The sequence below is a fragment of the Bidens hawaiensis genome, unplaced genomic scaffold, assembly GCF_021521415.1.
Source record: "Bidens hawaiensis isolate Kalapana, Puna unplaced genomic scaffold, B.hawaiensis_p1.1 tig00028765_1, whole genome shotgun sequence".
In the NCBI taxonomy this organism is placed as follows: domain Eukaryota; kingdom Viridiplantae; phylum Streptophyta; class Magnoliopsida; order Asterales; family Asteraceae; genus Bidens; species Bidens hawaiensis.
In genome coordinates, this window is record NW_027494712.1 from 81,533 (window position 1) to 153,621 (window position 72,089).

The following is a 72,089-nucleotide window of genomic DNA, read 5'->3' on the forward strand; positions in this document are numbered from 1 at the left end:
ACTAATGCATCAACTTTAAACACTCTACGACACATTATTCCTCTTTGGCATTTCATCAACCAGTTGACATGCAACACACTATGCTAAACATGATGAACAAAAACACAATAAACATCATATTAATACATCAACTTTAAACACTCCACGACACGTTATTCATCTTCCGCATTTCATCAAACATTTGGCGTGCAACCTCCACTTTCCCCAACTTCACATACCCGTTTATCATCGCAATCCACGTAACAACATCCTTATTCAAATTTATTGGCAAACAAGCAATTAATCATTCTGTTCACCCGTGCACCGGAGCCCACCATCACCACGCTAAAGGCCATCGGTCCTCCGCTGCACCACCACAAACAAACAATAACAATTGAATATGATGGTGGTGATAACGGTGGTCCCTGAGGTTGAAGACGATGACGATGGTTGTGGGGCTAAAGCCGACTGACGGTAAGTCCAACCCGGCGATGGTGACTTCCGGTGGTAGCGGCTGGCTTGAAGAGAATCGCCGGCGGCATTTGAATTAGAGGCGCAACAATCACCCCGACCACCACGATTTACCGATCTAAGTAATTGAATTAGAGCCGCAACAGTCACCACGATCACCGGCGATGGCGCGACGGCGACGGTGGTTGGTTGAACTGCGACGGTGGCTCAAGTTTTGGCTCAAGTTTTGGTTCAAGTTTTGTTGAACAGGAAGAAAATTTTATATTGTTGGTTGGTTCAAGTATTTTTCTTGGTTGGTGTTTTTCTTGGTTGTTGAACGAATCCAGAATGTAATGTATTGTTTGCTAAAAAATATTGTGTGTTTTAATTGTTGAAGAAGATGCAAAAGATAAGGATGATAATTAATTTGCTAAATAAATTCTATAATTAAAATATTTCATTTTTTTTCGATCCTACCCCTATGTATCTAACGGTCATATAACTTCTTACACTTTTTATAAAATAATCACTTCTCATTCTAACCTATATATATATATATGTTAACGTATAATAATCGCTTAACGTACATTACGTACGCAACATACGTTCAACTTAAACGTTCAAAACATTTAAAAGTTCAAACAAAAACTTAAATGTTCAGCTAATACGTTCTGCTAATACTTTCTGCTAATACGTTCAGCTAATACGTTTCAAATCTTAAACGTTCAATGTCAAAAACCTATCATCCAGAACTCAAAATTGATAGATTGAAGCTTCAAATTGATGATTATTGAATCAATTTCAAAGATTAACCGATCAATTGGCTTCAATTTCAATTTCAATTTCAATCAACTAAACAAACCTGTGACGAGTTTTGCGTTTTTCCAGTGAGTTCGTTATCGACGGCGATGATGGCGAGGAAGAGTGTTGATGGCGCCGACGAGCGCAGGTGAAGGAGGTGTGCTGATGTCGGTGAGGGTGGTGGAGACGGATTGAAGGAGAGGGACGGACAAATAAGTGTAATTGCGATTTTGGGTTTTTGAAATCAACGGTTTGAAGTGTCGCGTACGTAATATACGATAAAGGATTAGGGAAGGTTCATGTGCATTTTAGTCTTAACATGAGAACGTATGAAATAATACCAATTTATAAAAAAAATGAGAATATAAGAAACCATACCAACTACAATACCAATCTACATAAACAATTATTTATAATAACAAAGAAAAAACCTAAAAATTACAACAAAATAATCAAAATCAGGAAAGAAAATGTGTAAATACGTATGTATGTACGTAAAGTATATATGAATGAGTAATAGCAAGTAAAGTATGAAATACGTATCTCCGAACGCGTATAAGTATGAACGTGAATGCATTGTATGTTAATTAACTAGAACTCACTTAGCGTAGCTGACTTTTAGTATGCACGCAGGTAAGTAGATTAAAGGAGTTGGCTTGAGGACGACACATGGTAGGGACTGGAAGGCTGGCAATCTTGAGAAGAAAGATTATGAAACTTTTATGTTATGTTTAAGACAAGTTAACCTTTCTTAAGACAAGATGTGTTGTTTTGTAATATATTGATTGATATATTGAGTTATTCCGTGAAAGTTTTATTTCACTCTGATATTTAGAACTGTGTTTATGAGTAAATCCAACATCCAAAGTAGGGCACTGGGACCGGTGCCTTACACAGTTAAAGTGAATAAAAATATAAATATAAATATAATTTTTCTCTCTTCTAAAAACATATATAAAAATTAGTAAAAAATGTTAAAAAATAGCAAAACAAATTTTTTTTAGTTTTCGATGTTTTATGTTAAATGTTACCAACATATATTGTGTGTAAAAAAACAAAAAAAAAACGATGTTACATAGGGTTTTCATAGGTTTTCACAACACAAGTGGGTTATCATTCTATACTTCCCCTATATATATATATATATATATATATATATATATATATATATATATATATATAGGATTATGTTCATTTTAGAAGTATTTTTAGCACGAAAAGTGCGAGAAGACATTTGAACCAATCACATTATTTCTCTTTTATTTTTGATTATTTAAATACAAGGGCATAAGAATAAAATGTGAATTGATTTTTTTGGGTAACTAATGCTAATTAAATTGAATGTAAGTTACATCTCATTAACTTTTAAGTAATTACTATTTATCTTATCTTTAATTTTATTTTCGTCATGAAGTTGAATTGTTCGGAACTAACTAGTTTATGAATTAACTAATTAGGTTATATGATATTTTTTTGAAGGTAGTCAGGTAACTTGATTTAGTTTTTGTTTATCTGGTTTGTTATATTAAACAACATATACCTACACAAGCATATCTATATAAATACACACGTTAACTAATGTTAGTTTATCTGGTTTGTACGTATTGTCACCAAAACAAATTTCTTTAAACAATGTGTTTTGTTACATTCACAAATCACATATAAATATTCACATATTATAAATTTTCCTACATATACTACATATTATAATGTATATACATACACAAAAAATTTTTTCCTACACAGATTAAATACTACATACACAAATTAATGGCTTTTATAAGTAAGAAAAATAATATACCTACACAATCTTACAGACCGCCTACACAGTTAATCCTACATAAGTCTGTATTTCTTTATACATAAAATGCGTTTTTTTATTGTCATTATGTAATTAAAAAAATATTTAATAAAATTTAGAAAAGTGTAGGATGAATTAATTAAGTTAATATTTTCCTACAAATACTACATATACCTATTGATACAATACATACACATACACATACACAACAAAAAATTTCCCTACACAAATTAAATACTACATACACTTAACGGCTTTTCTAAGAAAGAAAAATAATGTACCTACACAATGTTACAACCCGCCTACACAGTTAATCTTACATAAGTTTGTATTTCTTTATACATAAAATGCGCTTTTCTATTGTCATTATGTAATTAAAAAAAAATTAATAAAATTTAGAAAAGTGTATGATGAATTAATTAAGTTAATATTTTCCTACAAATACTACATATACCTATTGATACATACACATACACAACAAAAATTTTTCCTACACAGATTAAATACTACATACACAAATTAACGGCTTTTCTAAGAAAGAAAAATAATGTACCTGCACAATGTTACAACCCGCCTACACAGTTAATCCTACATAAGTCTGTATTTTTATACATAAAATGTGTTTTTTATTATTATTTAATTAATTAAGAAAATATTTAATAAAATTTAGAAAAATGTAGGATAAATTAATTAAATTAATATTTTCATACATATACTACATATACCTACTGATACAATACATATACATACACAGCAAAAAAATTCCTTAACAGATTAATTATTACATATACAAATTAACGGTCTTTGTAAGAAAGAAAAATAATATACCTATACAATGTTATAACCCGACTACATAGTTAATCTTACACATAAGTCTGTATATAAGATTTTTTATTGTTATTTATGTAATTAAAAAATAAATTAATTTATTTAATTAAATTTATAAAAGTGTAGGATAAATTAACTTCTTACACATAAGTCTGTATATATAAGATTTTTTATTGTTATTTATATAATTAAAAAATAAATTAATTTATTTAATTAAATTTAGAAAAGTGTAGGATAAATTAAATAAGTTATTAAGTTTATGAGAGTTAAATTAACTTAGTAACTTACATAACACTAAGGGTCTGTTTGGTATGTCGTAATGTAATGGACGAGTGAATGGAATGGACGTGGGAATGGAATGGATAAATGAATAGAATAAATCATTACCATTCATTGTCCTGTTAGGTTACCATGTAGAAATGGAATGATCATCCTTTAATTATTAGTAGCAGCAGCAGCAGCAGCAGCAGTAATTCATTTTTAAGAACTGCGCGTTTCAACGAGACCATTAAACGGAGAAAAACAATTATAAAGATGTTGAATCACGCCTGCATGTTATGAAGCATTGAGTCACCAGTCTAATATAATAATTGTTATATTATAAATATAATAATTGTTATATTATAATATACAAAAATAATGATAAGATAATAAAATTAATAATAATAATAATAATATAATAATAATAACCTTGATAATGTAATAATAATTATAATATAAAATAAATCATAATAATCATAATGTATTATTATTGTTGTTGTTATAATTATTGATTCCAATTCTTGAAGTAATGAAAAAAAAACACCTATACCTTAAAGAATGAAAATCCTATATTTGGAAGGAATTTCATTCATTGTGGAATGGTTCATTTCATTACCACACGACAACTAAACATGGTTTTTCCATTCCTTTGAAATGAACAATTTCATTTCATCTCTCATTCCTTTATACCAAACGCTACCTAATTGTGACAATTGTACCCTTTATCATTAAAACCTTCCATAACTCTTTCAATTTTATTACACAATCGCCACTATAATTTTAGGCCATTAATTTAACAAAATCCATGGTGTAAGATCACTTCTCGTTATAACTTCACTTCTTGCATGAACCATCCCCTATATATATATATATATATATATAACATAAATATTTGATTGGTTGGAGTTTATGAAAAAAAAAAACCTGATTAGTTAGAGGATTAAAGAGGGTGACGCTTTGTATAAAACGCCCACCATCAAAAAATAGCCCAAAGCACCCTGGGGTGGTGTACCTCAGCGCTTTGGGCGTTTTGAGGAGGGTAAGGCGCCCGCTATAGGTTTTCTAAGTAGGGACGGACCTAGTGTTAAGCTAGTGGTAGCCTTCGCTACCCCTCAACTTTTCTTCGGCGGTGCAAAATTGTTTGTTTTTTTTTGGTCAGTTTTTGTATTTTGCTACCCCTGAAAAAATATAACAGTACCCCTGTTTAATTAAAGCCCAACCAATTTAAAAGCATAACCCAATTAAAGCGCAATCAATTTTAAAGTCCAGACCAATTAATCCCATTTAGCCTTTCTAAATAATAATAAAAAAACTCGTTTTGAAATTGGAAAAGTGCCGGACATCAAATAGCGAGCCAGGCAGTCAACGCTGCATCAGACACCACCACTCCGGCAGTCACCACCTGCGCGACTGCCCTCCTCCTCAGGTCACCGAACCTCCACACTACAGCCGAGTAGCCGACGGCTGATGCTTCGTCCTCCACGGTTTGACTTGTACTAATTTAGGTATTCCTCTACATTAGGGATTTAGGATTTATGTGTAAATTGGAATTGGTTACGGATTTATGGTTTAAATTTTTTTTTATTCTAAAATTTGGAACTTCGAAGATGAGACAACAAAGTCTTATTTGCAACTTTTTTACATGAAAATTTTAAGAAAATGATAATATTGGTCTAACATCAAGTTCAAAAAAAAAATTTGTATGAAATATGATAAATAATAGTTATTGTATGAAATACGGTAAAAAAAATTTCGTTTACGTTGTATGAAATACGGTAATTTTTTTTGAATGTTACCCCTGAGATTTTGGTCTGAATTCCTCACTGTGTCCAAGTATCAACATTCATTTCTTTTCTCTCGACTCTTGTAGTAAAAAGTAACTGGAGAATATGACTTTCCTCGTTTCCTCCCATTCCTTTCACGCCGCTTGTTAAAATAGACTCAACTACACAACACGTACCCTGCCTCCGTAGACGTTTAAGCGGTACCGGTTTTTCTCACCTTTCCCTCCCCACAACAAATAATCAAAGTTTTGTATACTCTACAAGATATATTATTTTCATAGTATATAGCAACTTAGCAAGGTGCATATTGTACTACAGTTTTTGAGATTCATCATCTAAACGTTGGAATGTCGTTAAAAAATAAATAAATAAATAAAGTATATGTTGGCAGAAAATACACATTTGGCTCTGAATTGAATGGGAACGTTCACACACGTGCGTTTGAATAATATACATGTGTGGCCGTGTATAGATTTAATATATGAAAAGTGATAAAAGAATTCTAATATATTGGTGCAATACTTTTAATTAAATTGACGGTGAATTAAATATTTTAAAAAACAAGTTTTGACTTACGAATTCTATTTTCTAGAAGTCTCTATTTTAATATTAAAAAATCTATTAAATTGATCAGAGTGGTCATACAAATTTTGGAAATATACACGGTTTTGAATCCAGAATTGTATTTCATTACTCAATATAGGCTTTATATGGCTTGAGCATTTGAGGTTCAAATTTGACTCAATTAATATGTTCTTTTAGCATAGTTTGCACTTAAGTGACCTTATTATCATGGATTGTCATTAGACGATATACATCACACCCTTGGTTGCATATGTCCGACTATTTTATCCCATTTCTTGATATGGGTCATCGGTTTCGTCTAGCCGTTGAACTCACTCTATTACCACTTGTCTCAGGGTTGTCGTTAGAGGTTTCATATGACGTTCTTGGTAGCCATAGTATTATGTTTCGCTTATTGATATGAGTTAATGGTTTCTTTATGCCAGAAGCTCCGTAGAGGAGTGGCCCCAACTATAGACCATTGTACGCCAAAAGTGCAAATACTTCTATGGCATTCCTTAACCATTAAGGCTATTCCCAATGTGGTGCATGGGTAACTAACAAATCAAAATGATTTAATACAAATGACTCAATTTGATTTTCAGACATTTGATCTATCACACTACATAGGGCCAATTTTATCATCTACATGACTAGATCAATATTAATTAGGGGTGTTAAAAAGAGAATCAAATCTGAAATCCGAATGAAAGACTTCAAATTCCGAGCCTAAACTATCCAAAAAATCTGTTATTTCGGATATTCGACATATTTTAGTTAATTAATTATTCTTATTAGTTAGAGTTATAGGTATTTAGAATTTTAGATTGCATCGATACCTTCATTCTTGAATTTTTTTTAATCCTAATTGTTTGTATGAAATAAGCAGGTTGTTCTCGTTTTTTTTTCCCTTGTACTTTCGCATGAAACAAACATGTATTATTCCGATATCTATTTTAGTATTCAAAATTTTTGAGTTTCCAATTTTAAACGCCCATAATATTAATTATCTAAGCCAACTATTGGATAGTTTATATATGGGATACCCGTTCCTCTTGCAGTGCCCAAACCATTTGTCGACCTTTATGGACGGAAGTATGGTTGTCAAGTGCAGTTTGTTTTTTAAAAGGTAAAATGTATGCAGTCTGTGAATCACATCTGCAGACCTCTGAAGAAAAAGAGGTGGACCAAATGTATGCAGTCTGTAATAAAAAGGTTGTTTTTTAACTTCTCCAAACTCCTCAAGCAAAAATCAAACCCAAGTCTTTTCAATATGAGTTCACAAATACCATATACATTGATTTCAACTTTCAAATACACGAAAATCTAATGACTAATTTCAATTTCATCAATAGAAAATTTTAGCAAATAATAAATTCGAAAGGTAGCGAAACATGGTACAGTAGGTTAATTTCACTTACAATTAACGTCGAAGTTCGGAAAATACGGTAGGCGGTGGCGGAAACAGCGGGGACGAGAGGTAGCGAAACATGGTACAGTAGGTTTATACCACGAGTGTTGGATTTTGATCGGTGGAGTAGGAGCTGTGGAGGGGTGACGACCGGTACAATAGCCCACGCATATGTTTTTTAATGAAACGTTGCGAGAAAACAAATACTTTACAGAGACTCATGTCTATGCGGCGCAGACAGAAGAGCCCCACGTAACGCTTTTTTTTTCAAAAATAAACACCATCCGTGTGTAAGTGGTTAGAATGAGGTTTGGAGTAGTTGCCACACGATTTAATAATCTCTCGCTTTTCTATAGAAAAAAAAAAATGAAAGCTAGAGGTTGCCAAACGGTTTGACGCTTTCTCTCTTCTGTATGAAACTTTTGCATAAGTAGTTGCTATTTCATTTGTCAATCTCTCACTTCTCAATACAATTTTCCAAGTTGAGCTGACAACACACCTAACACCTGCTTGGATTTTGTAGGATCTTAAACAGTTTAGCGATCACCCTCTTCAATGTAAAATAGTTGTGATGCGTGAAATGGGAGTATGTCACAAATGGAAATATCGCAGCTAACTATAGATATTCATTCGTATCATATTTAATGATCAAGATTTAAGTTTTAATTGCATAAATTTTAACCTCGTCCATTTTGTTTGTTAAATTCACCAAAGTCGGTTAATATCCTTGCATTTCATTTTAAAGCGTGTAATGGGAAAACCTGGGAACACCACCCTTGGAACCGGGGTTTGTTTCCATGCCTCTTGGTAAATAATCATCGGTTTATTCCGGATTGATAGGCCAAAATGTAAAGAAAATGAAGAAGTGGGGAAAAGGGGGGGGGGGGGGGGGGGTCCATGGAGTTTTAATTCGGAAAAAGGTGGGAACACCACCCATCCGGTTTTAGAGAAAAAATGGGAGTCAGGATAACTCCTTGCTTTTTTGAAACTATATGGAATATGCTATTTCTCATTAAAATAAAAAACATTCAGTTGATCAATTTATCATTGCTTATTTCCTTTAATATGTTCTGAGACTAAACATTATGTTTTAAAATAATTAATTCGTCTGTTTCTTCTTTTAAAATTAGTTATAGCATACACAACACCTAATCACTCCGACATGTTTTCCTTTACCGTTATTGATGTTCTTGTTAATATATATAAGCAGTTGATGGTAATATTACAAAATTCTAAACTATAATTATTACGAGGTTATTTTTATACTTTTGTACACAACATTCTTTTAAAAAGATTGCATTTTAGACCGAATTCACTAGATGACTTCATAATTCATTCTTCATACTGTACGTAATTTCCATAAATTACATTTTATTTAGATCGTGATCCAGAATTAAGAAAGTGCGGACCATGTACACGGCATACGAATTTATTTTACATGATTTTTAATTAGAATAAAAAGAATAGCTTTACTCAAAAGTCAAAACTTATATACCATTAACATTTTTACAATTTTTGTTGGTAATTAATTAAAATTTAGTAAGTATTAAGAGGAACAACAGTGTAAATTATAATAGCATATGGGATATTAATTTCATTTCTTAAGTCTCAACACACATAATACTTTTAGTCGTATGTTTTGACTAAAATAGTTTATATTTTTATACTAGATATTTAACAAATCACGTGAACAAATAAAAATCTAACGGAAGATCACACCTTAAAATGTTGAAAATAAAAAATAGAAAAAATTGAAACTAATTTCTAATTATACATACGCGAAGTATGTGGTTGAGCACCTTTCTTACACACCATATTAAAGCAACCACGATCTCGTTCGATTTTCCAACATCACCTAATAGACACCAAGAAATCGGGTGTTTCATACAACATCATTCATACCATAATAATATCTTTTTGCAGATACAATCATTCAAGCCAAATTCAAAAATATAGCCAAAATGAGATCCATATCATGCCTTGTTTTCGCGGTTTTTGCATTCATAACCATCGTGCAGGCTGAAGTTTTCGACATCACAAATTTCGGTGCAAAGCCGGATGGGGAGATTAGCCAGGTAAATTAATAATTATGCAACATCATGTTTGTTTCTTGCACATTTTAAATATTCTCAAATAATAATTAATTAATGGTTGGCTTTCTTAACATTTAGGCTCTGAATGATGCATGGGCAAAGGCATGTGCTGCAATCGAACCGAGCCAACTGATCATTCCGAAAGGCCGATTTTTGTTGAACGTGGTCGAGTTTAAGGGGCCATGTAAGGCACCGATCGAGATTAAAATCGATGGAACTTTGGTAGGCCCCGAAGATCCTGCGACCATTCCAAAAGGGGTCCAATGGATCACATTTAGCTATGTAACAGGCATGACATTATCAGGTACATAAGTATAACGTTGTAAAAATCTTTATATTTTATAAAGTTTACTTACATTATCATGAAAATTTGTTTCAGGTTCGGGGATGTTAGATGGTGTTGGAGCAGCTATGGCATGGGCAACAAATGTCCCGAAAGCAGCCGTCAAGGCGACCCTTCAATATGTATGTGCAAATAGTATATATTATTGGTTCTGAAAAGAACGTGCCCATATATATTATTTATGTTTGAAAGAATTCACGAATTAACGACAATATATGTTAAACTGACACAGAATCTTAGCTTTAACTTCGTCAAGGATTCTTTGATTACGGGGATAACAACAAAGGATAGCAAACACTTCCACGTGAACTTGATGACTTGCACGAATGTTACATTTGATAACTTCCACGTGAGTGCACCCGCAGAGAGCCCCAACACAGACGGAATCCACATCGGATGGTCGAAAAATATCACGATCAAGAATTCAGTTATTGAAACCGGCGATGATTGTATTTCGATTGGCGATGGATGTGAAAGCTTGAACATTGAAGGAGTGAAATGTGGTCCGGGACATGGTATTAGTGTTGGGAGTTTGGGGAAAAACACTGGTGAGAAGCCGGTAATTGGAGTTAATGTGAAGAATTGCACGTTTGTAGGCACGGAGAATGGTGTTCGGATTAAAACATGGCCTGATTCGCAGCCGGGGGAGGTTACCGAAATGCATTTTGAAGATCTTAAAATGGAAAAAGTTAACAACCCTATTATCATCGAGCAAGAATATTGCCCACATGGTGAATGCGTTAAAGAAGTACGCGTTATATGCATGCATTATTTCTTTTAATAGTAGGTGGTTTACAATTCAGCTATGGGGCTGTTTGGTAGCATTTTAACCGTCATTAAGAGGCTATTTTTTAATGATTCATAATCTCAGACTTAACGTTACCTCTTAACCATTAAAAGATTATGAGCCATTAAGAGGCAGCCTCTTAAGTCTTTTAGGCGTATTATGAAAGTTTTTGAATTTCTAGCAAATTCGCTACCTCTGCAAGGGAACTAATGCAAGTTCTGACAATTTGTTTTGGTGCTTACTGGTGTGGCAGGTGAATTCGGCAAGTTTGCTTGATTAACAAGCTAACTCTAGAGTTTTTCACCAAACTTAATTCACCGCTTACAACTTTTTACCAAACTCTATGGAGTTTGCTTGCCACACAAGCGAACTAGTCAAGTTCACTTACGTGGGTAGCCAACTCATGTGAAATCCAAAAGGTCTGTTTTGCGATTCAAAAGGGGGTAGCGGTGCAGCTTGTTGCCCGCTTGCCTTCTGTTTCGATGTAATCCTAAAGGTCTTTAAAGATTATTAATCTTATTCTATACATAAAATGTGAAATTAAAAAAATAAAAAAAGAAATACTTGGCTGAATCCTAAACCAAAAAGTACAGATATATTATATGGCTATATATTATTCCATGCTTCCAAAAGTTTCTTATATGAATATGCTAATTATCTTATGTCTTATCAAACCGTGCATCTAATCTGGTTCATGTACGTTGTTATGGGAATCATACAGAAACCTTCGCTGGTTAAGGTTCACAATGTTTACATCAAGAATGTTGTGGGAACAGCGAATACACCAGAAGTTGTAAAGCTTAGATGCAGCACGGCCAACAATGGATGTGAGAATGTGCACATTTCTGGTATTAACTTGACATATGATGGTCCCGCAGGCAAAGCAATTCAAGAATGCCATAACTGTAAGCCGGTTTATGAAGGCGAACTTAACCCTCCAGGCTGTACTCCAGCGGCTTCTGCGGCATGATCCAAGTTTCTAGGAGATTGTAATTGTTAGTCTTGCCCTTGATTTTTGTTTGTCTGAATCTCGGGGCATTGATTGTTCATTTTCAACATCATTTTCTTCATTGTATATATGTATTTAATTTAAAATCAATAATTTTGAAGATCCTAGACATCTTGTGATCAAACTTTGATGAATATGATTTCCATGTTCTTTTTCTTCCATTTAAAACATAAATTCTACTAGAATAAATAAAAATCTTTGAGTGCCGTGTGTTCTTTTCTCGGAGCACCTCACATTAGTTTTCCCGCTCATAACAATTAGCCCTTTCTCGAGGAGCCCTCTCTTAACCCATGAACCCGATTCTGTCGTTGGATTAAAGACCAATGATTAAAATCACTTGTTAAACAACACACGTAATGTATAAAAAGCGAAAGCATGTCTTCAATGGGTCTATTGCCTAAATTCTGTATGGGGAATTACTACCACAAACCAGGCACCACACACACTTAGCAAAAACGCTAACCGAATACATACAAGGAGGATTAAGCATCCAAAATAATAAGTTCTAATTATTAAGATTACACGCTTGTAATATGTGAACAAAAGTAAAGTGCTCTTTTTTTTTGAACAACTAACACTCCTCAAACCTTATTTTCGTAGAGGAAGTCCTTAGTGAAAACCTTCATAACCATCCCAACAAAAGGACAATTGTACTACTTTGGATATTTTCTTTGGCCAAAAAATATAATATATATTTCTTATTAATTAAATCACCTCGTTTTCCTTAGATGTTTCAGTATTACTTTTTTTTTTTTAAAATAAATGAGGCAAACACAACATAAATCAATTTTGGTTACAACTTGATTCTTGCCAAGGGGCAATTAAATTCATTTGGAGTCCCCTAGGGGAAAGTGTCTGTCATACTCAACTAATTAAGCCCCACTATTGTAGTATTTTATTAAAAGAAAAAGGGACCAAATTAAAATCTACCCCTTTACATTCTAACGCGAGCCCCATTGGTATTAGGTAATTGGTTCACAAAATCCAGGGCTAAAATCTAAATCCAAATTTGAGGTTACAAAATTGCAACACATTAGAAGCCCCTAAATTAGTATATCAATAAGATCCAAATTAGTATATCAATAAGATATTTCTTACTATTGGTTTATTCATATTATTATTTGTTCAAATTATATTTAGTCTATGTTTAATAACTATTTGATGCTTAATGTTAAGTGAATTAGACTAGGTATTGTGGACCGCTAACGGGAGCCGCGAATGAGTAGCGCGAGTCATGTAGATGGCGCACACCACACCGCCACACGTGATTGTATGCTGCGAACAGAGCCGCGAACCGGTCCACGAGAGGAATAAATCTGTTGGGTGGGAATTCCTCGTGGAACATGCCATGACCGTCGAAAGCATTAAAAGAATAATTAAACTTTCTATATAAATTCATATTCACACACATTATCACATACCTCATAATATACAACAAAAACTCCCTCTTTCTACTCATTTTTCTATAATACACCCAATAATAAACTAAAAATGCAAAGGAATTCGTTTTCTTCCTCCAATTCTTCGGAGAAAGACGGCCTTTTTTTTGAAGTGGGGAGTATAACGATTAACCTGTTGGTTGAACGGTTTCAAAGACGACAATGGCTAACAAGACAACCATCTCTTGATCGTGATCGAGTGGACACTAACGAAACTTTGGTACGCCACTATTTTAGCCCTAATCCCCTTTATGATGAACACCATTTTAGGCGACTATTTCGAATGAGTAGAAAACTATTTATGCGTTTAGCAAATATTTTTGGGATCGGTATCCTATTTTCAACAAAGATTAGATGCAAGAGGTAGACCCGATTTTACCAATATGCAAAAATGTATATCTGCTCTTCATCAACTAAGGTATGGACTTTCGTCAGAATTAATGGATGAATACCTAAAAATGTTTGAAAATTACGCGAGACTCGTTTCATTTTTTCCATCAAGGGTGTGTGTGTGTGTGTACATATACATATACATATCACATGGCTTCCCTAAAATGGTTAGTAGCATCAACTGAACGCATGTTGGATGGGATATGTGGCCAGGCAAGGTCAGTTCCATCATGGTGATCACCCCGGCCCCACTATTATACTTGAGGCAGTAGCCTCCCAAGATCTTTGGTCATCGCATGCATTTTTGGATGTTGCCAGATCAAATAACGACATAAATGTCATCGAACAGTCACCAATATTTGATGACATTATTGACGAGATTAAGCCCACCCAAACGTTTTATGAAAATGGGGAACAATTCAAGCATGGCTACTACCTGGTTGATGGCATTTACAGCAAGTGGTCGATACTTGCTCAAGCTTATGCACCTTCAATTGAAGAAAAATGGAATACAAAGAAGCAAGAATCAGCATGAAATATACTGAAAGGGTTTTTGGAGTTCTAAAGAAAATTTTTCATTTGGTTACGAGGCCACTACGAATTTGGTCAAGGGAGAAAATACTTGATGTTGTCGACAGTTGTCTAATTCTGCATAACATAGCGAGGACCAATGTATGGTCATTAATCAAAACTTCCAAGGTAATGTCCCACGAGCCAAATTGACAATCACTAATGAAGAAAAACTCCAAAATTATCCTAATGATCTTGTACTAGACTAGTATTATTTGTTGGTTGTAATATTTGTATTTTAATGTAATAGTAATTAGTTTACAAATTAGAAAGAAAAAAAATATTAAATGAAAAAACAAAAAATTCGTTGAAGCCTCTGTTCGCCTGAACCACAACAGACTCAAGTAGCTTCAACAAGTGGAGAATCAGCGTCTAGTCAGCACTGCATGACACAATATTACTGAATGAATCTAGAGGAAGGCTTCAACGACAACACACAGTCATTTGTTATTGAAAGAGTAGGAAGCTTTGTATTTTTCGAACAACTACTTTCATTAAAAAGACATACCTAGCAAGCCGCTAAGAGCCGGAACGAAACAACATTAGTAATCAAAATCACACCAATCGGTCCATGAAAACGAGTTAAATGAGGACATGTTTTAATCCAAATATAGCCCAAAGTTTTAGTATTCTTCACCACTTCGGAAGCCACCAGAGTCTTTCCCGAAAAGATAACCTCATCCATCACCAACAAAATACACCAATAAGCCGTCATTAGAGTACCATTTAACGCATTCTCTTTTCATTTCAAATGAGAGCTTGGGCATGTAACATAATTAAGTCCCGGCCGATATAAAAAGTGAAGACCAGGGGTATCCTACTACATGAGCTGATCAAACTCCAAACCGACGAGGCTATATTACACGAGATAAGTAGGTGATTGGAATTTTCAGGGCATTCTTCACATAAACCACAGATAACCGAGGGCACTAGGATGGAACGAAACATTGTCCTTCCCTAGTTCTCACACCCCAATCTAGGGCCTAGGCGTGTGACCACAAGTTGGTACTTGTTTTGTAAATATATCATAGTTTAAGGTTGTAAAGCGGAAGACTTGATTAAAATATATTATATTCCAAAGACGGGGATTAGACACCCGATTGTCGGTACAAAAGTGTTTGAAGCTAAGAAACCATAATTTACATTATTTTACTATCAATATCTCCATCTGAGCCATCAGATCATCTAATGGATGGTCACCATCTCCAATCACCTATTCTTCGCTACATGTAAAATAGTTTATAAAATATGTCAGTAACACATACTGGTGAACACGTTGACACAAAACATTTTGATACTCAATTATCCCCTCGAGACATCGTAGGCCTCAGCCCAACATAGCATAGGAAATAACCAAGTTCTGAAAGTCTGATGTACTATTATAGACTTCAGCTCAACTCGAAACCGCTCAGCGAACACTGCAGCGCTTAAGATCGTAGCCACTACCTATATACACAAGATTATCCCAACTCGAACATCATAGGTCCGGCCCAACGTGGCAGAGGCATAATCAGGAATGGTGCGGTGTGCCCACCGTTTACCCACATATGCAAGGATCTAGACAAACGTATATGAAAGCCTGAGGGCCAGTGATTACCTTTGTTTATAAAGTTTTAAAGATACATAATCCCATTGCAAACATTTAAAGACTTTATTTATAAACTCGTAAAGAGTTTGGATGTATTCACCTTTGTTCTTTGATCAGTGTGCCTTACTGATTTATGATTTCTTATTACCTCGGACCTATAGTACGAGAATAACATTTTATAAATACTAGATCAACGATCTCGCTTCAGACCTTTAGTCTGTTTGCATAACCTTTACCTTGATATTCATTTCTTTATAAAACATAAGGATCTCGGTCCCTTCTTTGTTCATCATTTATACACTGCGTTTCTTCTTCATGAAGAAACGTATATATCGAGTTTCTTCTTTCATAAGAAACATTTATAAAACCTTTATATAAAATAAAGAATTATATTTTATCTATAACCTCATCTTATGAAATCTATATTTCACTTATTATTATCAAGGTGCGGGCTATATATTCGACTAGGATCTAAGCCATATAAAATAATCGGGCATAACTCCTACCTTGTATGGCTTGTTTTTAAGAAATGCCTAAGCTTGACGCAGCAGCACTTCTACATGTTGGTGGGTAATCGAGGGACTAAACGAACAACACTTCCTTTATCCGTTGTCTCTTAGACTATCTTAGGCCCAGACATTTGATTATCTCCGTTTCAGACCAACATACAGGCGTTCTACATTTTCGTCCATACAATGCTTCAAATGGTGCGACTTGAATATGTAACACCGTGTAAATACCCCATTTGATTTTTGGCTAAAAATACCAAATCTAAAAGTTAAAGGACTGAAAATGGAAATTCTGGATTTCATGCATCTTCGCGCAACGCGAAGATAAGACTGAACAACTTCACGCTACGTGAAGTTGCAAGCACGCATTTCAAGAATGATGAATTTAGCGTGACACGAAGTACTCCTTCGCACGACGTGAAACTTGGTTAACTAATCGAATCCACGTGGCCTACCACATGTTGACACGTGGCAGCACGGGATTGACATGCATGGATTGTGGCACTAGAGCAGCTCGCGCAACGCGAAGCATCTTCGCGCGACGCGAAGATCCACTAATCGCAACTATAAATAGGCAGCTACGGGTTCAAGCGTCATTCATCCCATTCTCACTTCACTTTCACATCGTTAACCTAGGAAGGCGTGCCAAGGTGTTCCGAGGTTCCGAGGGCTTGTTTTCATGAAGAAACAAGGTGCCGAAACGCTGCTAACAACCCGCTGTTCTATTTAACAAAGCACTGACTGATGAACTGCCGAATTTCCTTGTTCTTGTTTCCGAATAGCCGATTAGGTAGGAGTTATGCTATAGTTACTTTATTATATAGTTACTTAGAACTTAGTAATGATTATAGTCGTTAAACTGTAAATGTTTTTCAAGTAATGTTTTATAAAGTAAAGACGTTGCTTCCACAAGAAGTAATGTTATCAAAACTATATTTTAACGGGCATGTAATAACCGGAAGGGGGATATCATTAGTAGACTCTTCTTGCCTAAGGTAAGTAATTCGTACACATCCCAATCAACCGTAGGACCCGTTTACTTACCTAGAGAAGTTTGCCAACGTAATAGACTTTATTAGGCCAAAGCGTGCCATACCAAACGTATTTTCATAAAACGACTATAACTCTACTAAGGTTAGGTCAGACCTAAGAGTCTGCTGACCAGACCTCAAGTCTGCTGAACTGAATCAGACTTCAAGTCTGCTGATCGGACCTCGAGTCTGCTGAACTGAAACAAACTTAAAGTCTGCTGAATAAGTTAAGATATATCAACTAGGTACTTATGCATACCTATTACAAATATAGGTTAATAGCATACTAAGGAAAGAAGTTCGATATCACCAAACTGACAACATGAGGTGAACACGTTAAACCTTTTATGGTCTGAACTGATTTTACTCTTGTAATAGACAGGTTGTTTATTGCAAAGAGTCTGATAAATGTTTGCATGAGATTATATGTCTCTAAAATCGTTATAATACAAAATAGATAATAAAAAGCAACTCAGACCGAATACACATGTGTCTGGATCCATATATAACTGATAATTGACATACAAAACCAAGTCAGTCATAACCAGTTCTCCAACAGGGTCACATAGCCTAAGGGAAGGTTTTATCCGAACAGGGACTATGTACTCGGGGAACCTTTGAATTGTGTGTGTAGGGCAGTGGTACAAATCCCGAGAATGACAGACATTCCTGCTGAGTTTGTGAAACAGAAAACTATATTTGTATTTAACGACTGTTATAAACTTTTTTATCGAGTCGACGTTTTACCAGCAGATAGCTTACGTGTTTTTCCACCCATGCAGGTAATTAAGTAATGAAGGATGATATACAAGTATTAGAATCATGATGATAGAAGATCGCTTGTGATGGCTCTGTTTTTTAATATAAATCCTTGTAAGAATAATAACACTGTTTTGTAACCGAAAACTTGGGTATTTAATTCCCAAGAGTTTTGCAATGTAAATTAATATTTTAATCTATAAAACTTCCGCTAAAATGAACCCGCTACTTTGATATATTTATAAAACATGTACCAACCCGGGACGTCGCTCCTAGGCCCTGGACCGGGGTGTGACAGAATACTTGTGTGATAACTATTGTTATACGAGATATGCTCGGAGCATATCTTCAAGCGTTTGAATTGTTCTTTCACTCTGCCCATCAGTTTGAAGATGATAAGTAGTGCTAAGATTCAACTAAGTTCCTAACGATTGTTGGAAACTATTCCAGAAATGAGACGTAAATCTAATGTCTCGATCGGATATGATAGATAATGGCACACCATGTAACGCTACGATATTGTTTACATATAATCGTGCCAATCTATCCATAGAGTAATATTCATTGATAAGTAAGAAATGAGCAAATTTAGTTAACCTATCAATAATGACCTAGACAGCATTGTGCTGTCAGGTAGTCTTAGGGAGTTTCATAATGAAATCCATTATTATCCTTTCCCATTTCCAAACAGGAAGTTTAGGTTGTTGAAGTAAACCTGAAGGTTTTTGATGCTCGGCTTTAACTTGCAAACAAGTTAAACATTTAGCTACATACAGAGCAATATCTCTTTTCATTCCATTCCACCAGTAGTTTGGCTTAAGATTTTGATACATCTTATCACAACCGGGATGTATCATATACTTTGATCTATGAGCTTCACCCATAACTCTTTCACATAATTCACCAACAATCGGTACCATATTCTGTTTCCAAGTCTGAGTACGTCGTCATCTCCTTTGACTAAGATATCAATTGTACCATTACGCTTTTCTTTAGAGATTTGGTTTTCTTCGATTGCTTTCTTCTGAGCTTTCTTGATTTGTTCGATTAGATCTATTTGTAGTTCTAATCTCAAGGCTCGAACTCTCTTGGGTTTCTCACGTTCTTTCCGACTTAATGCGTCAGCTACTACATTTACCCTTCCCTCATGATAGATGATTTCACAATCATAATTGTTTATGGTTTCCATCCATCTTCTTTGACGCATGTTAAGTTCTTTCTGATCAAATATATGCTTTAAGCTTTTATGATTAGTGTACAAGATAAACTTAGCTCCATAGAGATAGTGTCTCCATAACTTCAAAGCAAAGATTATAGCACCCAAATCTAGATCGTGAGTCGTATAATTCTTTTCGTGTACTTTCAATTGATGAGAAGCATAAGCTATTACGTTCTTTCTTTGCATTAGTACACAGCCCAAACCTGAATGAGATGCGTCACTAAATACAACGAAATCTTCTGTACCTAATGGTAAGGCCAATCTACGTGTGTTGGTAAGCTTTTGTTTAAGTAAATCAAATGCTTCTTGTTGCTGGGTTCCCCATTCATATTTAACATTCTTTCGAGTTAATGAAGTTAAGGGAACTGCTATGCGAGAGAAATTCTCAATGTATCTTCTATAATATCCAGCCAAACCTAGGAAATTTCAAACCTCGGTTGGCGATCTAGGAATCTTCCATTCAGCTATCGTTTCAATCTTTATAGGGTCTACTTGAATTCCATTTGTGTTGACAACATAACCAAGAAATTGTACCTCACGCAGCCAGAATTCACACTGGAAAACTTTACATACGATTTCTCATTTCGAAGTAGTTCAAGAAATATCCTAAGATGAACGTTGTGATCTTCTTCCGATTTAGAATAAATAAGTATATCGTCGATGAATACGATTACAAATTTATTTGAATAAGGCTTACAAATTCTGTTCATCATATCCATGAAAGCGGCTGGGGCATTAGTAAGTCCAAATGGCATTACAGTGAACTCATAATGTCCATACCTTGTCCGAAAAGCCGTCTTTGGAATATCTTCTTCTTGAACCTTTAGCTGATGGTATCCAGAGCGTAAATCTATTTTAGAAAAGAAACTCGCTCCTTAAAATTGATTGAACAAGTCATCAATTATAGGTAACAGATATCAATTCTTAATAGTTACTTTATTCAAGGCTCTATAGTCGATACACATCCTCATGGAACCGTCTTTCTTTTTGACAAATAATATCAGAGCTCCCCAATGTGATGAACTTGAACGAATAAATCCCTTTTCTAACAATTCATCTAATTGTTCCTTCAACTCCTTCATCTCTGTTGGAGCTAATTGATATGGGAAGTTGGCTGTTGGAGCAGTTCTAGGCATCATACCTATTCTAAATTCGACTTCTCGATTGGCTGGTATACCTGGAAGTTCATCTGGAAAGATTTCGGGAAAATCGGATACTATAGGTATGTCTTTGATTTCCTTAGGTTTCGATTCTTCTGTAACATAAGACATGAATGCTAAACATCCTTGGTTTAAGCATTTGTTAGCTTTAATCATGGAGATTATGGTAACTTGACCAGCATCTTTGTCACCCACGATTTGAATTATTCGCTTGTTAGGGGCTTGAAATTCTATGGTTTTCTTATTGCAAATGATACAGACATGGATATGGGATAACCATTCCATACCTAGAACTACATCAAAACCAGCTAATGTCATGGGTAATGATTGTACAGGTATGACATAGCCTGCCAACAAAATTTTTTTGTTTTCTAAAGTTTCGGAAATTTTAACTGCCTCACCACTGGCTGTCCCGACGTTTATAGTTTTATTTAATTTCTTTAAATGTTCGTTTAATAGACTACAAAACTTATAATCTATAAAACTTTGATTTGCACACGAATCAAATAAAACTCTTGCATACACGTTATTAACTAAGAACGTACTGGTGATGGTGTCCCGTATGTCCGAAGCCTTCTTGGTGTCAAGTACAAAGACTCGAGCGTTTCCCTTTTTCCCATCATTTTTTGTGCCACTTCCTCCAGCACCTCCATCATCAATGTTTCTCTTTGATCATTTAAAGTTGAGATGTCCCATCTCCTTGCAATTGAAGCAAGTCATTTTGTTCTTCCAACAATCAGCTGCAACATGCCTTGGCTTTTTGCATGAATCACAAACTACCGAAGTAGATGCGGCAAATCGGCATCGACCATTATGATGTCTTTTGCATATTTTGAACAACGATTTATTAGAATTAAAATCTCCTCTTCTTTTATCAAATTCTTTTCCCTTGAAACGAGTACTTCCTTTTCCTTTCTTTTCATTCATTGTATTATCTTTCTTATCCTCTTTCTTGTCGGATAAGACCACTCATCAAATAGCCAGCCAGTTCCATGTCGGAATCGGCGGTTTGTGGCAAATGAGACCTTACCATGTCTCAGATATCTCTCGGTAAACCCCAAATGTAGCGGGTCATCTTGCTCGACTCGAGTGTTACCAATTGAGGCACAAGCCTACAATACTCTTGAAACTCTGTATTGTAGTCTTTTAGATTAGTTTCGACCACCCTGTGGTTGGGGAACTTAGTTTGATTAAGTCTGTCTCATGAATTGGATATAACTTCTGCATAACCAAACTTTTAAACTCCTCCCATGTCAATTGATACATGGTTCTTCACCCCTTCGACATCAACAGAGTGTTCCACCACACTAACGCTTCCCCTTTGAACATTTGTGATGTGTACTGAATCTTTTCTTCTTCGGTACATTTGCTTATTATCATGATCTTTGAATAAACAACCTTTGATTCTCAATTTCCTTTAAAGTTTCGATTGAAATCTTCACCATTAGTTGAACCTTGATCACTTTCTTCACCTTGGTGGATAGGATTTGAATGGGATTTAGATTTGACAGTTCTACTGGACTGTCGGATTTCACTCTTATGAACCGATTTTTCTTTCATGTTTGGTAGCAAAGTATTCATTGCATTTATCATTTCTTGCATTTTTATCATTACCTGCTCATGGTTCCCTTGAGCACGCTCAGTTCTCGTTCAGTTGCTTCTTGAGTTAAAAGCTTCCTTGTTTTGCGAAGGATTATTTAATTCGACATTCGGAAATTATAATGAAATTGATTTAGAACCAAAGATTTTATTCATATACCGATAGACAACACATCTTACAAACCAGAATATTTTACAAACAAATGATAACTAGTACAAGTACGACAGACTGACACTGAAACAAACAATACAAGTACAACGGAATAGGATTCCTAATCCTTCATATAGTTTTTGATCATTTTCTTTATTTTACTACATTTTTGTAGTAACTTGCTTCCACTTTCTTTCTCTTGCTACCTTTAGTAGCAATCTTTTTCCTCAACTCATCAGTTTCATGGAATGCTCGGTCAATATGTTCTTCTTGGGATTGAGGTATGACATTTGGATATACATATTGAGGTGATGGATCTCGATATCCCATCATAACAATGTCATAGTGATTCTTTGGGTATGGTGGTAGGGGACTTGATTCCAATAGTAGATTGTAGAAAGCTTCTGCAGCTTCTTCTTGTTGCCTTATTTCATCCTCTTGTTCTGATATGGTAGGAACAACACCAGTATAATGTGAGAACTACTTGGAAATCCTTGAACATAAGGATCCCGTGAATTATAGTCATAGGGAGTAGGAAATGATGGATCTTGACAACCAGAATCTTCAGGACATTCACATCTCATGTATTCTGAACATAAGGACATTTACTTTCCTCACTTTTCTCCTTGGAGGTTTCCTCTTCCAGATCTTCTTCTGATTCCTCCTTGGAATCAGTTTCCACATCAGCTTTATTTAAATCTATAGTCACCTTCTCTAGAGGTTGCATTACCCTCATCTTGGGTCTCCTGGATGGACCTGCAATGGAATCAGTTTTGGAATCTGTTGGGTTATAGATTGGAGTTCCAGCATGCCATCTACTTTGGTCAGAGTGACACTGAATCCAACTGTATGTGCCTTGCTCAGGTTTGGATTTGATTGATTCATCAACTTCCATCTTGTCAGACTGGTTGGCATTTTCTTCGTACCGGGAAAATATGTTGGTTGGCTTCCATAAGGTACTATAGGTATAACATGTCGGTCCTGACTGAAGAAATCAACATAGTAGCTATCACTTTCATCCCCGGGAGGAATAGCGGGTTCTGGAATATTTGCCCTTCTACGTCTTGGCGAAAAGTTTCCATGTACTTCTTAAATGACAACATCTATTAGGATTAGAATAATGAGGGATAGGAAAGAATACCAACCTATCTTATCCCTATAAAATAATATAATAACGTATTGATACTTATCTCTGATCAAAGCTTAGGAAATTATCATATACATAATTCTCTAAAATCGATGGCTCTAATACCAACCTGTCACACCCCAATCTAGGGCCTAGGCGTGTGACCACAAGTTGATACATGTTTTGTAAATATATCAGAGTTTAAGGTTGTAAAGCGAAAAACTTGATTAAAATATTATTATATTCAAAAGACGGGGATTAAACGCCCGATTGTCGGTACAAAAGTGTTTGAAGTTAAGAAACCATAATTTACATTATTTTAATATCAAAATCTCCATCTGAGCCATCAGATCATCTAATTACCTGTAAAATAGTTTATAAAATACGGCAGCAACACATGCTGCTGAACATGTTGACACAAAACATTTTGATACTCAATTATCCCCTCGAGACATCGTACGCCTCGGCCAATGTGGCTTAGGAAATAACCAAGTTCTGAAAGTCTGAGTTACTATTATAAACTTCAGCTCAACTCGAAACCGCTCAGAGAACACCGCAGCGCTCGAGCTCGTAGCCACTACCTATATACACAAGATTATCCCCACTCGAACATCGTAGGTCCGGCCCAACATGGAGGAGGCATAATCAGGCGTGGTGCAGTGTGCCCACCGTCTACCCACAAATGTAAGGATCTAGACAAACGTATACGATAGCCTGAGGGCCAACGATTACCTTTGTTTATAAAGTTTTAGAGATACATAATCCCATGCAAACATTTACACACTTGATTTTTAAAGTTGTAAAGAGTTTGGATGTATTCACCTTTGTTCTTTGATCAGTGTGTCTCACTGATTTATGCTTTCTTGTTACCTCGGATTACCTCAGACCTATAGAACGAGAATAACATTTTATAAATACTAGATTAACGATCTAGCTTCAAACCTATAGTCTATTTGCATAACCTTTACCTTGATATTCATTTCTTTATAAAACATAAGGATCTCAGTCCCTTCATTGTTCATCACTGATACACTATGTTTCTTCTTCATGAGGACACGTATGTATCGAGTTTCTTCTTTCATAAGAAACATTTATAAAATCTTTATATAAAATAAAGAATGATATTTTATCTATAACCTCGTCTTATGAAATATATATTTCACTTATTATGATTAAGGTACGTGCTATATACTCGACTAGGGTCTAAGCCATATAAAATAATCGGACAGAACCGCTACCCTGTATGGCTTGTTTATAAGAAATGCCTAAGCTTGACGCAGGCAACACTTCTACTTGTCGGTGGGTAATCGAGGGAATAAACGAACAACACTTCCTTTCTTTGCACGTACTTCGAGAAACGAACGTCGGAACATCCGGGTCTTGGCACATATTTCGAGAATATATGAGTGTATAGAGTTGTGATGAGTCAATGGGTTTCATCCCATGGCTGCCTATTTATAGACTTGAAATGGGTTCCTTCGCGTAGCGCGAAGGACCACCTTTTTGTTCGTTCGAGTCGCGCGAACGGCTAATAAGCCGCCTCAGGTTTCGTTTGTCTTTCGCGTAGCGCGAAGCATCCTTTCGCGTCGCGCAAAGTAGACTAATAGGTCTTGTGAGTTGACAACTAGACATATCATGTGTCACCATGTGGTAACACGTGTCCTATGACGTGTTGCCATGTGTCATTCAACAACACGGTTACATCATTGCTACTTCGCGTAGCGCGAAGTAACTGTAGTCAGTTCTTCGCATCCCTAAACTTTTGTAGCTCCTCACGTCTTGATTTAACTTCCATTGTTCAAAAATACTAATGCGGCTCTTAAGTGGCAATGCGAGCGTGCGAAATGCAAAGTGAGCTATCAAAGCACCACATTGCGCCGATGCTCGAGCTCGTGCGCGTGCGTGTTGGGTGCTTCGCACCCTCCGCTATGACCACTGAGGGTGGTTAGCCACATAGGAATATTACTATGGAAACTTTTTTCCTTATAAAGAGCTTCCATTTTCTTCTTTCTTTCCATGTGGGATGAAATTTCCTTCCTTATTTCCTTAACATAAGATGCTTTCATTTCTTTATATTATTTTTTCCATTACTTGTCTTGAGAATATTTTTGGTCCTTCATCTTTATAAATTTATCAAATTTGGACTGAAATTTTTAGGATGTTACACTAGTCGCCAGCCTATCCATATCCGCCTTACACATGAACACGCTGATCTTCTTCGTGACCCAATTATAATGTGCTTGTTCAACTTATGAGGTTAAACTCGTTGTAGTTAATATAATGTTATTGTGGTTTGGTTCCCGATTTTGTTACTCAAAGTAATGTTACACCTGCCATGTACACTACAAATAAATGTATTTTTTACCAATCGTATTTAACATGATATGTTGACCCTTCTCCCATGACCAATTTTTGGTTCTCCCTTACGAAAATTGTTGGATCTGTAATTGATTGCCCATTAGACGTCACGAACTCACGAAGGGCGCTTCCCTACCCCTTAGTCCTCGTTAAGAGAGTGATGCCCCCTTGAAATTATATGCGGTCGCTTTATTCCCTTTAACCACCATGTTAAAAGTTCTATAAATTAACAATCTTTTACTAGACACCTCCAAATTTGTAAGAGTTGTAACTTTTGCTTATATGTATTTCTCGTTTATTTAAACAAATCTAGCTACACAAAAGTGACCTTCATAAAATTAAATCATCCCGATATTTATATGTGTGCCTACATGAGTATTTGTTACTAGGATCGAGTGTGTATATTGTCACACCCCAACCATGCTGGGGCACGAAACAGTTTGTATCATAGCTCAAAAGACACTAACGTAATTACACGTGCCAATATCTAAATTATTTCACTTCATATAACAATCAATACACGAAAACATAACATGGTTTCAAAGGAAAGAAATAAACAATACGATCGAAGACTTAAAAGTAAATTGTTCTTTATTCATCATTGCAACCTAAGGACCAATCTATTCTTTATTCTCTTGCTTCATCCCATATAGCTAGCTACCTGCGTTATGTGATGTGCTAAAAGTAGTTATAAATTTATTAACTAAAATTATGCTAATCTAGATACTAAGTAATAATTCTAGACTCTTAACTTAACAAAAATTACTAACCGGCAAGTGAACCGGTCAGCTCTAGTACAGCTAAGTAAGTCCAGATATCGAACCCATGAGACTCTTTAAATTACGTAAACTAGCTAAATTAGACTCGACTAAACTGACATGACTATTTATTTATATTTGTTTTGGGGGGGGGGGGGGGCATTTTACTAAATTACTAATTTTAAACTAATTAAAACTAATTAATAAAACTAAATATGGCTAAACTTAGAACTTGAACTTAATTCAGATGATGATGGAAAAACCACCTAGACTAGAATTCCTAATGCATTAATTATCAAATGGTAGGAAAATGCTATGTTATGGAACTGGGATATTAAATTATTCACTTAAGGGGAAACCGAAAAGAACCCTTGACCCTTCTCAAGAAGACACCTATGGAATCCTTATAAGCTATTAAAATTACCAGTTTAATTTGACTCGCTTACACTCACTAATTTATTTTATGACAAGTACCTCTGTAAGAAATCCTACCTTATAGCACGGAAATCAAAGATAGTTTAAAGCATTCACTCGACTAGATAAACATGGCTGAAAAATCAAACCTAGACGGACTCTTTACGAAGAACTAAATCTTGCAATCTTAAACAACCACGACTTATCATATAATCTATCACCTTACAGCTATTTAAATTAGCAGCACGCTTAGATTTAATTCATTATATAATATCGTTTCTATGGTTTTAATGCATACAACCACAAACTAGTCAAAACACACAGTATGTGACCTAACGGAATCCTATTATATGACAGACAATCACCAAGGAAACTGTGAAACAATAAAAACTTATCATTCAATTCTAAGTACATACACGCATCGAATGAATAACAATAAACTGTTTATTTGATCATAAATCCATAAACGAAAACAAAATCTAAACCAAAAGCAAATGTCAACACAAGTTCATCATAAACCTAGGCGGCCTAGAACGTTTAGCCTAGCATTATTAAATTAAACAAAACAAAAGATGGAATTCATGGTGAAAAATAATAAAGAGCGACCCGCTTCAATAGTATGTCACTGTATGATTCCGAGCCTTCCAAAGCTTCAAAAACTACAATCTTGAGCTCCAAATTTCATGTCTTGCAGCTGGTAATCGTCAGGTTATGTTTAGGGTTAAGTTTAAGGGTGTTTATACAGTGTTCTGGGCCCAAAACTTATCAAATTCGTAGAACAATCTGGAAAATGCTCCTACCTGTGTTGCACGACCTGCCCTGCCCTCCTATTCGCACGGCGCGGCGTGCTTAGGGGGGGCAAACTGGCTGGTCCAGTCCGGCTCAATCCTGGTTTGTCCGGTTCATTCCTGATCCTTCTGGTTATCCGTTTTAGCACATTTTAGCTCGTTTTTCGCCTTTTTTTAATCACAATCAACTTCCAAAACCTAAATCACGAAAATATGTTAGTTGTATACAAATCCTAAATAAAAAAAAACAAAAACTAATAAAATAATATACAAACTATACAAGGGAATAATATATATTTAGCGTTATATCATTGATCAAAGAGATCATCAATGCGAGGGAAAACGGTTTTTGATAGTAAGCTTGTTGAGCTCGTGGTAATCAATGCATATTCGAAGAGTACCGTTCTTCTTCTTGACAAACAATACGGGTGCGCCTCATAGAGACGAACTCGGGCAAATGAAACCCTTGTTCGTGATTTCTTGGATTTGGTTGGAGAGTTCTTGCGTATCGAATGGTGCAAGCCGATAAGGTGCTTTGGCTACGGGTTTGCTTCGGGCACGAGGTCAATACGGAACTCCACTTGGAAAATATGAGGGAGTCCAGAAATGTCATAAGGAAAGAGCTAGCGGAAGTCCCGGACAATTAGGATGTCGGAAAGTTTCTTTTCTTCATTGTGTTGTGTGGTGACATGGGCTAAAAAGGTGACATACTTCTTGCGTAAGTAACGTTGAGCTTGTTGAAATTACGTATGCCCGAGACACATACTTATACTAATGTGGCTAACTGTGTTTGATCCAAGTCGGGTCATACCCAATAACAAGCTAGACGACACCAAATGTATTCTTTTAATGATTTGATCATTTAAACGAATACCGAACACTACGTGTTTAGAAAATTGGTTTTCTAAACAAACACACTTGAGGATTTAAATGAATTATCTGGATAATTTGTTTATATAAATTAATTATTTAATTGGTTAAATAATTACATAAATGTATGTGCATTTTATAAAAATGAGTTTTATAAAATAATTGGAGATGTTTTAAATGGTTAAAACAAAAACACAAAAAAAAATAATAAAAAAAAAATAACAAAACCGGCCACCCCATGTGGGTGGAAGGTTTGTCCAATCATGGTTTTGTCCTTTTGTGTTGACAACCTCTTTATACACCTCCAATCACAAGACATGCAAATATGATCCTCTCTCCATTTTGAATTCAAGTGTGAAAAAAAAAAAAAAAATAAACATCCTCTCACACTCTCTCAAAACCCACGGCTCATTTGAGCATTTTGGGAGAGCTTTGTGAGCTTGTTTTTGTGTTCATAAATCCTAGCAAACAACTTGGTATTGTCACAAATAGCTTGGGGTATCACACTCTTGAGGTCTTCTTCTTTGGAGGCTTGTCATTCATCCACCATTTTTTTCAACAACCCACTTGTTCTTCTAAAGGTAGAAGAAGGTACAATTTACATTTTGTGAGCATTTTGTTCTTGTAATTTTGATCCTTGTTCTTTGGGTTTTAGTTTTAACATATTGGTATGTTCATAACTTGTTTTAAAATCTTAGCTTCCGTTGCGTTTTCTTGTTAAATATGGTTAACTTGAACTTTGATAATCTTGTATAAAAACCCAACAATGGCATCAAGAGCCGGTTACAAGGACTTATGCTTCTTTTATGTTCATAAATTTCGGGTTTTTCATGGGTGAAAAGGGAGGTCCGAAAATTTGGTGGATTTTACCCCTCATGGTTTTGTAAGATCTTGACATGCATGGAAAGATCTTAGGAAACCATTTAACATTTGGATGATAAGATTTCAAAATTGTAAAAATTTTGGGGGTGGTGGCCGTAGCCTCTTGGGGGGGGGGGCACCTTTTGTCTTTGTGATATTTTGGGCATTGGTTGCTTAGGATGCATGCTTAGAACATTTGGTATGTTTGGATGTGTCATAACCGAAACCTAGACCTTGGATGTGTTGATTGTTGTTTTGTGTATGTTGATTATGTTTATTATTCAATATGGTTGTAATAATTCATAATTTTAGGCTTGTGTAATTTATTTGTTCATAAATGGTATGTAATAAGTAGATTAGTTGCATTTTCTTCATTTTAGAAAAATATGTATTAGGATACATGTTGTAAAAATTGAAGATGCAAGAATTGGTGGATTTGGGCCTTGGACCGAAATTTTGGGCTTGTTGGGCCTCACCGGTCCATCATGGGATTCAAGCCCATTAGGCCCATAAATTTCACTCTTGGGCCCAAGAAGACTTTTGGAAGTTTGGAGCCCATTAAGAAGCCCAACAAGAACACAACAACTTGGAGAGGATACTTGAAGCATTTGGATGCAAGATCAAGTGGGAGTCAACATTACATCCTTGTGTCATGTTTTGTCCCTTAGGTGTGACTTATGACCTATACTTGTTTCGGCTAACAAGTATGGTCAAATTTAGCGGTTTTCGGTTATGACTATATTTTGCATGTGTATGCTTGGTTGTTTGTTTTACTTTATGTAATGTGTGGTTGATAGATATTAGGATATCCAAACCGTCACATAGGAACGACAACAAGCATAAAACGGGTTCTAATATATACTTGGTAATATCGCGTCAATTAGTTTAATTAAATGGGTTTATTAAAACTAAGCGATCACTCACTTATAATAAAATTGGTTTTATTATAACTAGAACCTTGAAAATTGGTTTTCAAAATCGCCATATTTCTAAATGCATGTTAGGATATGGCATAATGTTTTTCAACTAGAATATTTGAAAATTTAAAATCCCTTTTTCAAATTACCAAGGAAACAAGTCTAACACCATCCTTTTGTATGACACTTAACGTATTAGGGAACTTTAAATGGGATAAAGGTCACCTAACCATTTTGAGCAAACTAATATACTTAGGGTAATATTAACATATTTGTGGGATAAAGGTCACCTAACCACTTGTATGTTAATCTTACATGTTTATACAAGTAGGACGACTTGAATTGGAAACCATGTGATAAAGGTCACCTAAGCATGAGATCCAATGGTGTTGATGGGATAAACATGCCAACACGAAATAAGGATTTCGAATGGTCCCATACCTCTAGAAGTTGCAAAGGGTTGCAATTGTCAAGGTTGACTACCTTGTTAAATCAAATAACGGGATAAAGGTCACCTAACCGAAATTTGATTTATCGTTGGATTCTAGAATTTAATTATTATTTTAAAATCTGGAATAAAAGGGTATTAATAATTAAATTGTTTATAATACTAAAATAAAACTTTGTTAAATTTTGTAGATGGCCGCTAACAATGCAAACACCTCTACCCATAACACCCGGAACCTATCCTTAAGAACCATCCTTGAAAAGGATCGTCTAAACCATAATAACTTTATGGATTGGTATCGCAACTTGAGAATAGTTCTCAAGCAAGAAGAGATATCATATGTCTTAGACGATCCCATTCCCGATGAGCCTAACGTGGAAGATGAGGAGGCGTATAACAATTGGGTCAAGTACACCAAAGATTCGGTGCAAGCCTCTTGCCTCATGTTGGGGACTATGATTCCCGAAATCCAAAAGGATTTCGAGCATCATGGGGCATACGACATGATAACTCAATTGAAGGAAATGTTCCTTCAACAAGCTAGAGCGGAACGTTTCGAAACGGTTCGAGCGTTTCATGCATGTCGTATGGAGGAAACCCAAACAGTCTCATCTTATGTCCTAAAGATGAAAAGCTACATCGAAAAGCTTCGTAGGTTGAATTGTCCCGTGTCTAATGAGTTGGCTACGGATTTGATCCTCAACTCTTTGACCAAAAGGTTTGAAACCTTTGTCATGAATTATAACATGAATGGGTGGGACAAAAGCATTGGTGAGCTTCACGCAATGCTAAGAACGGCCGAAGCGGGAATGGGTAAAAAGGCTTTACCCGTTCTAACAATCGATGAAGGAAAAAGGGGACATAACTCCAACCCCAAAGCAAGTGTTGCTAAGGGCAAGGGCCACGTCCGAGGAAAGGGAAAGAGGAAAGCCATCACGCCCATCAAACCGAAGGAAAAGAAGCAAAAGGTTGCGGCGCAAGATCCATGCTTTGAGTGTGGAGAGATAGGTCATTGGAAAAGGAATTGTCCGACCTATCTCAATGCGTTAAAAGATAAGAGGGATGCGGGGCATACCTCAGGTATTATCTTTACTATACATATTGAACTAAATGTTATTTCTTCAAATACATGGGTACTTGATACCGGATGTGGAACTCACATTTGCAATTTGTTGCAGGGGTTCAAAAGAAGTAAACAACTCAACAAAGGGGACATTAGTCTCTTTATGGGCAATAGAGCAAGAGTTGAAGTCCAAGCCCAAGGAGACTACATATTAAATCTTCCAAGTGGTTTGGAAGTAATTTTGAAGAATGTTTTGTATGCTCCTAAGTTAAGGAGAAACATTATTTCCGTGTCCCTTTTAAAACAATGTGGCTTTGATCTTAAATTTATAGATTATGATATTCATGTTTTGATGAATGGCATATTTTATTTTAAAGCTATACCCATGAATGGTATATATGAAATAGATCAAATTGGTACGTCACATAGTAGTTCAATGTACAATGTCAACACCAAGAAACTCAAGAAGGACTTGGGTGATTCCTATCTTTGGCATTGTCGCCTTGGACATATAAGCAAGAATCGCATGCAAACTCTTCGCAAGAGTGGTATTCTAGAAACAAATGAGTATGATTCATTTGATGTATGTGAATCTTGTTTACAAGGCAAAATGACAAAGCAACCCTTTAATAAAACTTTTGAAAGGTCAAAAGAATTATTGGGTATCATACATTCGGATGTATGTGGTCCTTTTAGACCAATGACTAGGAATGGTGAAAGATACTTCATTACCTTTATTGACGATTATAGTCGATATGGTTATGTGTACTTAATGAAACACAAAGATGAAGCTTTTGAAATGTTCAAAGACTTCAAAACTGAAGTAGAAAGACAACTCAAGACCACAATCAAAGTACTTCGTAGTGATAGAGGAGGTGAATACCTAAGTGGTGTTTTTCAAGATCATCTTAAGAGTTGTGGAATTATTTCACAACTTACTCCACCTGGAACACCACAACATAATGGTGTGTCTGAAAGGAGAAATCGTACCCTATTAGATATGGTTCGATCGATGATGGCTAGAAGCACTTTACCTCTATCATTTTGGGGCTATGCTTTACTTTCCGCTGTTCGCATATTGAATATGGCTCCAACCAAGAAAGTGGAGAAGACACCTTTTGAAATATGGCATGGAAAGGCTCCATCGCTATCATTCTTAAAAGTTTGGGGTTGTGAAGCTTATGTAAAGCAATACACCCCAAACAAATTAGAAGTCCGATCCACTAAATGTATCTTTATAGGTTATCCTAAAGATGATATAGGATATTACTTTTACGACCCTAGTGAGCAAAATGTTATTATTGCTCGAAAGGGTAAGTTCTTGGAAACTAAGTTCCTTGAGGAAGGAACTAATAGTAGAACAGTGAAATTTGATGAGGATCAAGAATCACAAGATGATACACAATTGGTTGATACTAGCACTCAACAAGAGGTTGTTGAAAGTGATCAAGTGGTTGATCAAAACACACAAAACGTTCGCAGATCTGGTAGAGTTAGCAATCCACCTGAAAGATATGGATTTTTTGTAGAAGGTTGCTACGTGGTAGATTCGGATGAACCAACCACATACCGTGATGCAATGTCCAAGAATGATTGTGACAAATGGCTTGAAGCCATGAACGTTGAGATGCAATCCATGTATGACAACCAAGTTTGGGAATTGGTTGAACCACCACTCAATTCCAAAGCTGTTGGAAGTAAGTGGGTTTTCAAAAGAAAAACTGATATGCATGGAAACTTGGATACTTATAAAGCGAGACTTGTAGCTAAAGGTTTCACTCAAACTCAAGGGGTTGATTATGATGAAACTTTTTCGCCTGTGGCAATGCTAAAGTCTATTAGGATATTATTTGCCATAGCTGCACATTATGATTATGAAATCTGGCAAATGGATGTCAAGACCGCTTTCCTAAATGGATATCTTGAGGAAGATGTCTATATGGTTCAGCCTGAAGGTTTTGTCGATCCGAAACATCCTAATAAAGTATGCAAGTTAAAGAAATCAATCTATGGATTGAAACAAGCATCTAGAACTTGGAATCATCGTTTTGATGAAGAAATCAAAAGTTTTGGGTTCATCAAAAACGCTGATGAGGCTTGTGTGTATAAGAAAGCTAGTGGGAGTATAATTACCTTCTTAGTATTGTATGTCGATGACATTCTACTATTTGGAAATGACATTCCAACCATGGAAAGCGTTAAGGCTTGGCTTGGAAGTAGATTTTCCATCAAGGATCTTGGTGAAGCTGCCTATATTTTGGGAATAAAGATCTATAGGGATAGGTCAAGGCGCTTGATAGGTTTGAACCAAAGTACATACATTGATAAAATCTTGAAAAGGTTCAAGATGGAAAACTCCAAGAAAGGTTTTGTACCTATTCAAAGAGGGACTATATTGAGTTCAGCTCAATGTCCAAACTCAAAGGGTGAGCAAGAGATAATGAAACAAATCCCATATGCTTCTGCTATAGGATCCATCATGTATGCGATGATATGTACTAGACCGGATGTGTCATGCGCTTTGAGCATGACAAGCAGATACCAACAGAATCCAGGAAACAGTCATTGGATGGCTGTTAAGAGCATATTGAAATACCTTAGGAGAACTAAGGATATGTTTCTGATATATGGATCTGGTGAGGAGGAACTCGCTATAAAAGGTTACACGGATGCGAGCTTCCAAACTGATCGAGATGATTCTCGATCACAATCTGGGTATGTGTTCACTCTTAATGGAGGAGCTGTCTCTTGGAAGAGCTCAAAACAGGAAGTGGTAGCATTGTCCACTACAGAATCAGAATACATCGCCGCTTCATTGGCAGCTCAGGAAGCTGCATGGTTGAAGAAATTCATTACTGATCTAGGGGTGGTCCCTACCATTCAAGACCCCCTAGAAATCTTTTGTGACAACGAGGGTGCGATTGCACAAATCAAGGAACCTCGTTCGCACCAAAAGACAAGGCACATAGAGCGGAGATTCAACTACATAAGGGATGAAGTTGAAAAAGGAAAGATATGTATTCGCAAAGTTGGAACTGATCAAAATCTTGCGGATCCATTCACGAAGCTCCTAGAAAGACCGAAACATGAGCGTCATGCGAGTGGCTTAGGACTTCGATATTCTAGTAATTGGATTTGATCTATTTTGTATTTACGTTTAAAAGACTTTTGTAATTTAACTCTTTTATATGATTATGGAATCTTGAGTTAAATTCTAATTTTGCATGTTTAATCCATGAATAAGTTATCTTATTCTAAAAGTCCGTAGTCGATCACATTTGTGGGAACAAATATGAAGCAAGACTATTATGAACTAGGATTGGTGGATATTCATAAGGAATGAATATGGAGCATAGGTTTGCTGCCAAGGTTCATAGATATTTGTGGGATACGAATATTGGACTGACCCGCTCTCAATATTACTACATGGAGTCAATGGACCTGATCATTAGTAATTTTGAGTAAAGGAGAATTTCATATTATCCTTAGACCTGAGATGTATACTGGGTCTTGATTTTCACCAAGTATTACACTTTGACTCTCCCCTTCGCTATTCGTAAAAGATGGTACATAAGGATGAGCTCAGGTGGAGTATAAAGTGATAGTGAGAGGCGTATACAGTCAAGATGGAATTTGTTCCTCTTATGTGTTGAGAGTTTAGATGTCTAAGGCCTGATAAAGTTGAATTGTAAAGAGGATGATCGCCTATGTCTCTTAGATCCAACATGACATCTAGTAACAAAGGGATATAATGATAGATTCACCTAAATCATATCAAGTAAGGGACTTGAAGGGATGATGTTATTGAATGGCACTTCGTCAAACACATTAGGGGTGGTGAACTGTTGTTAGGCGGTATTCACCACTTACATTAATTTTCTATGTATCTCGTGCAAGTGGGAGATTGTTGAAATTACGTATGCCCGAGACACATACTTATACTAATGTGGCTAACTGTGTTTGATCCAAGTCGGGTCATACCCAATAACAAGCTAGACGACACCAAATGTATTCTTTTAATGATTTGATCATTTAAACGAATACCGAACACTACGTGTTTAGAAAATTGGTTTTCTAAACAAACACACTTGAGGATTTAAATGAATTATCTGGATAATTTGTTTATATAAATTAATTATTTAATTGGTTAAATAATTACATAAATGTATGTGCATTTTATAAAAATGAGTTTTATAAAATAATTGGAGATGTTTTAAATGGTTAAAACAAAAACACAAAAAAAAATAATAAAAAAAAAATAACAAAACCGGCCACCCCATGTGGGTGGAAGGTTTGTCCAATCATGGTTTTGTCCTTTTGTGTTGACAACCTCTTTATACACCTCCAATCACAAGACATGCAAATATGATCCTCTCTCCATTTTGAATTCAAGTGTGAAAAAAAAAAAAAAAATAAACATCCTCTCACACTCTCTCAAAACCCACGGCTCATTTGAGCATTTTGGGAGAGCTTTGTGAGCTTGTTTTTGTGTTCATAAATCCTAGCAAACAACTTGGTATTGTCACAAATAGCTTGGGGTATCACACTCTTGAGGTCTTCTTCTTTGGAGGCTTGTCATTCATCCACCATCTTTTTCAACAACCCACTTGTTCTTCTAAAGGTAGAAGAAGGTACAATTTACATTTTGTGAGCATTTTGTTCTTGTAATTTTGATCCTTGTTCTTTGGGTTTTAGTTTTAACATATTGGTATGTTCATAACTTGTTTTAAAATCTTAGCTTCCGTTGCGTTTTCTTGTTAAATATGGTTAACTTGAACTTTGATAATCTTGTATAAAAACCCAACAGAGCTTTGATTCATGAGGTTGAGTTTTAGGAAGCGTCTTTCTCCTTAAACGTTTAGAACTACACCCCCATCGATAGGGATTCGAATGAGTTTCTTGAAACATAAAATTTCGACACGATGGAGGGATAGCCAATCCTTATCAACAATGACGGCGAAGCTACCCATTTGCATTGGGATAAGGTCAATAGAGAACTTTTGCCCACTAAGGGTGAGTGTGCAATTAATTGATCAAACTACCACTAGATATCTCTACCTTAAAGGCCTTAGATAATTTACTACGGGGCGCATCATGCATGTATTCAAAATCAAAGGAAATAAAGCTCCTATCGGCTCCCGAATCAAATAATATCGAGGCATGGTGCTTATTTACTAGAAGCGAACCGTTCACCACATCATTTGAGTTTCAGGCTTGGATTCTTTAGTGGGCTTGGGTGTGGGCTTATCATTGAACTTCTTGGAGCTTTTCCGCGTCAAGGTCCCGGTCTTAACGTGGTTCTCGGTGAGGGTTCCGGCTAAATTTATGGCATCATGGAGGATTTTTGTGCCACGGCTTAGGAAGGAATCTTGAATTTGTGTAAGCAAACCCGATATGTACTTATCGATGGCACGTCCGAGGGGAGTGACCCTATGCGGGATGAGGAGGCTTAGTTCATGGAAACGGTCATTATAGGTCACATTGTCACCATCTTCTTGTGACAAACTCCAAAACTCTTCTTCCAACTTCTAGAGTTCATATTTCGGGCAAAACGTTTTGAGCATGAGCTTTTTGAGATCATCCCATAGCAAGGCCGTGGCAAGCTCAGCCCTAAGAGAGTTCTTTTCAATATTCTACCAAATAAGGGCGTGATGTGCTTGAAGTAGTTTAATATTTATTAACTAAATTAACTAAAAATAAACACTAAGTAATACTCTAGACTCTCTAAAACTTGACTAAACTACTAACCGGCAAGTGAACCGATCGACTCTAGTAAAGCTAAGCAAGTCTGAATATCGAACCCACGAGACTCTTTAAATTACGTTTATTAGCTAATTAGACTCTACTACAAAACATGACTTATTAATTTTATTTGTATGGGGGGGGGGTTTATTTAAGATACCAATTTAATACTATTATTAAAAACTAATTAAGAAAACAATTAAACTAAACGAGAGCAAAAGTTTGTTTATTAAATAATATGATGATGAGAAAAACTACCTAGGCTAGAATCCCCTAAATTTCAGTAATGAATTGACTCTGTAAAATATTTAGTTATGGACTGGGATCGTAAATTAGACACTTAAAAGAAAACCCGAACAGGACCCCTTACCCTTCTCAAGAGACACCTATGGATTTCTAACAAGTTTTAATGCACACCAGTATTAAAAATCAAGTTTCCTTACGGTCACCTAATTATTTATGACTTAGTTCTCTTATACGAAATCCTACCTTACAGCGCGGAAATCAAAGACAGCTTAAAATATGTAATTGATTTAATAGACAATAATTAAATAATCAAACCTAGACAGACTCCTTACGAAGAACTAAATCTAGCAAGATTAAATAGTAAATACTTATCAATAACCTAGCACTTTACAAATTTAGGTTAGCAGCACACTTAGGTTTATTCGACAATATTATTCCTATGACCTTATCATGACATCAATCATAAAATAATCAAAAACACGAAGTAATTGACCTAATAGCAATCCTATCATATGACAAACAATAATCAAGGAAAATTGTGGAATAAAACTCATCAAACAATCCTAAGCATTCATACGCATCAATTAATTATAACTAAATCTTTTACTAAACCATAAAAACCATAACATAAATAAATCCCAAAGTCAAATCAAAACATCAAAGTTAGTTCATCATAAGCCTAGATAGTCTATAATGTTTAGCCTAGCATCTTAAAGTAAAACAAAACAATGAAAAATGAAATCATGGCGAAAATAAATAAGAACGGAAGATTAAAGGCGACAAAACCCGGAGTCTTCGTCCTTGAATATTAAGAACTTCGCCAACTGATTCGTGGCCTTCAAACCCTCAGAATTATCCTCTCTTGAGCTCCCAAATTCGTTCTGGCCGGCTGGGGTATTCAGGTTATGTTTAAGGTTGAGTTTAAGGGTCTTTAAATAGGAAAATACAGGCCCAAAACCCAAAATACGTCAAAGAAAATTCTGGAAGCATGGTGGCCGCGCCGCACGGCGGGCCATGCCCTCCCCGTCGCGCGGCGCTCTGGTCCGGTCCGGTTCACTCATGGTTCGGTTCGGTTTGTTTCCTGATGCTCCGGTTCGCCGGTTTAGCTCGTTTTTTTACCGTTTTTCGCCCACTTTAACCACGAACAAGTCCCGGGACCTACATAATTCAAATATGTTAGTAGTATACAAATCTTAACAAAAACCAAACATAAATTAATAAAATAATAATTAAAATATACAAGGGATTTATATATATTTAACGTTATATCAGGGCGCCTGGTTCAAAGACACTCGAGGTGTAAGTGGTCTTTTTATCTTTCAGACACGCACAATGAAGGAACACACTTTTCATCCACTCGAACCATTGGAGGATGATGGTAGCACCCTCGACCCCAATTTATTTGGGCTGGTTAGCAGTCGTGAATTGTTTGAAGGAACAATCAATTGGGTTTGGATTCACGGGTGTGGTACCAGCATTCACGGTTTGGAGCTGGGAAATGATTGTTGGAAGGGATTCCACAATTCCCTTCGCAATGCAGGATGATATGCTACGGCTATAGTTGCCGGTGCGGTGGTTACAGTTGATGAGGCGGGAAGACATATTGCAAGGATAAAATGCGTAGAATTTCATGAGACTCGGGTAAGTGTTGTAAGTACATGAGTTTGTGTAAATCGACACTTGTTAATTTTATTAATAATTTGAGGTTGAGATTGTGGTTGAGGTTGAGAATTTTATCGTTCTGAAACTAGATTATGTAAAGGTTTATCATCTATAACATTATGAAGAAAAAATATTAACATAACTTAAAATTAGACATATGGTTTCATTTGTTGGTTAGGGCATCATAAATCACCATGGTTCCTTCCAACAAAATGAAAAATATCGAAACCCAGATAAATTTCGTTGTTGAAATATCCATTTATCACCATGGCTTGGCTTCAACAACGAAAAAGATAGATTAAAATCAAATTAGGGGGGGGGGGGGGGTTCAGGTAAATGGTTGAAGTGATTCGGGGATCATCCCGTATTTATATACTTCACAACACAATACGGAAAACGAAGTTTAGCCACGAATCATCGTGAATTCAGTTATAATTTAAGTGTGTAATCATCACATGATCACGATTGATACAATGAGGTTAGTAGATTTATGGATGTTTGGTGTGATATTATTTTGCCTAATAAGTTTCACACCCTCGCCAAACCCTCCAGGAAGGCAACCGGGTCTCGCGGTTGATGAGATTTATGTGCATTTCACTTCCTTACGCTCGCAAGCCTTGGGTCAAGGGTTCGGTGAACAAGTGTGTCCCCCTTCCAGTTACCACATATTGTCACACGAATCATCCTCAAGGAGAAGGGAGTAAAAAGGTGAGATTTCTTAAGGAATTTCCCAATTAAAAATCGTCCTAGAGTTTTGAAAATGATTTTGAACGTGAGGCATAGCCTCGGAATGAGTGTGTTCTTTTGTGTACAATTGTATATTTTAAACAATTTAAATATGCTAAGCTATGTGCAAAAATTTAAAGAAGTAGGATGCACGTATAGGAACACGTATAAGGCCCTACACATGCTACTAGGTCATTATGTCTAACATTCTATCCTATATCTTTTGGCTCTGATACCAATCTGCACAGCCCAACATACAGCTGAACATGCCGGGGCGCGACATAATTTTTGTCATAACTCAAAAGACACTAACGTAATTACACGTGTCAATATCTAAATTATTTCATTACATAAAACAATCAAACACGAAAACATAAAATTGATTCAAAGGAAAGAAATAAGCAATACAATGAAAGACTTGAAAGTAAATTGTTCTTATTCATCATTGCAACCTAAATTCCAATCTATTCTTTATTCTTTTGCTTCATCCCATATAGCTACCTATGTTATGCGTAAAAATACATAGGTTGTTAACATAAAGTTGAGCAAGTAATTACGATTTATACATAATAATATTTAAAAAAGACAATTCCTTACGATAATATGAACTACAACAACTAGTATAACAATAATATAAAAAGGGTCATTTTCCCTCGTCCCAACGAGTCGAGTACTCCGGCGACGTATGATCATACTAAACAAGGATGAGGATGAGATATCAACAACTATAACTCAAAAATAAACACAGTCACATTCTCACGTATAACCTAATTGAGCAATTGCATATCTATGCAAATAGTGAAATTATAATAACTAATATAAATCTATTTAACTTGTGAACGCATAACGCCCACAAAATGTAAAACCGTAAAAGTGGGGGGGAGATGTGAATTACTCACCTTAACGACTGGAATAAGTGGTGAGACGGTGGTAAAAAGTTAAGATAAAAACGGTCGAGCTTCTCAGGATATGTCAACAAAAATTCCTAATTTGAAGGTGTAATTAATTAATAAGTATAAAAATAATGGCGGATTAGGTTGACGTTAAATGTTATCTATTAAAAACCGGATGCAATCTTATAAGTTTACGAGAATTATTTCCATGCTTGTTATTATTAAATCTGTAATTAATTTAACAAACTTGTTATTTGGTTTGAGTTTAGATATAATTTATTCATTTATTTTACAACTTCAATTAGAAGAAAAGCGTAAAGATATGTTTATGTTTTATACATAATCATGTATTAAACGAAAACTAAAGATGGTGACTTATCTCGAGAGGGTTATAAGGTTCGGTTTGATGGAATAATATTTATTTAACATCATTGATATGTAATAATAATAATAATATATAAAGAAAAAAAGTATAAAAATAAAATACCAAAAAACCGAGCTTGGGGGACTTGAACCCGCCCCCTAGACCGGTTCACGATGTTTGTGCAACATGCACCTGCCATTGGGGCATGTGTCTAACTTGGTAATAAAACGGAAACGGTTTATTAAATACACAAAGGTTTGTTCTTCTCCAACCCGATTACCCCTAGAATTGGATTAGTTCCAATAAATCGATGCTAATTAAAATTCATATGAGGTTATTGTAAGGCCCCGTTACCGGTAGCCCTACTTTGGTGTCGGATTTACTCATAAACACAGTTCTTCAAATCAGAGTTTATTAAAACTTTTCGCGGAATATAAAACATCAATCATTTGTTACAAGGCATTAAATCTTTTCTTTGATACCATGACACAAAACTTTATATTTAAAACATCTTTACTTCTTTCTTCAGATGCCAGCCGTTCAATCCATGCCGTGTGTCATCCTCATGCTAACTCTTTAATCAGCTCACCTGCGTGCATACTAAAAGTCAGCTACGCTGAGTGAGTTCTAGTTAATCAAGCAACTTATCATACAACCACTACATGCATCATATACGTATCTGCAGACACGTAGTCCACTATCTAACCTGCTTACATTACCACTTAGCCTCTTATTTACGCCTACCACTTTGCCACCTTGCCACTTTAATAACGTATAACGTTATGCCACTTTGCCACTTTAATAACGTATAACGTTATGCCACTTTGCCATTTTAATAACGAAGGCACGTATAGGCTTACCCTACCACGTACTATCGTTATGCCACTAACACTCTTACTAGACTCTTGCCACTTCTAACACGCTCTACCTCTACTTGTCTACAACACGCTTCATATCATTTACATAATAAGCAAGTCACATCAACAATCATACACACATAATAACGATGGCACGTACAGGCTTTCCCTATCACGCGCTCACGTTATGCCACTAACACCCTTACTAGACTCTTGCCACTTCTAACACACTCTACCTCTACCTGCCTATATCACACTTCATATAAGTTCGGTATTTACGTAATAAACATGTTACATCATAACATTCATACACACTATCAACCACTTGGAATTTACTATCCTTGGCGATACGTGCAATATCCGAAGATCGTTCACGTACCGACAAGCATTATAAAATATATACCTCGTATAACATCTATAGCATACACTTACCACTTAAGGTAAGTGTATTCACACTTCACATCGAGTATGCACACAGCCCCGAAAACATAACAAGGAAATGGGGCTAGAAACTCACCTGAACACGGTTACGTTCTCCGTTGATCGTAATCCCTTTCTTCAGTTGTGCACGGCTGACTGTATAACAAGTATACATATCAATTTAACTATCACTACTTATAACATCTATCTAGTCTTAATTACTACCCACAACGAACGGGGGTCCGGGGGCAGCGCCCCTGGCAGCGGGGTCTAGGGGCGGCAGCCCCTAGCAGGGTCCAAGGGGCAGAGCCCCTGGCTGGGGTCGAGCTGCCAGGTCAGCTTGGAAAAATTTTATTTCCAATAACTGTCTTAACACATTTTCCATTAGGTTTTTAATTTATTTTCTAAACGAACTTCACTTTAGGCGAAGTTAAACCTCGGGCGAACTTGGCTTCAGGCGAAGTTAAACCTTAGGCGAACTTGGCTTCAGGCGAAGTTAAACCTTATGCGAACTTGGCTTCAGGCGAAGTTAAACCTTAGGCGAACTTGGCTTCAGGCGAAGTTATCCTTAGGCGAACTTGGCCGTAGGCGAAGTTATCCTTAGGCGAAGTTACGCTTGAAGGCGAAGTTCATCAGGCGAACTTATTCTTGCAGGCGAAGTTATCGCGCTGCAGATCTGTTTGCCCATAAATCCTTCGTTTCTTAGCCAAATAACTCGATTTTGGTACCCACGGAATCGTATGATCGGCGCCTACAAATCCCAACCATCAAATCGGCCTAAAATCGACGTTTTAGGGGTCCGATTTGGGCAGTTTGGGTTTCGGGTCCGGTTAACCCATCCAATCCTAACCATTTTCAGTAATATTAGCTTTGTTGGATTTGTTCTTACCTTACCAACTCAGATCTATCAACAAAATCTCGGGTCTCGGCTTCGAATCTTGATCGGTTAGAATATGTGTGTTTTGAGTGTGAAGAAATAGATGTAAATGAAGATATTTTTGGGATTTTGGGGGTATTTATATCCCTGAAATCTCATTCTTATTTAACCCATCTTAATTAATCCAAGTCCACAACCCACATCCATTACCCAACACTAGCCCGACCCATACCAACTCATATTCTATTATTTATTTCCTAATAACCCGGGTAAACTTTCTCTCTAATACTAAGTAATATAATTAATATTACTTGGAAATTTCGGGATGTTACAGTTATCATTTATTAGTTAAACGAACTAAAAGCACAAATTAATTACCGATTTAGAGGACGAATAGACAGAGAACGACGAACTAGGGTTACGGCTCTGATTTGATCACGATCTTGATCTTAACAGCAAGGTATGAAGCAATTTGCTTAGGGTTTAGAGTCAAGATGTTGTGAGGAGGGTGCGACAGTGTTTAACTGCATTATGGCTTGTATTTATAGGGTAATTGTCCTAGGTTAGTCGCGGTTTAGCCCATTCATCGCTAGTTGTCAATTTGTGCTGATTTAGCACGTTTAGGGTGTCGGTGGGATGTGGTAATGCTTGCCAACTAATTGGAATTGATCAATTTCACTAATTATGGCGTTGATTAAGAAACAAGAAAAAAAGCGCGGGGGGGGGGGGGGGTATGGTGACGGTTAAGGAAAGGGGAGGGAAGAAGGGAAGAGGGCTTGAAATAATATTTGCTAGATGGTCCTTCATTTTAGGTGGTGGATGCAAAAGTGGGTAAAGTTTAGTTAGGGGGTTGCTTTATGCACATAACTCATAGTTGTAAACTAGTTTTAACAATAACCATAAATTAGAATAAACACATTAATTATACAAGATAAGTATGGGTTTTATTTATTAATTTAACGGATTACAAACCGGAGTCAGGTGGAAAATACAAATACAAGAATTTCAAAACCCAAAATGTTACATATATAAGTTTAGGAGTATCAAAAAGTAGTACTAAAATTAGTAATAATCTATGGATCATATATTAATTGATTATTTCGAATCAGTAATTAGGAGCTCCTTCTCCACCATCCATGTTCCAAATTTGATCCCCCTCATATTCATTCTAATTGTTTCGTTGATCCGAGGATTCCCGACCAATTGATCGGCTCATAATCAAAGGGGAAACCCCATTATTCATCATCAAAACATGAAGGCACTCTTCAAACCGAAGCCCCTCACCCCGGTTGAGCTCGTCCACCATATTCGTGACCTTCTTAACAATCCCGACGTTCTTGAAGCCAAGCGCCAGGACAAGGTAACCATGCATGATCACCCGAAATCAAACTGTTAGTTTTATTGTACGTAGTCAAGATTGCTCTTTTCTTCTTTTAAGTATATTGCAAAATTACGTCTTGCGTCCTTTATTTTCAATAATTACAATAAACATCCTTTTTTATGTTTGTTGCATCTTTTGGTCCTTTTGGTGGATGGATGAGTTTGTTGAATTCAGTCATGCGCAATGCACAATCATATATATTTGCTTTTTTATTATATAAATAATATTATAGGAAGGTGGTTTTACAAAGCACTTCAACTTGATATTATGAATTTGCATTGTTATGTTATTTAGACATGTCGCATTATTTATGCTAGTGATACATGGCATGGACGTATGGTATGTATATGATATTTTGAACTTGATGAGTTTGATTGAAGCCAGGGTTATCATCTCAACCTGATGCAACCCGTTTTGTCACACTTAATATTATATGTTTTGACACGTCTTAATATTATAGGTTCGTGAATTAACAAGACTCATTCATGAAGTGAAGATAGTACTTTATGGCGACGACATGTCAGAGCCACACGAAGACGCTTGCGCAAAGTTAACCCAGGAGTTTTTCAAGGAAGATATATTACGCCTTCTGATCGCTCACCTTCCTAATTTGGATCCCGGGGTATATAACATTTAGTAATTTAGTCACCAATTCTTATTTTTAATCTTTTTTATAGTGTTAATAACAATGAGTTTGGTATCGTGCAGTCCCGTCAAGATATCACTCATGTGCTTGCAAATCTACAAAGGCAACGAGTTCATGGCCATTACGTTGCTTCTGAATATTTCGAACAAAATACAGATATTCTTGACTTGTTGATACCCGGGTAAGCCTCTTACTTTGACCCGTTTAGTTAACGGGCCAAAATTAACAAAATGTTGAATACTCAGGTATGATGACCCGGAAACTGCTATATCATTTGGTGCAATTTTGCGAGACTGTGTTCGTCATCAAGTGGCTGCAAAATATATTTTGGAGTTGGATCACATGAAAACATTCTTCAGCTATCAACATGATACAAACTTTGACGTTGCGTCCGATGCAGCAGCAACATTTAAGGTTATGCATCATTTGATATGTGTTATGTTCGTGATATCAGTATGAACTGCTAATCTTATTATTTCATTCGTATTCCAGGAGCTGTTAACGAGGCACAAATCAACTGTTGCTGAGTATCTTGACAATAACTATGATTGGGCAAGTATTGCTATTTATAAATTACTCTCTAATTCTGACCTTGCTTGACTAAACGGGTCGTTTGCAGTTTTTCACGGAGTATAGCAAGTTATTGGAATCTTCCAACTACATCACTAGACGGAACGCTATTAAGGTCTACTTTTTCTGCTATTAATCTCTAGAGGGATCATGTTAAAATGGATAGATCTTGATTTAAAAGTTTTATAAAAGTAAGGGTAAAAAGGTCATTTTTGAAATTTTTTTGATGAAATTGGTAAATTTAATGTTAAAAAGGCAATATACAGTATTGCATAAGTTTGCAGGGATATATGTGAAATTTAAAACTTTTTCTTTTATTATTTTTAGCTGTTAGGAGCAATGTTACTGGATCGTTCAAATACAGCTGTCATGGTGCGGTATGTGAGCTCGTTGGAAAACATGAGAATTCTTATGAATCTTCTTCGGGATTCAAACAAGACCATACAGTTGGAGGCTTTCCATGTCTTTAAGGTAGATATAATCATATAGTGATATAAGTGAACTATATAATGCATATTACCATGTGTAGCGTCGATTGTTTAACCGTCTAAAGGGATTTACCAAACTTTTCTTAACAGCTTTTCCCTGCAAATCAAAACAAGCCGCAGGATATTGTGAATGTGCTAGTTGTAAACAGAAGCAAGCTCCTTCGGTTCCTTAGCGAATTCACATTTGAAAAAGGTGCAATAGCGCATACATGTGTTTTGAAACATATATAATTTATTTATACAAACATTAAAAAAGCTGATTATGAAATCATAATCTGGTGCAGCTGATGAGGCGTTTGAAGCTGATAAAGCTCAAGTGATGAAGGAAATCAAAAACCTTGTGCCCAAATGTGAAAAATGTGAGAGTCACGTGGAATGTGACGGACTTAACTGTTAACCATATTAACTGCAAAGATGTTGCACTAATCGTCTAATCGTATAGCGCTCTCTGAAAAAGGTAGAAAAAAGTGTTCATATTTATTTAATGTTTTACTTTTGGTGACAAGAACAAATTGTGTGTCATCTTTGTTTCTGATACTACAATTGAATCAGGTATTTTGTATAGATCAGGATTCTGTTTTTGCTTTTATGATGGTATAAAGTAAAAACAAACATGTATATATAAAAAAATAAATATGTTACAACCCATGTGGAATACAAATCAGAACAAAGAATATAATAACTTATAATAAATAATCCTCCTCAACAAAAACAAAAACATATAAACAAGATCTACCAAATATAGATCAGAAAACCTCTAAGCCGCCTGGCTGTGACCGTGGCCATAGCCGTTACCGTTCCCTGCATGTCCATGTTGCTTCTCTTCTCCCTTTCTCTTTAAAACAATGAACCATGTGAAAGCTTCCAAAAGGGCTGCAATGGCTGCCAAAGATATAAGCACACCAATGTATGCACGCTTCCATTTCTTCTCAGGGTCCAAGATATCGAGCCCTTTGAACACGTTAGTAATTCCAAGTGCAATGATCGTGTAGCCTACACTCGCATGGTAGATGTTCCAGTATATCCTGTATTTGTGATCGGGCTTCGGCCTCAAAAGCAATGCAAATACCTAAATCATAAGCACAAGCGCGTTACTCAGTAATTTTATTATGACCTGTTACCCAACCGACCGGTTAAGTAGTCAAAATAGATGGTTTTGGACTTTGGTGTGTGTTATACCTGTAGGGTTCCAAGGGCGAAAAGGGTAATTCCGATGTTGCGGTGAGTGGTGTATCTGATGCCCTCGGAGTCGCTTCCAAGCTTGATTCCAGTTCCCCATCCGGCAACACCGACACCGTAGGCAGTGACTTGGCAAGCAACATGGATGTAAAACCAGGCAGGATGAGCCACTTTGAATACCTTAAGGTATCTTGCAATCATGGCACCCATTGGCATCAATACACCCCAACTCACAGCATTCAGTACTCCATGTGTCTGTCAAATTAACAAAGATTGGTTAATTGTAACCCCTTAATCTATACACCATGTGCTATACAGCCAATATAACATTTTTTTTATGCCATTTTGCTATTTTTTTAAGCCAAGCACAATTATAATCAAGACCACAACCCATCAGGACAGGGGTGTACCATGAAACCAAAAAACCCAACAAGAGAAAACACTGTTTGGTTTTATGTTTTAGTAAAATTCAAACTTACACCTCTGTTTTGGTTTTACATGTAATAAAAATATGAAAAAACCGAAAAAACCAAACTGAATAGAATTTATTGATTTTCATTTTCTTTATTCCAAGTAATTTTTTAAAATTTAACAAATATGCAAATTTTAGCTTAAATGTATAATAATTAATTAACAGAATGATTTAGACTCAAATTCATTATCATTACCAATTTTTCTCCCCAAAAACTTTCAAGCTCAATCTAACAAAGTAGAAAAATCGAAATCGAAACCCAAAATCGAAAAACCCAAAACCGAAAGATTTTAAAACCTCAAAATCTGAAATTTCGTTTTTCTTTTTTTTTGTTTTAATCCAAACCGAACCATTCACACCCCAACAACCCATAGTTCATATGCAAAATAATAATAATAATAATAATAATAATAATAATAATAATCAAATAATAAAAGACTTACGTTTCTCCGGTGAAGCACATTTCCACCACTACCACCAGCACTCTGCTGTCCGGTAACAAAATCCACCGTCCCGATCGAATTCCTATTCTCCGAACCCATAGCATGTTGACCCGGAGCTCCATTTGTCACCGGACCCATCTGCCAAACCTGATTAAAATTCGTCCGCCCACTCGGCAACACCAAAGTCGCATAAATCACCACATCCCCATCCACCCTCTCCGCCCTAATCACCGGCACATTAAAGCTCAACCCACTCTGCTGCAACCCGGTATTGTACCCGGACACCGCCGACGTGTACGCTTGAACCGACCCGTTAGAACTCACCAAACCCACCAAAGCTTGAGTCCCAACCATCCTGCCTCCGTCTAGGTTCAAACCCCATGCTACCCATGTGGACGTCGAGACGCCCGTGTGGCGGTACGCGATGTCGACTGTGCCGTTGCTCTGGTGGTAGTTCCAGTGGAGATGAGAGTTTTGAACTGGGAGACTAACGCATGAGGCGTAGATTGCGTTGTTTGTGAAGGAATAAGAACGGCAATCTTGTGCGGATGATATGATTATGTTTGAGATTAATATGGTAAAAAGAAGTGGTAAGAGTTTACCCATTTGGAATATGTTTATGGGTTTTGAAGATTGGATGAAGAAAGTTGAGGATTTGGAAGGAGATTGAAGTATGAAGGTTTATATAAAGTGAAGATGGAGATGAGTTGACTGGTTCTTTATTGTTAGCCGTCGAAGAGGAAGAAGACGGAAAGGTTGATGGCTTCATCTTGTGCTTAATTATTAATCAACGCGTTAGCATTTTATTATTTTTTTATTGAAATATCTTTTTTGTTTTTTAAGTACATATTAGATGGTTCATGAGACTAGTAATGTATGTGACATTGTGACATATACCTGACCTGATTATTATATATTTATATGTATTTGTGTGTAATTAGAGGTTTTAGTATTGGCGTATTGGTATTTTATATGCCCGTTAATATGTTAAAAAACTTGTTTCACAATACAAATGAGATTTTAAAGTGTATTTCTTTTTTTTCACTTTTTGTTTATATGCAACTGACTAATCGATCGATGATAAATTATACACACGTATCATCACCATAAAATAATTTCATGATTAATACGAAATACAATTAAAAAAACTTTAAATTTCACATAGTTAATAAATAAACCTACTAGAATGAAGAATTGCATGACAAAAAAAAATTAGAGAAGATAAAAATTTTTAAGTATATGGTTTGGATAAGCGAGCATATAGTTTCAAGTAACGGATCAAGTATTACCTAATACCATACTTATACACGAACATATGAAATTTCTTTTTATGAATCTAAGTTCGGTTCTGAATGCTCGTCCTGAATGTGCAAGGCATTCCCATCAAGTTTGAGTTTGTTATCATTTCTACACAAGATCTCGTATCCTTGATACAAAATTATTTCTAATAAGCATATGTATAACATGTGGTGATTAAAATAGTATATATTAGTGTTTACACCATTCAAACGGTTATTTGCATAGGATTATAAAGATTTTACATAGAATATTTAAGTATTTTCTATAACATCATAGTGGTATAATATTTATTAAAACGTACATAGACATTAATAATGATTCATTTTAATTAAAAAAATTGTTGTGATTGAAAAAGTACAAGTGTTTTCATTTCCCGTTTGTTAGAGTCAATGACCCAACTACTCCATTGATTCAACCACCAACTCCATAGTTTATTGTTTACCGAACCTGCGTATTATTGAATCAATATGACACGTACTTGTCTCTTTATTTAATCTTTATGTTTTAAGTTGCTATTTTTTTATTTTTAAAAGTATATAATCACTAAAAACAACAAAGAGATTTAAGGATCGTAAATTTTTTTTTAAATAAATAAATTAATAACAGTAGCATCAATATAAGAATAAAATTTAATAAATTAAATTAGATAAAAGAAAATTGACGCGCCTACACGATAGTAAATAGTGTTACATCATATCAATAAAAAGTTTGTGTGCTATATGGTATCTAACACTCATTTTTCTGCTTATTATTTGTGTGTCTTGTAGACTTGTAGTCGAAAAATACCAATTAATTGAACACTTCTAAAAATTTGTGTTGCGGATTACGCTTCTTTCCCTTTTTTTATTTTAAACAGTAATTTGGAAAACTGACGTCTGACGGGTCATTGGTGCACCCGATCATCTTCATTCATTAAGTATGAAATCTTGGGGTACTAGACTGACATGTTTACAAAAAAAAACTCATACATTAGTCTGGCTCATCAGTCCTAGCCTAAATATTACCCTAGAAAAAAAACACTTTAGATGAGAAAATCTCATGACCCAAATTGAAACACCTATTTTAACTAGGGTTGATATAAATAAAGTAAGCCGGCATCAATTTTAAATTTAAATAAGAAAATGATTTGACTTGAAAATTTTGGATTGAATGGGTTATTTTTTACATGTTGAAGACATTGTTTAAAATAAACCAATTTAAAAATGATAATCCGCAGACCAAATAGCACTTTTCTTGGAAGCCGTCTTGCGTGAAACATCGGACACGTCACGTTTGATGAAGTTTGACTAAGATGAATACGTTGTTAGGTGAAACAGTTGAACAAGAAAATGTGAAGCCTCGAGTTCGTATTATAGTATCTACACCAATTGTTGGTTCAAGAAAACATTAAATTCCCTAAAGTTCAATATAATTGTACATATAATTGTAGAATGTCTAATTGTTGGCACATTACAAATACACTATATACTACCATGCATCCATTATGTGTTAATAAGAGGCGTCGTTACAAACCCTTGACACCGAGTCATGCAAGGTAACGGGACGTCAAGGGCTGGAGTGGTAGCCTCTTAACGTCTCATGGTAGAAAAAAAAACAGAGAGAGATCACGCCACACCCTAAACCAACCAAATCACATTTTTTTAAAAGAGAAATATTCATTTTTTTAATTAAACCATAAAGAGTTCGTTAAAGGATGTGCTAGTTGAAACTCCATTGCCTATGCGGTCATAATCGGCGTTTTAGCTAGCACATGTTATTTAGCACATAACACGCACCTTGTAGTATTGTATAAATGATTTTATTTGTTTCAACTTTTTGAAAACACTAGACAATCTAATGAGGTACCTATAATTTAGGGTGTCATACATACAGTTGCATATATTATGGACTAAAAGATCATACTCTCAAATACCTTAAACCAGCAATTTCTTCGAATGCTTTGAAAATACACCTTCTAACTCAAAGCACCTTCTTTGTTGGGAAAGTGTTATTTTGTTTAAGGAGTGAAGCCGGAAGTAGTGATTAATTCGAGATGGAGGGGCTTGTGAGAGCGAGAACACCATCCCCACTTTTGAAACCCGATCCTTAAGATATTTGAAGAGCGGAAGCAAAAGCTCTATACTATCTACACTAATGATCTATAAAATAATTTAAAAATATATAACATTGTAGAAAAGAAAAGGTTTATAAAATTAAAATGTGTCCCTTCTATATTCTTCAAAAATCATATAATAATATGTCAAACTAAACTTTATAATATTATGGTGTTCTTAAATTTAGACATATCAATAATTGAAAGTTAATCATTATGCCCTTACTCTTGTAGGCCATAACACATAATTTACTGGCTCTCACTTTATTTATAAAGACATGATTTGTAATAAATCATCACGAACAATTATTATCTAACATAAGAAGATGCATACCAAGTTGTTTTAACATAATAACATGTTAAGTGAAAATCCATCGTTTGGAATAAATGACGTGAAAACCCGTTTGATTACTTTCGAAGCTATTTGGGAGTTTCTAAGGCTTGCTGTTATTTTATTTTATTTTATTTTTATTTTTTGAAAGGCGACATTTTATAATAAAAAGCCGTACTAGCAAGAGGTTAGGACCTTAAAAAACAACATCACATATATAATAAAGGATTATTAATCCACTTGATTTGATCCTAGATATATATATTGTATTTCCGATTCCTATTACTATACCAACCAAAAAATAAGTGCAAGCACAAATGTTAATTGTTTGTGGCCTCTACTATGGTTTTTAGTTTTTCTTGGAACCCTACTAGTCAGCAAAACCCGAATGCCATCACTAGTTGTCGTTCATCATCGGAGGGGAGGGACGTCATGGGGCATGAAAAGCAAATCGCCAAGTCATTAACGAGATTTGGGTTGTGATTGTGGGAGAGAGGAGGGGGGGGGGGGGGGGTTCCAAGGAGAATGTGACTGTTGGAGGTGGAATATGTTAAAAAAAATTATTGTTTACTATAAATACCATATTTTAAACAATAGTGATATCCATATAAATTTTCTATCAGACTTGGTAGAACATTTATGGGTCATATGCAACGAAGACGATGATTAGGTAATTGTAATTTTTATAAGTACTTTCTTCTTTTTAACTTGAGTCGGGGCCTCACTAGAAGCAACTTCTCTATCTCTTGGGATAGAGATATTATTTGCCTACATCTCACCATCTCCATCCTCTATCAATAGCTTTGCTATGAATAGGATTTTACTATGTGTGATTGTTGTTTTTTAACCTTAATTTTATCTATAATTTTTTTTATGTTTATGTAGTTTTATTATTCAAATAAAAAACAACGAATACTGAATGATTGCAAATACTGGAGTTTAACTTAAAACCAATGTATTATTATTGAATGGTGGGTTAGTTAAAACCCCACTATCTACGTTAAAGTAATATGACAATATAAGTTGGTCATATAATTTGCATCACTACACATGGTCTAATGTATAACTTTTATCTTCTCGTATATATATAAAAAGAATAATATTTTTATTCTATCCATATTAACATTGTTTTTCATTAGATCATAAATAACACCAAAAGTAAAACACAAATGACTCACATATAACCTCCACTAAACGCTACTAACCTACACTAGTTACTTAATTTAGCATTTCACTATTCTTTAATATGAATTGCTTGCCGTGCAACGTTACATCATGATTTTAATAGGTTATATTACCACGTATAATCACGTCCATCAACATAAAACGTGTAGGAAACGAAAGAGTTATACATAATGATCCATCTATTTCTAGCTAATCGTTATTTTAGGGAATTAGGGATGTTCAATTTAATCAAATTCCGGTTATTTAAACCAGTTAAAACTTAAAACTAAATTCAATTTTGATTCGATAAACTTGCAAAAATCGACTTGATTACGCTTCTTCGAATTCGATTAGAATCCTGATCTACTTCGAATAAAACGAATTAAAAAAAAATCAAAACTACAAAATTAGCAAAAAGAAAATAAAAAATCCCTAAACTAATTTCTAATCGTACAAAATCCCAAAAAACATAGACATGCAAAATCCAATAGACCATACATTGTATATAGAAAAAACTTATTCTATATTGTGAATTCTAGTCGGCTCCAGATATTAATAATCGAATTTTATCTGATTTCTAATTGAAAATTCAATTTCAAGTAAGGATTGGATTCATATAACCCAAACTACGAATTCGATTTAATTCAAATTTCAGGCTATCTGAGTCCAATTAGACCCTCCGTCGTGGGCGGTATCCTCAACAGCATTAGGTGCTTTGCTGCCCCAACACCATGCGGGGCGACGGGGGGGGGGGGGGGGGGGGGGGGGCTTTTTACTCTCTCTCTCTCTCTCACATATAAGGGAGATTACTTTTGAGAACCACTTTGAATTTTAAGAGCTCGAAATAACTTAACGTAACAATTTTTTTTGAATTTTTTTACACTACGTAATATATGTAGGTTACATATATTCAAAAAAGTTACAGAATTTTTATGCACCGAGTCGACTTTTTACATATGTGTAACGGACGTAAAAATTAGTGGAATCACCTACATCTTTATTCTTTCTTCTACTTTATTTTTTTAATCAGATTTAATCTCAACCACATAATCTAAACTATTTAATTAAATGTGTGGTTAAGGATGGAGTTTTAAGTTCTTAAAACTCAATAAAGTTCTCAAAATATCCATCCCCAATATATATAACACACATGAGGCTTTATGAAAATAGGCTTTAAGCCCCATTTTCGGTTTTCTACATGACGATAACGTAAAAGGATGGTAAAGCCCCTCCATAACACCCAGACTTAAAAGAATGAATGCCTTGCTTTTATTGGTTTAGACGAAGTTAACTCTAATATAGACGGACTTTGAAGCCTTGATATTGTTAAGCCTAATTTAAATAGGCTTATATCGTCATTAGGCTTCAATCGAGGGATTTCTTCTAGAACATGATAAGTTGACAAATATATCTTATGTGATTAGTCGTAAATTTATTATTATAATCATATGCATCTCAAGTGTTGATTATAGTCCAAATTCACCCACATCAAATGATATTAAACAAGAATTTCCGAAAACTTGGTAGGTTTGAAGTTGTTAATTAGTATATTACAGAAAAGCCCCTAGCCATAGTCCTCAATACGTTAAAACTTCTAGAAGTTAAGACACCTATTTTATTGATGTTCATATGTTACAGCAATCTTTGTTGACTCACTAAAGGTCCTAAAAAGCTATAAAGTTTGTTTGCTTCTTTGCTGATCTTTTTAACAAACATTCGTTTTCTTCCTATTTGTTAATGGCATGTTAACAAAATACAATTTTAATAAAACTTGTTGTTCTTCCACCCTAGCATTTATCCCATCCCATAAACCATGAAATAGATCTCGGGTAATTCATTTTACCTTTACAACAAAACGAGCTAGTTTTGGATTAAACATGCTTCAAACGAATTGGTTCATTTGAGCTACACAATGTCGCCGTGTCATGCACAATTTTAAAAAATAGTTTGCTGATCAAAAGGATCAATGCCACGTGAAAAATAGAATTAGAAATCTGAAAGTTGAGAGGATGTTTCATCATGGTCATTGCATGTGTTTGTTTAAACAATTAAATTGCAAAAGTTTAATTTTCAACCTGTATTTTGGGGGAATTGAAAAGCATATGAAAAGATATTATTATTATTATTATTAGGTTTTTTACATATTTTCTTTTTCCTAACCTTTTGAAATTACATATTTCCCAAAAATATAAGTTTTTAATGCAAAATGTACAATACTCTTTAAGCATGATTTAAGGAAATATGTAATTTCAAAGTTTAGGAAGGGGAAATATGTAAATGCCCCCTTTATTAAGAAGTTTGGTGTCACAAAAGTTTTTTTTTAATATTTTATTAGTTTTTTTTTTGTTTTTAGGTAAATCATTTTGGTATTAAATCAATTGGGATATCTTAGTATGTTAATTGTTGCTAAATTTGTGTTAATGCCTAGGAAAATAAGGAAAATCCATTGTACAAGTTCGAGGCCCATAAAACAAAAATTTGTTGACACTTTTTGTTACCGGGAGGCATCCATTCTTTGAACAATTTTTTTTTTTGTGTTATTTTATTTGTTTTTTTGTTTAAACATGTTAATATAATAAGAGTTTTGGTTCCGCAACTCGCATTGCGGCACCTTATTAGTGAGGACATTTTTCTTATTTTGTTTAGTTCCGGTTTGTAATTAACGTAACGAGAAATGATCGAATGCCAATTTTGTTTTATATATTTATTTTTTTGTTTTGTTTTAATTTTGGTACCGTAACAAACGTGATGAAAATCGACTAAATTCGTATAGACTCACCGCGTTTTGTTTTAGTCCCGATACCGTAACGAATGTGACAAAACCGACCAAGTTTGTATAGACCTCATTCCGGGTTTGGAGATGGTCAGGTTTTACCAACGCTCGAGGTTTACCAACTAAAGCCACCCCATTGGTCCACCTCAATTTTTATATGTTTTTGTTTTATTTTTGGTTTTAGTTCCGATAAAATAACGCACGAAACTGAAGCCGGCCGAATTCACGTCAACTTACCGTCTCAACGCTTAGGTTTTACCACCGTCCAAGTTTTATCAATTTGCCTGGCACAACACCCCAGGTAAAACTCTACTTAATAATAAAGTAGATATATACAATTTAAAATACATACTTTGGACAATTTAATGTGAAGTTTATTATTAAAAAAACTAAACTAAGCTAATGTATTATAATATACTGGTAGATTTTCCCCGCACTCGCGGCGAGCAGTTGTTTGGGATCAACTCGGTTCATTATGATACCAGTATCGACTCGGTTTAAAACATAGATTTTCCTCCCTTTGTCTCACATTCTTCACCAAACAACAGATTTTCACGCTCTTTCCTTATAACGCCGCCTCTTTCGCTCGCTTCTCTCCCTTCTGCACCAGTCTTATGATTTTTATAAGCAGAAACATTGAATATTGTGTAAATATATAAAGATATCTAAAAATTAAATTTTATCAACAAGAAAAAACGTATATAATTGAAATAATATTAATAGTCATACAAAAAACACTGCTTTCCTTAATAATGTTGGGTTTGGATCAAATACAAATTAAATTAACACATTATTGTGAAAATCAAGTAGTGTAATTATATATATATACAACTAGGGCTGTCACTTTTACCCAAAACCCAAAACCCGACCCGAAAAAACCCGTACCCGAACCCAAACTAACCCGATCCGAAGAAACCCGAGAAAAGACTAACCCTAACCCGAACCCGAACTGAAGTAATTTGGGTTGGTTCTCGGGTTTGATTTATAAGTTTCGGGTCAACCCGAAAAACCCGAATAAACTTCTAGTTTTAAAATTAAATATATTTTTAGGTATAATAAGCTAAGTCTTAGCCACTAAAGTGATCATAATCTAGCTCTAATTGAGTGTTGTCACTAACTATTATGGATCAGTTGTTTATTATTAATTTATGTTTTCCGTTTATTACTAATAGCAACCGAAATCGAACAACCAAATCATGACCGATTGAATACGATTAAGGCACGAGTTAGTTTTACTCTTCTTTTGAATTGTTCTATCAAGTTATGTTGGTTTGTTATTTGATTATTTGTGTTATAAGCAAAAAAGAATGCGTTATTTTAGTTTTAGCATTGTAGTTTTTAAAATTTTTTTGTTTTTGTGTTTTTTTTTTCTTTTGTTTGTTTGTTTTCTAGGATACTCGAAACCCGATTAACTCAACCCGAAAAAACCCGAACCGAAATTACCCGAACCCGAAAAACCCGTGAGAGATTTGGGTTGGGTTTCGGGTCAAGATTTAAATCTTTGAAACCCGAAGAACCCGACCCGAAAAACCCGAAACCCAAAAAACGAACCCGAAGAACACCCCTATATACAACATAAAATAATTCTAGTGTAGTATAATTAGAGATTAATGTAATTACACTACGATGTAATTATATAATTACACCACTTGATTTTCACAATTCACACGCTAATATAAGTTGTAAGTAAACTTTCCCCATAAAATTTAAATATTTTGTTAGTTCCTATGTGTTATTTCTTTTGTCACACTTTAGCCATTTAAAAAAAATAGTTCTCTTAAATAAATTAAAATTTGATGTTGTTTATTTAAAGTATTGAAGTAAAGATATAGGCAATAAGCTTCGGTACAAACTAAGTGGGTGTTTGGGATAGTTTATTTTAGCCTATTTATATCTCATTAATATTTAGAAAAATTAAAATGTGTTTGGTATTTTGAATTAGTGTGAGGGGGTAAGTCAATAATAAGTCGTAATACTGTGTCTTATAACCTCCCTTTTTTTTTTAATATAAGAAGGTTTTTTTTTTTTTTTTTAATATAAGAAGGTAAAACAAGGAATCTCAAATATCCCTTAAATTAAATTTTTTTTTTCAAGAACAAAAAAAAAGAGATATTTATACCATGATGATATTGGACCGTATATATGGGCCATGTTATCTATTAAGGTACAATACTAGACTGCAAGTAAGTGAGCCCGTGTGGATGTGTCATTGTGTTTTTTTTTCGAACTGTTACTATTATAAGCAACAATGAACAACAAAGCAGCCTCCACAAACGAAGAGCTGCCACCAAGAAAACAAAGAAACAATTACATGATGGAAAACTTACACCACCTTGACTAATCTATATTCCTATTTTTTGATCTATATTTGAACCAAAGAAATCCGAGCGATTTAATTTCTCCAATCAAATCTTCCTCCTTCACTTGTTTACCTTCAAAGATATTCTTGTTTCTCGCCTTCCAAATACTCCAACACGCAATAATCACGATCCCGTGAAACGCCTCATTTTCAACTTCTCCAAGATCAACAAACTTATAAAACTCTAACACGTCTGTTACCGTAAAACCAAATATGGGAGGAACTTTGCACCAACGACTAATATGTTCCCACTCCACCGCCGATATCAAACACCCGGTGGTGATATGGTCCACCGTCTCGTAACAAGAATCACATAAAGCACACCGACAATCCTCCACCGCAATGTTCCTTTTAACAAGAGCATCTTTAGTTAGAATCTATTCATTTCCGCTTTCCAAACATGAATTTGGCATTTCGTCGGAACCTATTTGCTCCATTTCAATTTATAACCGTTGTTGCAACCCTTATTTTTTTCTAACATCCTCTTTACCGAACACACCGAAAAATTGCCATCCTTACTTCCTAACCATTTCCATGTATCCGACCGCCCTTTTCCAATCTCCGCACTCATTAACCGAAAGCACTTCTCCCATTCCGCTCTCTCTAGCCCTGAACTCGGCTCTCTCGACCAATCCCAAGTCCAACCAAGGTCTAGACCTCCAAAATCTTTCTGAAACTTTGCAAAGCTTGTCTTTCTCGAGTTTGAATAAATTAGGACAAACCTCTTTTAAGCACACATTTCCGGTCCAAATATCGGACCAGAAACTGAGCTTATTCCTATCTCCCAAATTACCTTTTATCAAGTCACCCACCTTGCTACCGTCGAACCTCAGTTTATTCACCGCTTTAGCAATATTCATCCACACACCCGAGTTGCCACTTTTACAAGGCATCGATTCCCACCCCGAAGTTTGAGAAGGAACGGCCAAAATAATACGTTTCCATAGATTGTCTCCCTCCGTTTTAAGTCTCCAACACCATTTGGTCAATAAGGACAAGTTAGCATCCTTGAGACTTGAAATGCCGAGACCTCCCCTTTCTTTTGAACAAGTTACTTTCTCCCACGCCACCCAATGAATCTGATATAAAGCTAAATATATATAAATCCCTTGTATATTTAATATAATATTTTAGTAGTTTTCGTTTGGTTTTTATTAGAATTTGTATATTACTAATTCATTTGAATATTTTAGGTTCCGGGTACAATCATGTCAAAAAGAGGGCGAAAATAAGCAAAATGGGAGAAGGCCCATCGCGCGGCACTTTGGGCTCAGTTTTCTAGAATCTTCTACAAATATTAAAGTCTATAGGCTAAGATTTCTAGAATATTCTACAAGTATTAAATTTATGGGCTCAGATTTTCAGAATCTTCTACTAATTTTAAGTTTATGGGCATTGAAAGTCTATATAAACAACCATAAACTTAACCCTAATCATAACCTGAAGAGCCATACGGTTTGGAGAGCTCAAGAGGAGATCTTTTGGAGGTTTTGAAGGCTTGGAATCATACGGTGGCGAGCATATTGATCAAGAACGAAGACCACGGGTTTATCGCCTTTAATCTTTCGTTTCTTTTAATTTTCACCATGAATTCCTTTATTATTGTTTTGTTTTATTTTATGATGTTAGGCTAAACATTTTAGAATGCCTAGGCTTATGATGAACCTACTTTGACATTGTGTTTTGATTTGGGATTTATTTAGCGTTATGGTTTTATAATTTAGTAAAAGGTTTAATTATATTAAATTGATGCGTATGGATATTTAGGATTGTTTGATTAATTATTATTATTCCATAGTTGCCTTGATTATTGTTTGTCATTATGATAGGTTGCTATTAGGTCATCTACTTTGTGTTTTTGACTATTTTATGATTGATTCGCGATTAGATCATAGGAATAATAATTATTAATTAATTAAACCTAAGCGTACTGCTGACCTAAATCTGTAAAGTGCTAGGTTATTGATAGATCTTTATTATTTGATCTTTCTAGATTTAGTTCTTCGTAAGGAGTCTATCTAGGTTTGATTATTTAATTATTGTTTATTGAATCAATTAAATATTTTAAACTGCCTTTGATTTCCGCGCTGTAAGGTAGGATTTCGTATAAAGGAACTAAGTCATACATAATTAGGTGACCGTAAGGAAACTTGATTTTTGATACTGGTGTGCGTTAAAACTTATTAGAAACCCATAGATGTCTCTTGAGAAGGGGGTCCTGTTCGGGTTTTCTCTTAGGTGTCTATTATACGATCCCAATCCATAACAAAATATTTTCCCGATTAATTAACAACTGAAATTTAGGGGATTCTAGCCTAGGTAGTTATCTCATCATTATCTGAATTAAGTCCAAGTTCTAAGTTTAGTCGTCTTTAGTTTTCTTAATTAGTTTAAATTAGTTTAAAATTACTTTATTAGTAAAACCCCCCTTACACAAATAATAAATAAATAGTCGTGTCTGTAGTTGAGTCTAGTTTAGCTAGTATACGTAATTAAAAGAGTCTCGTGAGTTCGATATCCGGACTTACTTAGCTGTACTAGAGTCGATCGGTTCACTTGCCGGTTAGTAGTTTAGTTAAGTTTAAGAGTCTAGAATTTATTACTTAATGTCTAGATTAGCGTAATTTTAGTTAATAATTATTAAGACTACTTTTAACACATCAGAATCTTTCTAGTGTTGCTATTCCTTCCCCCACAAAAATTTTTTCATGATCCTCTCTAAATTTTCCACCGTTGTATTCGGAGCTTTAAACAACGAGAAATAATACACGGTAAACTTTTTAGAACCGACTTTATCAAAACAATCCGCCCACCTATTGATAAGGAATTAGCTTTCCAAATGGCCAAACACCTCTCAAACACATCAACAATACTGTTCCAATTATGAACCTTATTCATATTTGCTCCCACTAAAATCCCCAGATGAACAAATGGTATCACCCCTTTCTTACAGCCTATCACCCCTGCCAATTCACCATTCTCACCCGCAGACACGTTGCATCCAAAAAAAGTCGATTTTTTCATGTTTATTTTCAAACCCAAACATAAATGAAAACACCTTAGTATTCTAGAAAAATTTTCTAAGTTTCCTTTCGACCATTCTTCGATTATCATAGCGTCGTCTACGTAAAGAAGATGAGAAATCACCGGACCCTGGTTTGGAGTTTGAAAACCCGCGAATAACCCATCCTCCATCGCTTTTCTAATCATAGTTGAGAACGCCTCCATCACAATCAGAAATAAGAAAGGAGAAATGGGATCTCCTTGTCTCATGCCTTTATGACATCGGAACTCGAAAGTCGGGGATCCGTTGACTAGAACCAACGACCTAGCCGAAACAAGAATCCCCTCAATCCACCTGCACCACTTATCAGGGAACCCCATCTGTTCCATAATCGAAATTAAGAACTTCCGGTTAACATTATCGTAAGCTTTCTCGAAATCAATCTTCAAGAAGAAAGCTTTATATTTAGACTTGTTAGCCCAGCTTATTAATTCACTAACAATTAGAGGACCATCAAGAATTGCTTTTCCTTTTAAAAAATCCGACTGAGCGTCAAAGATGACCGATCCCAAAACCTTTTTTAAACGATTCGCCAAAACCTTAGAGACAACTTTACTTATAATCCCAACCAAATTAATTGGTTAGAACTCGCTAAGACTCCCCGGATCCATGCATTTAGGGATAAGGGTAATGAAGGCTGAACCCACTCCTTTGTTCAGTTTCCCACTTTCAAAGGACTCATTCATTAACTTACCAAAGTCTTCCTCAAAAAGCTCCCAAAAAGTTTTTAGGAACTTAAAATTAAACCCATCTGGTCCCGGAGCCCTATCTCCATTGCACCCAAACCGAACACCGCCTCTTTGATTTCATCTTTAGTAAACTTCTCTATGAGAAGAACAAGCTTCCTCCCCCGACAGCTGTTTCAAGTCGTTACAATTTAGTTTCGGTCTATCCATTATCTCCTCTTTGAATCTATCCTTAAAAAAATTGAAGACTTCTTTTTTAATAAGTTTTGGTTTGACGCACCATTCACCATTTATAACCAAACCCGAGATAGATTTTTTTTCTTTTTCTGTTATTAACAAAAGAGTGAAAGAAGGCCGAATTATCGTCTCCATGTAACGCCCATCGGACTCTTGTAAGTCCCGTGTTGGAGGATCTTGCAATGTGATACCAAATGCACGATGAAATGCGGAAAATAACAACATGTTGATTCAATACGTGAATGATAATAGCAATAAGAACACACAAGAATGGCTTCAAAACACACTATTATATAATAGTCGGGTGCATAAGCCCTTAAGAGTTACACAATGTCACGACTTCAATACTAACAAAATGACCAACCATTTACAAGATGAAATGCATGGTATTTATAGACATATACCATACCTAAGCCCAACACAATCACAAGCCCACCGAAAACCCTTTTCGGTTTACAAAAGAAAGCCCAACAACATATATAAAAGCATAAACCATTTATTGTAGCCCAACATTCTCCCCCTTGGTTTATTGCTTGACTAGTTTTCATGTTCGAGTATCTCTGCATCAGCTTCTTTATCAGCCTCCTTATAAGCTCCAGCCCACAATTTTGTACGTATTATCGATCCCACCATACGTGTGTATTCTTTGGCAGCAGGCTCATACAAGGGCTCAGCGGTGATTTGAAAACCACTAAGCGTCTTGATGTCTTGTTCACCAAAGCAAAGTAAGTCTCGTGGATCAACAAATCTAAACGATCCCTTCTTTAAATGAATGATAACTGTTGCGGTCTCACCGTCATAAGTCCAAAACTTCATGCCTTCAAGAACACCATCATATAGTCTTGAGTTCAGAGGAATTGAAGTAGCTTTCTTGGTGGGTGGCCACATTACATTCATCATCGTCTTTCCAGTGCATGGATCGAGAACACCCTTGGCCTTCTTCACAAAAGATTCAGCAGTAGGCATCAAAGGAAACCCTTTCTCAACTTGATTGCTCAAGTAGATCCAGAAGTTAGTGGCCTTTGACTCGTTACTTGGGTTATGAAAAGGTGCCTTGATCAATTCACTTAAATCCACCCTTGTCCATGAACCGAAGTCCTTTATCTTCTTGTAATACTCGAGTCCTCTAGACTTCCTTTTAACCCACCACATATGTTTGTCAACATCAAATCCCCATGACACAATCCCAGAACAATCGCCGTATTTATCAGAGAACCCCTTTTGAAGCTCAACAACAAACTTCTCCGGATGATCAGACGAAGTTACATTCTGATTTGAGTTTTTGCGAATCAAACTTTTCCGTATAAGTCTTTGTTTTTGTTTGGCGGTTCTAGGTGGAGCAGACATATATCGTTGTAGACCCGTAGAAGTTTCAATGTCTGAAGCTGGACGAAACTCATTTTGAGCTGTTTGAACGTTCTCGCTTTCGTCAACACTTTTGAATTCATCTCCAAATTTACTCACAAGCCTTTGTTGGAGATCATAGTAAAGGGCAGTGAGGCCTCCCATACTAGCTTGAAGCTCTTTAATCTTGGAATCCTTGTCTGAGTTGCTTGCTTCTAGCTCTTGAATTCGGACATCTTTGACAACCGAGTCTTGCTCTAATTCAAAAACCCGCTGTTGCAGAGCATATATATCAACTGGTGCTTACTCTAATGCTATGCCCTTGCCCTTGTCTTGCAGAAATTTGTCTGGTATGGCAAGAATTTGGGTCACCTTCTCTGACGCACTGGAACTCCCTTGACCAACCGGATCGGATGGTCCCGAAGGTCTAGAAGTGGATTCAACATGAGTTTCAAAGTCAAAATCTGGAAAGATATCATCAAATAACAGATCTTGAGAAGGTTGTGGATCATGAACAGGACTTGGTGACACCTGAGGTTGAGTAACTAGCTCAGGTGGTGGAGATTGAGCTGGCGGTGGTGATTGAACTGGTGGTGGTGATGCAGCAGATACAGTTGGAGCTGTTGTTGCTGTTGCTGGTTGTGTTGTTGTTTCTGTTGGTGTTGTTGTTGTAGTTGTAGCCTCAGTTATCAGGACACCGGTCTAGGATCTCTCTTCCTTCTTTTACGTGGTACGAGACCGGTGTCTGCTTCCTCTTCTAGCTCTTCTTCATGTGTCACAGTGACTGATTGAGGAGGTTTCAATGCAGTCGACTGGAGCTTTGCTTTGATTGCTTCGATCTGAGCGGATGTTGGTACGGGTGTTTCAGGAGGTACATGAGATTCAGTTCTCGCCGTAGATGGCGGAGGACTGTCTGGTTCATCGTTAGAGGATAGTTCGAAGGTCGGTGCAGCTGGCCTTCAAACCAGAGTCATGTGCTCCTCAGCAACGATTGGTGCAGCTGCAGCTTCTAGATCAGCAAATTTCCCGAATTTTACCAAGGGATGGAGTCCCTGGTATGTAATCTTTGTTCCCTTCCTTGATTGTTTCATCAGACCAAAAGTAGTAGGACCCAAACTCTTCAAATCGAGCGTCTCTACAGATCTCACCAGTTGTGGATAATGTGAATCAAAAATCATCCGTAGAAACCTCGGATACATGAGGAACATCTCCTTCTTCTTCCCCTTGAGGTTGCTCATCATCTCATTGAAAATGAATTTGGAGTAGTTGTAATCCCAATCCATGATCAAAGCAACCACCGCTGACATCTTTGTATGACTTATTTCATCAGAACCTCCCTTTCATCCGGATATGCATGTGAAGAAGGTATGAATGAGGAAACGCCAGTACGGATGGAATAGCTTCTTGATGGCAGGAGGGTAAACAATGTTGTCTTCCTCACATGAACACCATGAAACTTGCAACTTAATCAAACAGTCAAAACCAGTCAAGACCAGAAATACACCCAAACCAACCAAAATCGCCATTCAATATATCCTAAACATGTATCCAACAAAGTGTGTAATGTCCAAGATACCATAAACCCGATTTAAGGTTCATCGTGAATAATTTAATTGATTTGGTTTCTTATACCTTGATGATTTAGATGATACACACAATGTATATGAGATGATTGTCCATTGATGAAAGGTTCTGCTAATGTGTTTGCAGAGGAGATATAGGATTTGAAAAATTATGATGATAATGATAATTCAAAATCTGAATTATGCCTCTTAAACTTCAATTGTGATTAGATTTGGGCCGAGAACGCATTAGGCTGAGAACACAATTGGGCTTAGAACACATAAATGCTCATATCCAAGATGGATAAGTCCATATGGGCCAGACCCATGCACATACCAACCAGGCCACACATGACTATCCTTTAATTCATGTTTAATAAAAACGATGCCTTAACATGTTCGTCTTAACGAGAGTAACCGTGGGATAAAACCGAGACGCAAAATAAAATAAAAAATAAAATTAAGTAAAATAAAATAAAACACATACATTAAGATTTATACAACGATCAGGCTTTTAGCAGTTTAACAATTTCGGGATCAGATTTCAGTTTTTCACGCGGGACTAAACTTTAAGAAAAAAATCCTAACATGGAATCATATCGACTAGGATGCTTTCACAATGATTCATTTTCGACCTTATTATGACACAGAGAGCAGGTTGATAGCAGGTATTTGCAAACTTAGCATGATTTTCATTGCCTCAGTGATACGCATTAGGTTCAGTTAGGCTTAAATCTTAGATGGACATCACTTTTGAACTTATGATGCCTCTTATCTCTTCTCAAAGCATAGTTGTCTTTCTCCGGATCACCCCAACTTGACTCCAACCCTCCAATACTTGATCAAAATTTTTTGATAAAATTTGACTCTCATCCATAGATGTCATCTCCGAGTCACTATCCCGGAGGTAGACACATTAAATTGTTGAGTCGGCTTTTTAAGCATTTAAGGTTGAACGTTGAACTTATATGCCTTTCATTCGGAATGCTTTGCATTCCTGTAGTTCTTGTTGTACCCTTAAAGCTTTTAAAATTTATTTGAACGTAGATATAATATAAAAATATATATATTTTTTTTAATATATGCACAATAAGTATTTTTGGTGATCAAGATACTGACGGGCTTGTGTATGACCGGATAATTGTCTTTCTGTCTATCATTCGGAGAGATGTATCTAGACACATACATATGTCTTCAAAATGACTCTCCACAATAAGTTTTAGCAAATTTTTGTTTACATCACTTTAGACTCTTACGCATCATGGAAAGCTACCGTACATAACAATGACTGTTCAAAAGCCTTTTAAGCCTATTAACTTCACACGTTAGGCACACAAAGTCTATTTTCCTATCATTTTCCAAAGGTTGGATAATATTTTCATTTTAAACATTTTAAACCTTTTCATGAGGCTTGTAACTGAATATTTATATCACTTCCCGATGTTAAAACAATAACTAAAAACCAGTTTAGAACTCAGCCGCCCCGGTCACTTTCATCCTTTAGGTGAATGGCTATCCCGTTTGTCTACGAGTAAACTACAGGACCAAACACGTAAAGATACATGTCCTTCAGACTTAAATGACCGACATAATTTTAAGCACGCTAAGAAAAATGTTTTTTTTAATGAAAACACACACGCACACTCTTTTTGAATATTTTTAATTTTCTCCCCTAAATTTGTGCAAAAATTTTACCGAAAACCGAAAAACTTTTATGTACAAATTTACCTCACGTAAGACGATCATCAAAACGAAGCATCTTAAGGAATCCCACAAGCACATTGAACCTGGTTGTTCAGACGGGATTAGTAAATAAGTTTGCCACGTTATTATCGATGTGGACTTGTTCAAGATGAATCAGTTTCCGGTCGTAACAGTCACGAATAAAATGGACTTTGATGTCAATGTGCTTGGTATTGGAATGCTGAACAGGATTTTTAACAATTGCAATAGCAGCATCATTATCACAAAAGATGGGAGTGTCAAGAAATTCCAAACCGTAATCCAGCAATTGATGTTGCATCCAGATAACATGTGAGCAGCATGCGGAAGCAGCCACATACTCAGTAGCCTCGGCGGTAGAAGTAGACATCGTCTGTTGTTTCTTGCATTCCACGAAATCAGGCGATCACCCAAGTACTGACATCCCGCAGATGTGGATTTCCTGTCAATATCATCACCTCCATAATTGCTGTCAGCAAAAGCATACAAATCAAATTCTGAGTTTTTGGGATACCAAAGACCAAGCTTCGGTTGCCCTTTCAGATAACGAAAAATACGTTTAATAGCAATTAAATGAGAGAGTTTAGGGTTAGCCTGGAAACGCGCGCATTGACAAACAGCAAACATGATGTCGGGACGACTAGCAGTGAGATACATAAGGGATCCGATCATCGATCGATAGTATATTTGATCTACGGATTTCCCTTCAGCATCAGAAGAAAGAAGTGGTCTTTCCGCCATGGGAGTCGCTGCCGATTTGGAATCTTGGAACTCGAACTTTGCTAGAATGTCTTCGACATATTTTCGTTGATGCAGTAAAATCCCTGTTGCACTCTGACGAACCTGTAAACCCAAAAATGTCGTCATCTCTCCCAGTGAACTCATCTCAAACCTCTTCTTCATAACCCCCTCAAATTCAGTACACAGAGTGGTGCTGGTAGAACCGAAAATGATGTCATCCACATAGATTTGAACAAGGATGAGGTTCTTTCCAACCGTCTTCAGAAACAGTGTCTGATCAATGGTCCCACGCTTGTAACCATGTTCCAACAAGTGAGCCGTTAGCATAGCATACCACGCCCGAGGGGCTTGGTGAAGACCATAGAGAGCTTTGTCTAGCTTGTAGACGTGATCAGGATACTTAGAACTTCTGAAGCCTGGTGGCTGATCCACATAGATTTCTTCCTTTACTTCCCCGTACAGAAAGGCGGTCTTGACATCCATTTGATAGACAGTAAATCCCATATAGGATGCATATGCCAAGCATATACGAATTGCCTCAAGTCGAGCTACGGGAGCGTAAACTTCTGTGTAGTCCAACCCTTCTACCTGACGAAATCCACGAACTACAAGACGAGACTTGTTTCTGACAATAACCCCAGTCCTCCTTCTGCGTGATTTTACCTTTCTCCCCTCCCGCAAAGGAAACATAGCCTCCATTAAAGATTTGAATGTCGTTCGGTTGAGATATGTCCCCTGTCATATGCCTGGAACAACCACTATCAACAAACCACGGTCTGATGATATTCCTTCATAGCCGTTCCTGCAACATGTGCGAGATCAGTTAGATTTTGGTACCCAGTCCATAGTCACTCTAGGCACACCAAGTTTATCAATTTTAGATACGGGTAACCAAGACATGTCTTCCTGATTATCTAGAATTGTACATGAGGAGTTCTGAGGTTTGGAAATCGGAGACTTAGGTAACCATTTGTATTTCCGTTTTAAAATTTTGTGGCTCACATAAAAATGATTTGCTTTATCTCAAGTTTACGATCGGAAGACCGTGAAAGATTTGATTTGTTTTTTAATTTCTATCCCGAAACGTGTGAAGGTCTCGAAACCAAACTCAGTTTTTCGACGTGTTTTCGAGACATGGCAGGAGTTGCTTGTCTAACTTTGGCACGATCGGCCTTGTCTCGAATCCAATTTCCATCAGAAGGACTTGCCTTGAAATACTTTGATTTATTTGAATGTGATTTGTTGAAAGTATTCCGAGGCACGCTCCTCTGACGGTGTCCATAATATGGGACATAAGGACGATGCGGGCAGTTTCTAGCAATGTGACTAGGAATGCCACAGTTGAAGCAAATTTGTCGCTTCTCATGTAAATCTGGGTGGCCAATTCCTGGTCTCGATCTACTTTGCAAATTTTGCTGTCTCGCATCGACCTTAGTGATTGATTCACTTGCACTTTTCATGCCTGTGTTTACTTCTTTAACAGGTTTTGGTGGTGTGTATTTACTAGCATTTTCCTATTTAACATCAGTATTTAAAGATACATCACACTTATTAATACTACTAGAACATTCAACCACACAATTGTTTATGCTCTTAAAAACAGAGCCCACACAAGCATTAGTCTTAACAGAAGGTATATCACACAATTCAAAACAAGCATTATTAAAATTGTCTTTATTTGGCAGAACAAGTAAATCTTCCTCATCGTCCACCCAATCCTCAATGATTACTTCATCTGCACGCGAAGTTGAAAAATTAGTATCATTTACTTTCACAACTGATTGAGCTGGTTTGACAAACCCGGGTACTATCTTTTCATTAATTTCAGGTTTGCCATATTTCAAAGATTTCTCTTTATCTTCCTCAATAACAAAAGGAGAGAGAGTATAATTATCATTGTATGGAGGTGGAACCTCATTATACCCGATTCCCTCACCCTTCTTTTCTTTCCATCTTAATTGATTTTCAATCATTGACTCAACGACCGCACTAGAAACATCAAAGTTTTTAAAATTGAACTCAGCGTTTTCAAATTTATTTGTTAATTTAGCGTTTTCCAAAATAGATGCTTCAAGTTTGGCGGTTAGATCAGGAATTTTCTTATTGGCATTTAAGATGTGACAACACTTGACACTAAAATCACTTTGCAGTTTTGAAAAGTCTTTGTTTGATGCTTCTAGTTTTTCTGTGATGTGTTGTAAAACACACGATTTTCCGCACCTTTTATCTACGTAATGTATTGTATTTTTATATGTTTTTACTCGTTTTATATAGGTTTTACGTAATTTTATTCATATTGTAGGTTATGGGTTACAAGGAAGAAGAAACCGAGCTTTTGGAGTAGTTTACGAGCCTTTCACGCATACGTTTTCAAGTAAAAACTCAAGGCCCGGTCCGTTACATCATGGAAAAGCCCAAGTCTACAATTATATTATAATATAAAAAAGAAAAAAACCCTAGGGGGCTGGCTACTGCTGCGATCGCAGATCAGCAAGGGAAGGAAGCAAGGAAAATCTTTTTTTGGCTAGGGTTTGGTGTTCGTGGCGGCTAGGGAAGGAAGAAGACACAAGAACCAAGCCTCAGGATTGAATCCCCATAGTTTTTGACAGCAAGAAACAGCCCGGAACATCTCCATATCCTTACATCTTTTTCATTGTTCATATACCTTGAATTACTTGTTCAATTACTTAGTAGTTTTGCAATTACTTGGGATATTGACTTGTTATTGATTAGTATTGATTATTGAATGCTTGAATTGATGTTTGAGATGAGTTTATTGATGTGTTTATTAATTGTTCGTGGCTGTCCAAAGATGATTATTGGCTAAACTTGTTAGTTCTACCTAGGAATGATGATTCTTGTTAGTGTTTGATGAGCTTGTTGGATTGTTTGATTGATAGACTTGAATTGCTATTATAAAGTTTGATTTAGACATGAAATAGGTTGTGTTTAAGGGCTGAAAATTTTGATGATTCATTGCATAAACCCCGTGTGTTGATTGATTAGTTTTGTATTGATTGATCGGTACATTGTTTGATTCTAGACTTTGTGTTTAGGGTTTGTTTGCGGTAGGAACAACCGTAGGGTTTTGTTGTGGGATTAATTGGATTAAGTACAGCAGTTAAACACCTTCCTTGAGACCGAGAGGTGATAGGAAGTTAGGGTTGTCTCATTGCTTTTGCATGCTAGAATAAGGATTGCGCGAGAGCGAGTTCGTTTCTTGTCAGGTTTAGGAGTTTTGAGGGATTAGTTGATCTATTTTGGTTTAAGTTGAATTGTTCCTCTATCCTTGGTTGTGTAGTATTCATTGCCATTAGGGTCGAGTGTTGGTGAGACCGAGAGGTGATCCTTCATTAGAACACGTTAGCAATTGTTTCCCGGTTAGGTCGTTTTAGCCGATTTTGAGTAGTTAGGGTTTGTTGTGTGAGACCGAGATGTAATCTAGTGAGCCCGAACAATCCTTAGTCGTGTCATCTTTAGGGACCAGTGTCTTGATATCATTCAATCCGTTAGCTTGTTAGGCCTACAATTTGATTCAGACCTAGGTAGACGTTAAGTTTTCTATTTTTGGTAAGTCAACTCAGTTAGTTTTCCGTTAAGTTTTCTATTTTTGGTAAGTT

General features: G+C 35.9%; 3 protein-coding genes across 3 annotated transcripts; 2 read left to right on the forward strand and 1 right to left on the reverse strand.

The window, feature by feature from the left end:
* Window positions 1–9,840: 9,840 nt before the first annotated feature.
* Window positions 9,841–12,072, forward strand: LOC143577682 (exopolygalacturonase-like). Its single transcript, XM_077061446.1, has 5 exons — window positions 9,841–9,954; window positions 10,051–10,276; window positions 10,352–10,437; window positions 10,548–11,063; window positions 11,824–12,072. Exons 1-5 carry the CDS (start codon window positions 9,841–9,843, stop codon window positions 12,070–12,072), a joined length of 1,191 nt encoding a protein of 396 aa, XP_076917561.1.
* Window positions 12,073–45,019: 32,947 nt separating this feature from the next.
* LOC143577681 (putative MO25-like protein At5g47540) lies at window positions 45,020–47,419 on the forward strand. Its single transcript, XM_077061445.1, has 9 exons — window positions 45,020–45,276; window positions 45,758–45,919; window positions 46,006–46,124; window positions 46,189–46,357; window positions 46,436–46,495; window positions 46,563–46,628; window positions 46,841–46,984; window positions 47,092–47,194; window positions 47,286–47,419. Exons 1-9 carry the CDS (start codon window positions 45,169–45,171, stop codon window positions 47,396–47,398), a joined length of 1,044 nt encoding a protein of 347 aa, XP_076917560.1. The 5' UTR covers window positions 45,020–45,168; the 3' UTR covers window positions 47,399–47,419.
* A 186-nt stretch (window positions 47,420–47,605) lies between these two features.
* Window positions 47,606–49,716, reverse strand: LOC143577680 (cytochrome b561 and DOMON domain-containing protein At5g35735-like). The gene is made up of 3 exons (XM_077061444.1): window positions 49,096–49,716; window positions 48,181–48,435; window positions 47,606–48,070 (listed from the first exon to the last, which is right to left on the reverse strand). Exons 1-3 carry the CDS (start codon window positions 49,699–49,701, stop codon window positions 47,759–47,761), a joined length of 1,173 nt encoding a protein of 390 aa, XP_076917559.1. The 5' UTR covers window positions 49,702–49,716; the 3' UTR covers window positions 47,606–47,758.
* Between the last annotated feature and the right edge of the window lie 22,373 nt (window positions 49,717–72,089).

Bases quoted from the DNA above. Each gene is read 5' to 3' on its own strand.
- LOC143577680 (XM_077061444.1), bottom strand. From the start codon at position 49,701: ATGGGTAAACTCTTACCACTTCTTTTTACCATATTAATCTCAAACATA. The intron at 48,436-49,095 runs GTAAGTCTTTTA...TTAATTTGACAG, and splicing joins ATGTGCTTCACCGGAGAAAC to ACACATGGAGTACTGAATGC. The intron at 48,071-48,180 runs GTATAACACACA...CTTATGATTTAG, and splicing joins TCGCCCTTGGAACCCTACAG to GTATTTGCATTGCTTTTGAG.
- LOC143577682 (XM_077061446.1), top strand. From the start codon at position 9,841: ATGAGATCCATATCATGCCTTGTTTTCGCGGTTTTTGCATTCATAACC. The intron at 9,955-10,050 runs GTAAATTAATAA...CTTAACATTTAG, and splicing joins CGGATGGGGAGATTAGCCAG to GCTCTGAATGATGCATGGGC. The intron at 10,277-10,351 runs GTACATAAGTAT...AATTTGTTTCAG, and splicing joins AACAGGCATGACATTATCAG to GTTCGGGGATGTTAGATGGT.
- LOC143577681 (XM_077061445.1), top strand. From the start codon at position 45,169: ATGAAGGCACTCTTCAAACCGAAGCCCCTCACCCCGGTTGAGCTCGTC. The intron at 46,496-46,562 runs GCAAGTATTGCT...GGTCGTTTGCAG, and splicing joins TTGACAATAACTATGATTGG to TTTTTCACGGAGTATAGCAA. The intron at 47,195-47,285 runs GTGCAATAGCGC...AATCTGGTGCAG, and splicing joins CGAATTCACATTTGAAAAAG to CTGATGAGGCGTTTGAAGCT.